A 70,118-nucleotide genomic window follows, 5' to 3' on the forward strand; every position below is an offset into this window, starting at 1 on the left:
ATTGGGAGGCACACATCCAGGCAGAAAGATAGTGAGGAAAAACATGGGCGCTTGAATGCTTTGCTGACATTCCCACTCTCTCTCTCTTAATCTTACTCATTCAGTCCTTTAATGTCTCTCTACCAGGCCTCCCTATTGCTGGAGAGGTGAGTTGAAAGTTATTTCCCTCCCTCCTCCAATAATTACTCCCACTTCAGCACTGATCAATCCTTCCTTTTTATTTGTCTCCTACCTACCTGATTTTATCTATTCCTTTACCTCACCTCACTTCATTTTTTATCCTGAAAATAAAACACAGCATCATCGCTCTGTTTCTTCCTCCTCCCTCATTATGCCCATTCCTCAGATGCGTACAGTAAACACCCTTTGGGTCCTTATCTGTCTGGCAAAGCCCATTCGAGCATCAGGATGAAAGGCATGCAGCACTGACACAAAAATCAGGGGCTATCTGTTATCTGATTGGCTGACGTGCAGAGCTGTCTGTGGATTTTAGTTACCGGGGAGAACGGGAAGATAATAGCCCTTGTCAGCAACTTCTGGCACTGCAGGGCGGAGATGGAAGATAGGATGGCCAGCCAGGTACAGTAGAAGTATGTTGTGTCATAGTTTTCCATATTAGGTGAAGAGAGATTTGAACTTTACCCTGCATTTACAAAAAAAAAAAAACACACACACACACATTATTTCTTTTTCACTGATTTCTTTTAAGTACACAATCCCATGGATTTAAAATCAGCTTAATCATTGGCTTCAGAGGCTGGGCCTTGATTGACGGTTGGTCCATCTGATTGGAGTCCTTCTTGGTGGCGGCGGCAGTTTAAGTGCAGCAATCTAGTCTGATTGCGTCATACACCTGCTCCTCCGACTCTCCTATTAAGAGTCTGCCGTTGAGTCGGAATGTTTGGCGGCCCGGCTCCATAGCTGCCTCGGGGATATCGACGGTTGCACAAGACCACGCTTGTCACGTTTACTCGGAAGGACACGGCCTTGTCGAATTGATCTGCAACACACAGTTGGAGGAAACTGTTCGACTACAAATGATTCCTCTTCCTCTGCCTGCCATCTGTGTGTTCTTCCCACCAGCCCGTCTGTCTTTGCTTGCCTGATCCTATCAAGTCGTTACCAAATTAAAGAGTTGCCCTCCGTAAAGTTCCTTTATTTGGCAAACAGCTGCTATCTGATGCCACCTCGCCTTTATACCTGAAAGTGCAGAAACTTTGTCCACAGAGAGACAAGCTGTATTAAACACACATGTTTTTTCCACTGGTGCACTTGGCCCGTTTTTCCTTGTTAGCATATTTCTGCCGCTGCGTACTACATGTCTGGCAGGCTTGCATTTGTCAGGGCTAATATTGGTTCACAATATTGGTGAACAATATTAAATACAGCTGTGTCAGCAAATAACAATAGAAACTCTGGCAAACGCAGAAGTGTCCGCCCAGTCCCTGTGGGGAACAAGCGGTTTTCAGCGAGGAGAAGCCGAGAAACTGAAGTTCACAAACGGGCTTGCAGCTGGAGGAGCCGACGGGGTTCGGGGGCCCGTTAAATCCCGAGTCGGGCAGCAGCTCCGCCGGGGCCGACCGCCCGGCGAAGTGTGTAACACTGCATATATGATTTCACTGTCTTCCGCCACAGCAGGCGAGTCGTACGCAGCGGTGAGGCGTTCATCTCTCGATCTGCATTCCTGAGCTTCGTGCAACCCAGTAGTGCGCGCTATCTCACCACAGCTAGCTTGAAAGATGGGCAGAACATCAAACAAACTTTGTGCACGCACACACACATGCACACATGAAGTGGAAAACTTCTCTCTCCTTTACTCAGTCATCCTTTTTTTTTTTACCTTCTCATCTTTGTTTCATCTCTGCTTCTCTACTGCAAATGTGCGTGCTTTAACCTCTAGAAAAGCAATAAGTACTTCAGAAACAACAGAGGTGTGTGTGTTTTGTGACGTTTGTAGAGGTGAGCGCGTGCTGTAAATTTTCATTGAGTAAAAAACGAGTGGTCGGACAGAGAGAGTTGAGGATCCACAGGCCAACGCATCAAACGACACCGAAAAGAAACGAAGAAGTGAAAATACAAAGATGGTGAATCATTTTCAGGTTGCAAACTTTAAATACACGCTCCTCGACCGCACCCACACCCACTCGACCCAGCTTTCATAAGACGAACAACAGACTGCATCCCTATTAAATAGTGAAATGCCAACACTTAGTGTTCACATTTACACCCAGAGAGCCAAAAGTTACTTCAGGCTCCAACCGGGGGGGGGGGGGGGGGTTTCAGGGAGTGGTGACTTACAGCAACACGCTTACAGCGAGAAGTTCCTGCCTCTCACTGTCAGCCAATCACAACACAGAAGTCAATGATGAAAGTTCCATTAAGGAAGTCACATGTCACCCGCTAAACTCTCGACTCCTCTTATGACACTCTGTTTTTTCCTGCCTGTCAATGCCAGGAACCCCTTAAGAGGCGGCGTTGGGGATGCAACACGAGGAAACAATGCAAGGATGGACCCGGCCTTTGTTCCTCAGCATTACTCCTTACGAAATGTCCGGTTGTGGTACCGAGATGCAGTCCAGAACTTTGTTGTTTTACCTCAAGATATAGATGTAAATATATGGAATATATATATATATATGGCTCTCATCTCAACTTGGTGGAAACTGCATTCAGACCTTTTTCCTGGAAGGGCCGTGATGTAGTTTGACATCTTGTTTTTTTGTTTATGGAACATCCTGAGCATTGACTTTACTGCCAATCGTGCCACTGTTTTAATCCTTTCATTTCTTGGTCTATTTCTTGAACATAAGGACAATCCCGGTCTCCCAAAGTCAATCGTAAAGACAATGGAATGCCCTATACGTTGCTCCCACTCTGAACTCACCCACTCATTCAACCAGCAAGGAAATTCCACAAAAACACATGCATTCAATAAAGTCGGTGTATAACCCTTTGTTTTTCAAAGCTCCAATGGTTTGCATCTCAAGAACATGCTATCAATCCTTCAATGAATGTCTAACCTGTCTGATTTCTGACTATAGCAGGAAACACTTTCCAAATAGGGCATGTTGCGTCTTTGTAATCCACGATTCAAAGCGCTATGACGATCATTCACAATATCTTTATGCACCGTGTTCCAGCGTAACAAAGCCTGCTCGATGAATGGCATCAAACAGAAAAGGACCTCAAAGATACCGAGAGAGGAAAATGCCCATTGTTAGAAGTCGCCTTTTTGTTCTGCGCTTCAAGACAACTAAATGAAACTGCAGGAATGGACAGCATCTATTGAGAACACCAAGAACATAGTGCCACACATAGTGGCATCTAGAAACTGACAAGGTGCATCCAATACGGTCGGGGGTGTTGCTAAACTTTTATGAGGTCTGGAGTTACGTTCAAGACCATCTGGTGCCAGGTCCCTAATGCGGTCTGCCTTATAATCCTCACCAGAACTCACCATGGGCCTGCATGCAGATCTGTATGATTTATGCTTTACTCTTTCAGACAGGCTGCATAAGGGTGGGTGGGAATTTAATTATTTATATTTTGTGATGATTATTGATTTCTTTTTTTCTTTTCTCGGAAGGATCTGAGGCTCATCAAAAATACAGCGAGGAGGAATGCAGATGATGCCAAAGGCGTCAGTTTGTTATCTGAATTCCAGAACGATCGCTTCACCAACAAAACCAGATGCTTCTCGGGGTGTAGCGACCAGCACGCATCCGAGTCGGCTTCTCCTCACATTTACCGCTAGACAGACGTCCGCCCATCGTGGAAACGACTTCACCTCAGAAAGCCTGGATCAACTTCATCCATTAGAAGTCGTGACATATCGGACGATTAAATGCGGATGTCTCCAAACTCGCCCTTTGATCTCTTGCAAATGCAGCTTTGCATTTCCACTGGATCCATATGTGTCTATTTTAATACTTTACCTCGCAGCTTTTTCCTCATGCCTTCGATTTTTCTCAACAATGTGCATGCGCCAGCGTCGGATAACCCTTTACATGAATTCGAGGAGTTCACTTCTTGCGACGCTCAGCCCTGGGAAACTACCGAGGACTGCAGCGCAGCTTTTTCTGAACTTCTGCAAAGTCCCGCTGGTTTTCCTAAAGTGTGCTCTGTGGGAAGCTGTGGTTCGTAGACCAGATGTGCTAAAGGCACACGCACACACACACACACAATCACACACCCACGTGCACACCTCTAGCCCCATGTGGGCTCACCCTTCCGCTGACACTGATGGAGGGAATACAGTTATAGCTTCGGGATAGTAACATGGTGAGAAAGAGAGAGCTGTGAAAGCATAGCACATCTGAGGAACAGTGTGTCAACAGAGAAAGAGATTAGTAGTGCTATCCTTAGGCATTCGCTCAGCTGCTGATGTGTGTGTGCGTGTGTGTGTGTGCGTGTGCGTGCTGACTCCGGGCTCTCATGTATCCGTGTGTGTTCTCAGCGAGGGGCTTCTTTGACTGACATAAACAGAGTTTAGGGAGTCCCTCTCCCTCCCACGGCACAGTTAAGATGTCTTAAAAGCTCCTTAGTCGGGCTCTGCCACTTGTTCATGAAAGAATATCCATCCGCTGAGATAAAACGGGAGGAGGAATCCAGCCCGTGCGCCTGCATCATCACGACACACAGGTTTTTCACACACACACACACTTTTTTTCAACGCCTTTCTTTTGTCTTTGTGTTTCAATGTTTTGGCTTAAACAACAGAAAAAGTGAACACCTTCATCTCTTCCAGCAAGCAACCCGGCGTAGGCGTGCAACTGTGGGCCGACACAGGATCACGGGATCCTCCTGGGGAGGCCTCAGTGGGAGTGAGTGGACATGAAAGTCTGGAGACATGCGAGCGTCGGGGGGGGGGGGGGGTACCCGGCCAGACGAGTCAGGCCGCAGACTGGCATCGACCGCTCGTGGCCTACGCATGCAAGCGCGCACGCAGACACGCCACAAACCGTGCACATGCTAAGTGAGAACTCACAATCCAACCCAGCGGCAGACACGCATCGCTACGATGTTTCTGCGAGGGGATGGTGGCGTGTGCAGTGCGGGTTTGTGCTGCGTTGTTTCTTAGCTGACGGCCATGTTCAGCATTACAGCAGAGAATAAATGGCATCACGAGCGTGGCGCTAATGAAGGAAGCACGAGCAGCGCGCTCTGTGTTGGTCTGTGGTGATGAGAGGTAGAATAGGGGATGATTAGTCATTCAGGAGGAAGCAGGTGATCTGTGCTCTGCTTTGTTAATGAGCAGCCACCCCGAGAGTCCCTCGCGGGAGCGGCTACAGATTCTGGGAAGGTCCGTGTGTGTGTGTGTGTGTGCGTGTGTGTGTGTGTGTGTGTGCTTCAATACACTTTCCATCAGATTAAGCTAAACCTGTCCAATGCAGTTGTTCCTAAGGCTTGATCGCTAATGGTTTATTTTCCCTTGCTGAACTAAATTGGGTTTCTTATTCTCCATATTTAGCTTTTCCCCAGAACATTTGAAGTTTAAAATCGCACTCTGACGCTCTATCAGGTTCCAAACTCAAGCACGAACTTATTGAAATGAATCAGTACTATGGCAAGTACCCTTAAAACGCTGTTAGATGAAAGGTTAGAAAATGAAAAAGTGAACTCCTCGGCTGAATTTTATGGCGATCCATCCAGCGGTTCGGTTCTTGGCCTCTTTCAGGCGGTGCAATCCCTGGAGCCACTTTTCAATTAAAATTCATCATTTTAATGTTGTCAGTGAAATGCAAACCTTGTAGCTCTTCTCTCGCTTGTTTCAATATTTTAGATGTAATTAATGGTTTATAAGCTTTTGGCTGTGTTGAGCAAATTCCTTGAGATTCGGGAATGCGTCTCAGAGATGTCTCTGGATAGCCTTAAACATTCATAGGCGGCAAGCTACAGCCCTTTTGCTTGTTTTCTTTGCCTGAAAAGTTGACATTTCACAGATACGTCTCTCAGACGGCGTCTATTTTGCAAATCACCCATCGTGGTATCGTTACCGTGAACGCCTCTAAGAGCCGCCAGCAACTGAGCTCCCATGATTCACCTCTCTGCACCTCCACGGAAGTCACATGGGTGCACACACACACACACACACACACATATATATATATAAACACAAGCACAGCGAGGGACTGCTCATTACTGCAGGTCAGTCATGTCTCTGAGGACAGTGCATCTTCAATGTATCTAAATACGAATGTGCCCTTTGACCTGTGCATGGACTAAGAGTTCTAATGTCAGTGAATGCAGCATGGAACACAAACATCACCCACACAACAAGAATACTTTGCCTTATTAATGCAGTGTAGCTGCAGTTAGCCAGCCAACCATGGCCGATGCTATGTGGCAGGGCGGGCAGAGCGGTGATCAAGACTAACTGTGAGACTATAACACAGCAGAAAGAGAAAGGGAGGATTTGCATTGGAGAGGATTCAAGAAAAGGAGGGGCAGCGATCCAAGCCAAGATGCAGGGTGAAACGTTGAAGATTGCCAAGAATAACATGCATGTTCATTCCAAGCCGCCGCCGTTTGCTATCATCCGCTGCACATGCTGTCTGGTTAGCATAGTTTGTGCAGCATGTGTGTACTACAACAAAAAGTTAAACCTGCAGCTGAACCCGGTCCTGCCAATAAACTGCTTCAGCGATGAGATCAACCGGTGTGTGTAGGTAACAGAGAAACCGACAGGCGGCTAGAGAGAGAATAATGAGTGCAGAAATGATTTGTATGGATGCCTCACTGTGGATGTCTGATGCAAAAGATGAAAAACAAAAACAGCAGAAAGCCAGAGAAAAGTGGCAAGAACGGGAGTCGTCACAGGAAATGAAAGAATGAATGTGATCAATCAACCGCTGACAGAACACACTACAAGAAGAAAGGGAAAACAGATGAAGCACACCAGAAATAATCTTAATAAGCAGCTTTGGAAGGAGGGATGAGACGGAGAAAGACCCCCCCCCTGAGCATCTCTTACCTCTGCAGGTGTGTGGAATCCTCTTAGGAGTGAAGCACCTTCCACACAAGTGGCACAAATCCACTCTTTCTGATTTAATGAGCAGAAATAATGAACCGAAAACTCTTCAGTTCGTCAGGACAGGAGTCATGGCGGTGAACGGAGATCCTCTGTCGGAGGCCGGGGCAGACTGACTGAAACAGGAGAGCCGGGAGGGGGGGTAAGCAGACCGAGAGGGATGGAACGGCTTCCTCCCATCGGAGCCGAGCTGGACACACCTACTTCCTCGGCATGCATCGACCGGAGTCGCACAGATGCGTTACGCTACCAGGGAGGATTCCTGTGTCGCCTGAGACGTGTGCTCCTACGCATCCACTCATAAAGGATCTCATTAAGCTCCCTTTACCTTCTCGCAGAGTCAGACAGTCTGCTGATGGGGCAGAGCCGCGTGAGACGTCTCTCTGTCAGTGAACATAAAGTGGATGATGGGCGAGCGAAGCAGCAGCCGCAGGCTTCGAGGCAGGAACAGACCCCGAGCCCCGAGGAGTTCATTTTAGCTGGTTTTCATTAAGGTGTAAAGATGTAAAAAAGAAAAATGTGCTGATTAACCCAGAGGTTCCCAACCTGTGGCTCCTGAACCCCCCCGAGGACGTTCCACGACTGAGGGGAAACCCTCAGCATGGCTCTCTCCAAAGGGATTGAAGTGGACTTAAGACATGCTTCTCATTCTTTAAGTGCAGCATTGCCTGTCACTCAACATGCTCTCATTTCCCCTCCAGCGTTCCCCGTCCCGGGAGCGACGGTGGGTGGGGGGGGGGGTCACCACACCTCCAGCGTCTGCTGCTCAGAGGGCTCTGTTCCTCCAGGGACAAAGCATGCCTTGATGAAGAGCAATGTCATTGCTCAGGGCATGTAGAATGGCCCTCATTACTTCTACAGGTTAGAGGTTAAATTCTTTCCAATGGAGCCCATTACTCCAGCAAAGCTGTTTGCAAATGCAGAAGCATAATGAGATGAATGTACAAAAAAAAATGTTTGGGGGGGGGGGTGTATCGAGATGTTCTAAATGTGTGCAGAGATACTGACTAGGAAGTCAAAGTGTTTTGCTCCAAGAGCTGGACATGCAGAAAGGTATCAACTCGGCCGCTCCTCTCAATTTTGTCTTTTTATGTGAGACTGTTGAGGCAATATTGTTTGTCCACATGAAACCTGGAGGGTGTTTTTCTTCTTGTTTGAACTGTAATAAGCAGCTTAATTCCTTCTGAAAACAGAAGCGCTGTCTGAATATAGCGATGCATTTCCAAGGATCAAAAACATGTTTGTCTTGCGCTGATTTCACCGAGTGGCAGTGTGGAACATGGGTGGTGAGATCTGTCTCCCTTTAAATGAATAAGGGTCGTCGCCCCCCCCCCCCCTTGGGGGAATGATGTTATCAGCAGGTGTTGAAGGAAGTGAAACATGCGAATCCATCTTTAATGCACATTCTATATTGGCTTTACGTTGGATCAAAGAGAAGATAACGCCTCCGCTCCAGCCCTCCTCGTTAAATCCAGATAAATCACCTGCAGTTTATCATCATCTGAAATGAATCTAATTACCTAGTTTTTTTTTATATCACATGTGGCATGTAAGGTATGCATTCATCCCAGTACAAATGGGGCATTTGGGCTCTGGTATAGTAACATAGTGTAGGAATTTACAGATAGAGCCAACCCAGGACCTGAGATGGCAAAGATAACAACATATCTGAGGATGTGTGCATGCTGGAGCTAAATCATCCCCATCACAGCAGGGGGGGCTGCAGCCCGCCAGGAGGTACTGTACCGCCAAACTACTCCCGTCTAGCTCTCTCATTGAAGCGTTATTTCATCAACATAGAAAATAAAGCAGAAATAATAAATCTGAGTAGAAGCTGATGCACAGCTGCTCCATGCCCACCGATACAGCTGTGCTGCTGAGCAAGCAGTTTCCTCCTGCATGCATGCAGTCGATGTTGCTGTTTGCACGGGTTAAATGACACACCTGTCATTTCTGATATTTGTGCTGCATTCGGGGGCTGCGATCATCAACGTGCGGTAAAAAAAAATAAAATAAAATAAAAAAACGCACGCCAGCGACAGCACTCACAGCCCTGTCGAGATCAACACACTACAAGTGACACGCATATAAAACCGGAACAGACATTAAATAGAACCCTCTCGCGAGAATTCTTTGGAGATGTTTTTCGTTTCATCTCCTCAAGTAGAAACGTGACAAATCGCGTCTTACCTTTGAATTGGTGGACGGGTCTGCTGACTGTCAGATGGGGAGACGCTCCACTGGAAGTAACAATGACGCTGGTTCATTTGACCTACATTTCCATGGGCAATGTTTCCCCCTGCTGGTTGCAGGTGGACGATGCATGTAATTACGGGTTTTAACGAACGTTGACGAGCTGTGTTTATTCGAGCTGTTTATTATTATCGAAGAAAAAAAACTTAATAAGTATATCATTTTATAAAATATAAACAAATCTATTTTTAGGCTGAATTTCGCAAAGAAGGACAATTGTCAAGTCAGACCTCATGTAGCTTGACGGTAATTTATAGAAATTATTTATTTATTAAAATATACGCTTGGCATGCATATATTTTTAAATAATATTTAAATAATATTGATTTAAAGACTTCTGGTGTCACGAGAAGCATCATGTAATAGATTACCACATCATGTAATAGATTACAGCGTCATGTAATAGATTACCACATCATGTAATAGATTACCACATCATGTAATAAATGACAGCATCATGTAATAGATTACCACGTCATGTAATAGATTACCACTGTCATGTAATAGATTACAGCATCATGTAATAGATTACCACGTCATGTAATAGATTACAGCATCATGTAATAGATTACCACTGTCATGTAATAGATTACCACATCATGTAATAGATTACAGCATTATGTAATAGATTACCACGTCATGTAATAGATTACCACATCATGTAATAAATGACAGCATCATGTAATAGATTACCACGTCATGTAATAGATTACCACATCATGTAATAGATTACAGCATCATGTAATAGATTACCACGTCATGTAATAGATTACAGCATCATGTAATAGATTACCACTGTCATGTAATAGATTACCACATCATGTAATAGATTACAGCATCATGTAATAGATTACCACATCATGTAATAGATTACAGCATCATGTAATAGATTACCACGTCATGTAATAGATTACCACTGTCATGTAATAGATTACCACATCATGTAATAAATGACAGCATCATGTAATAGATTACCACGTCATGTAATAGATTACAGCATCATGTAATAGATTACCACTGTCATGTAATAGATTACCACATCATGTAATACATTACAGCATCATGTAATAGATTACAGCATTATGTAATAGATTACCACGTCATGTAATAGATTACAGCATCATGTAATAGATTACAGCATCATGTAATCATGTAATAGATTACCACGTCATGTAATAGATTACAGCATCATGTAATAGATTACCACGTCATGTAATCATGTAACATGGCGGTGGTAATCCAGACCACGATGCGTTGGTTCAGGAGTAATGGAGTAGATGTAACTCATTACTCTCAAGCTTCTTGAGACAGACAACAGGATGGACAGTTGGACACTTTTCAGGTTTATTATTCATTCATTCACCCCATCAGTAAAATAAAGATCAATCAGCCTCAGCAAAGATCCAGAGCAGATCCAGGGTCAGGTTTAAAGCAGGAAGCACCCTGCTGACCGTTCTCTAAATATTTAGCTTCTTAATCAATGACTGCAGAGAAAGTTGATTTTCAGTATAAGTGCATTCGTAGGATGGGAGAAATGTAAAAAATAACTAATTACTATCTCTTACTTTGAAGGAAGGATTCTAAAAAGTCAATGTGGACGTAAATCAAGCGAACTAACGCAACTTTAAAAATGGACTACAAAAATGGCGTCTAAAAATCGGCAAAGGTGGCTAACTATTTGCCTGGTGTCTGGAATATGGGATTTTCGAGTCATACAATATTACGAATGTCTCTACACCTTTACGGGTTTTGTGTTTGTACCGGAAAAGCCTTTACCGAAATACACGACTGCTAATCGGATATTTCTGCTGGAAGTATTGATATCTCTAAAGATATTAAACAGGCGATTTAGCAGTCGGCAAGCCTTCAAGCAGGAAAAAGCGCCAACTTCTGCTTCACCGTCCGGGTCGGAAAACGCTCCGCATTTGAGTCAACGAATGAATATTTGGTGAATTATATTCAACCGGAATTCAAGATGACTAATTAAAGTAAGCGCAAAGATTCTTCCGCTTCTTTTTGGATTTGGCGAGGTGTTTTACTTGGGGGGGGTTATCGAACTGTTAGAAACGGCCGTTCTCTCCTCCCACTTTTTTCCCCCGCACGGTTCTGACCTACTTCTGTCGCTGTGTTTTCTGCGAAGTGCACAACAACACCGGCTTATCGTGCGCGGTTCGCAATGCCGCAACCATTTCCCGAAGCGGAACAAGTAAATGGCGGATGTTCGTGACAACAGTTGTTTCTCAAGAGTTCAGGGGGGGGGGGAGATGAGCGATAGTTAGTTAGCGTTAGCCAGCTAACGCGTTACGTAATGCTTCGTTCACTAGGAAACGGGATTGGCTTTAATAAACCGGAGCTCCCTGTGTCCTTTTTAAAGTGGGTGATTAATGTATATAACACGAAATACACAGTATTTATGTAGTGCGTAGTCGCGTCATTCTCGTTGGACTCTGACTGCGCCCTTCCTGATATTGTATTGTGTTTCCATTTCTTTCCAGTGAGGGGCACTGTTGCGCCTCTGTAGGAACCGAACCAAGAAGGAAAAACCTCCGAGCTGAAACGCAAGAAAAGATGCCAGGGCTTCGGGGGGGTCATGTTGGTGCCACCCAGGGGAGCCCCGTCAAGAAGAGCAAGCTGTCTCTGAAGTATCTCCGGAAGAAGGAAGCGAAACGGGCGCTGGATTTCTCGGAACCGCAAGCGGAAGACCTCGAGCCGGCGGATCGGGAGGAGCGAGAGGCGAGGTGGGTCCGTGTTGTCGTTAATCTGGGCCTCATGCAAGGCTAGAACGCCGCTTGTGTTACCTGGTCATGTGACACCGACACGTTGTGCCGTCTTCACGTCCGCTCTGAGGACGCCGTAAAAACCGATCTGTTTTGTGTTTGTACCTCCATTTTAATGGGTTGGTTGTTTCACTGGGAGGAGATCGACTTGTTCCAGGTTGCCGTCGGTGATGTGTGACGACTCCAACGCCGCTGGCCTCTAGGAGGATGAATGTTTCTCACTTTATATTTGAGTTCCTCTTTTGTTTCTAGCGGCTGTGATCAGGTGGTCCCCGGTCCTTCCCGGTGTCCCCCGTCACCGGGCTTTCTCGTGCCGTGCGAGAAGACCGAGAGGGCGGTACCGTTCGTGGGTCTCAACAACTTGGGCAACACCTGCTACTTGAACAGTATCTTACAGGTGGGTCACTATCAGAGGCAGACTGTGGTAATAATATTACCCTTTACTATCCGGATAGTTTAATTTCTGAAGTCATTGGTGACCTCCTGCAGGTGCTGCACTACTGCCCACGGCTGAGAGCCGGCGTGAAAAACCTCTACAGCCTCTCTAGAAGGAAAGAAGCTGGTAAAAGTGAAGAGGTTGGTGCAAAGCAGACGTTTTGTGTCTCTCGTAATGGTTTTGAAAAGTAGATTTTATTGTATTTTAAGTCCCGCCTTCCCGTCTTCAGCTGTCGGAAGTTGCCTCGGAGGCTCCGCCGGTTCAGCTCGAGCTCCTCGGGAGCCTCAACGGTCTGATCGCGTCGATGGAGCAGCTGCAGTCCAGCTTCCTGCTGAACCCCGGCAGCTTCAGCCAAGGCGAGCTCGCCACGCCGCCGCGGAGAATCCTGCACACGCTCCGGTAAAAGCGAGCGTCGTTGTGAAGAATCGCGTCGCCAAATTAGTAAATGACTTAAAAAAACAACAACTTATTTTTCTGTCTCGTTTTGTTGCAGGCAGCTGAACCCCATGTATGACGGCTACCTTCAACATGATGCGCAGGAGGTGCTGCAGTGCATCCTGGGATATATTCAGGAAGCTTGTCACACCATTAGGAAGGAGCAGGAGGACGGTAACAGGACCGAACCTGAAGAGTCCACAGCCCCCACAGATCACGACGGCCAGGTCAGCGGGAAGAGAAAGAGCGACGCGGAAGTGGGCAACGCCAAAAAGAAACCAAAGTCGGGAAAGGCCGACAAATCGGACGCCAGCGGGGACGTGAGAAACGCCCCGCTCACTCGCTCCAAAGGGAGGCCTTCCTGCAGCACGGTCACAGGCGGCGCCGGGGATGTGGAACACGGAGGCACGGGGGAGGAGGGCGGGAGCGACGGCGAGGCGACGGGCGAAGGGGTCGATGGGAAAAGAAAGAGGAAGTCGAAGCTGAGCTGGCTGAGGCCTTCCGGGAAGCAGCCCAGCATTTTCTCCAAGTTCCGGAGCGCCGGGAAGATCAGCTGCTCGACGGCGAGGAAGCACGACGACCCGGAGAAGAAGGCAGGACCGACCGCCGGCCAGAGTCGGGGTGGAGAGACGAGTGATGGGAGAACGGCGGAAGACAAGAAGCCTGCGAATCCTCACGGTGTGTGTGTGTGTGTGTGCGCGTGCGCGTGCGTGTGTGTGTGTGTGTGTGTGTGTGTGTGTGTGTGCGCGTGCGCGTGTGTGTGTGTGCGCGTGCGTGTGTGTGTGTGTGTGTGTCAGACATTTTGGGTTTGATTCAATAAAGTATTTGTGTTCAGGCTTTAGATTAATTATGTGTAACCTGTGTCCTGAGAACACGACGTTAAACGGGTCCGCTCTTCACCCAGAGGACCTGGACCTGGACCTGATGGAGAACCTGTTCCAGGGTCAGCTGGTTCTGAGGACTCGCTGCCTCGAGTGCGAGAACTTCACAGAGAGGAGAGAAGACTTCCAGGACATCAGCATCCCGGTGCTGGACGAGCAGCCCGGCGGCCGGGACGACGCCGCCGAGGGTGAGGAGGAGGAGGAGTCTCCTCTTCCGAGTGTCATCTGATGTAGAAGAAGAAGCTAACCCCCCCCCCCCCCCCCCTTCCCAGTCTCCCCCTACCCCAAACAGAAGTTCAAGACGCTGTCGTGGGCCATCGGCCAGTTCGCTTCGGTGGAGCGCATCGTCGGGGAGGACAAATACTTCTGTGAGACCTGCCACCATTACACGGAGGCCGAGAGGAGCCTGCTGTTTGACAAGACCCCCGAGGTGGTCACCATCCACCTGAAGCGCTTCTCTGCCAACAGTTCCGCGTGAGTTTATGGGCCCGGAAAGGTTTCCTCCTCTGTCCCCCCCGACCCGCCAAAATAAAACGTTCCATTTTTAAGCCCGGTTCCGAGTGCGTCTAGAAACAGGAAGGTCTCTAACGCAGCCTTTAACTCTCCTCCTCCCTCCAGACTGGGCCCGTTCGGAGGTCTGTCCAAAGTGAACACCCCCTTGCAGACGCCTTTGACCTTGTCTCTGGAGGAGTGGTGCACCCGGCCCTCGCCCGCCGAGGCTCGGCGCTACCGGCTGTTCGCCGTGGTCATGCACAGCGGCGTCACGATCAGCAGCGGCCATTACACCGCCTTCGTGCGCATGTCCGGCCTGAGAGACGTGAAGCTCTTCCTGCAGGACGAGAAAGAAGCCGAGGGAGAGGAGGACACGCCGGCGAAGGAGGCGCCGCTGGATTACGACGACGGGGAGGTGTCTTTTAGTCTGAGTGAAAGGAGGAGTTTGGCTAGCGGCAAAAAGAAAGGCAAGAAGCTTTCGGAGGGCGGCGGCGGACTCCTCGGGGGCCAGAGGAGCGCCTCTAGTTATGAACTGGGAGGCAGCAGCTTCACGGAGGGACCCAAACGGAGGAAGACGATAGGCCAAAACGCTGAATGTCTTACAAAGGAGGCCGGAGCAGGAGACGATGCGCCGCCGCCGACCGCAGAACGGCAGGTTCTCAACAACCTCCTGGAGTACGAGGGCAAATGGCTGCTGTTCGATGACTCTGAGGTGCGCTTGTTTGAGGAGGAGGACTTCCTGCGAGCCTGTTCCCCAGAGACAAGCTCCTCCCCCTCCTCCACGCCTTACCTGCTGTTCTACAGACGGATGGCTGAACCCGAGCAGTGACGCAAACAGTGGGGGGGGGTGGGGGGGCGGCTGTTGGTGCCCGAACTTTAAAGCCCAGAAGTGTTTAAAACAAAATCCTTGTCCTGCTGTGGGATGAGCGTCTTTAGGAACTTCTGCTGGGCTCGTTGTGCGACAGACAAAGAGCCATTGGTCCATACGCTCAGTGACGTTAGCCTGTTGGGCCTTCTTTTAAATCACTCTTTCCATTATTGTCACTTGGATCTGTTTTCCTTTGCCGTCTTTAAAATGTTTGCTTACTTTTTAAGTTGGAGGAGCACTTCTGAACCAAAGATGTAGTTGAAAGACCGTTTTCTATCCCCGATGACCTGTCGGTTATTCTCTCATTAGCGTTTCCAGATACTATCAGTGTAATAAAGGCTAAAATAAGAACCGGTTGAGGCACAGACCCACTTCCTTTGATCCGGGATACACTTCACTGCCGGTTGTGATTCCTTGATTAACTGTTTATTTGAAATGTAGTCTATGCAGGATAAAGTGTGTTTAACGTTTACACGGGTTCAAGTACGCGATGTCGTCAGACTGCTGGCTGTTTATTGAAAAATAAAACCATTGCAAAGCGGTCCAGTGTTTTCACTAAGTGCATCAGGCTGGTCGTGCCCCCCCCGAAAAAAAAAAAACACTCTTGTATCCTTAACATACAAAGAAATATGAAAAATAAAGAAATATAGATCAACTTACAACAAAGAATAACTTTATTACCATTTTTTTGTCTGCAACAGAAAATGAGGAAGTCAGGTATTTCTTCTTCTCCCACCGTATATTGTTTACGACCGCTCTTCTGCTAATCCTCCCTGCGCGCACTCTGACAATCAGGGTGCCACTGCCAACTACTGGAGTGGATGTGCAATTACACTTTACTCGTGAGGCAAAAAAACATTTTCTCCGCGGTCACAGGCGCCCCCCCCCCCCGACATCGCACCGCGCCCCCCCAGGGTGGCGCGCCCCACCATTTGAGAACCACTGGTCTAACGTGACGTTTTATCCGGCCTTTGTTCCAACAAGCAATAAAGTTTTTACCTTCAAACTTCCTCACCAAATCATTCTCCAGTTTTCTGCCTCGAACGGGGCATCAATCCTCCGTAAGGACAAAAATAGCACACAAAGTCCACATTAAAATATTTATTTAGTAAAATTTAAACAAAACTACATAAAATTATGTTGCTCAAACTTTAAAACATCTTTTCAACTAAAAGTGCTAAATAATGGTACCTTCATTTTTTTTTTGCATGTTTTTTTTCTTCTAAGTTTAGAATTACATCATCTTTCAAGTTGTAAAACATTGCTAGACATAATAAAAAAAAGTGCACAAATGAAATTGAGTACAGATTTTTGACACATTGTACAAGAATAAAGAGACACCCGGAGCTTTAAAATTTTCTGCAGTGTTCTTTTTTTTTTATGGCACTTGAAAGAACAAATAAAGGAATTTGGGGAGTCAAACGTAAAGATTTAAAAGTTGTTTTAAATGGCTTCGTATGGAGACTCCTCTTGAGTAATAAACGGCCCGAAAGAAAAATTCTAAAAACCAAAGTGTCTCTTTAATCCCTAAGATCCACTTTATTTGTCCCTCCGATTGCGTGACGGTTTGTAAACAACTTAAGACACTGGAATGACGTACCGACCTGCAACGCCTTCGGGCTTTCTTTTAGCGCACTCCGAAACACCGACCAACTTTGAAAATGCTCCTATTTACAATCTAAAATAAATTAATATTGCAATTCTGATTGTGTGTGTGCTGTGTGTGTGTGTGTGTGCCTGTATCCATCTTCAAAAATCAAACTTGCGTAGACTCATTCTGCTGAAGGAATCTCTGGGAATCAGAAGAGGAAGAAAAAACAGATTTGGGTTTAAATATCTACAATTGGCATTGGTTTATCTTCAGCCTTGTGTCTATCTGGTATTTATGTTTATCTAACCGGGACCGGTGGGAACCATGCATAGCAACGCAGACATGATGACAAGAACACGGAACAGACAGCATCACAACGCGTGTTCTCAGATCCCCAAACTACCGGTACCTGTCAAGCTGTCCGTTTGCTGCGTGGATTTTACAGGAGGAGAAAACAAAGAATTTAAAACCCAAAACATTCTTGTTTCTCTCGCCCCCCCCCCCCTCATTCCGGTCAGTCCTACCTGTGTGAGTTGACCTGCAGCAGGGGTTTATAAAGCTGAGGGATCTTCCTGTTGATGAGAGGCTGCAGCGCCTCCTTCAGGCGATGGTAATTCCTCTCCAGCTCTCTCTGGTACTCTTTCTGGTCCGGACCAATCAGGCTCTTATTCTTGCGCAGTGCGTCTTCACACCTACGGCGCGGAGGCTCGGTCACACACACTTCCATGCCCCCCCCCCCCCCCAGACTAAATCTTCGACCTGCTGTACCGCTCGGTTCGTACCTCTTCGTGAAGTCCTTGAAGCAGAGCCGTAGCTTATTGTGGTGTCTGTACAGCTTTGGGTCGCTGGGAATCTCGGAGAGAAACACCTGCGCCACCTCCAGCGGGCCCTGATCAACACAGACGACACAGACAGTAATCCAAAAGCAGCTTCACGTCCGTCACATTACGGTCCCACATGCCAGGACTTCACCTGGTTGACGGTCGTCCCCACGGATCCCTGCAGGACCATCTGCAGCATCTTTGCGTCCGCGGGGTCCTGGCGGGTGGCGAAGGCCAGCTCCTGAGTCTTCTTCTGCATGTCCTCTATCGCCACCTCGATGGGCGTGGATATGATCTGGAAAATGAAGACCAGAGGAAGGTTTCGGAATGTGGGAAGCAGCAGAATTCCATCCGTACAGAGATCCCAGCCCGGTTCTGTGTTGCTAAACTGTTCATCCACCTCCTCTTTGTGGATGATGTTGATGCGTGTCTTGATGTAAGGGAAGGCGTGGGAGGTGGTGAGGATGGTCTTCCGTTTGAACTGTTCGTGCAGGTCCCCGTGGGCCCGCCCATCCAGCGTGAAGGGCGTGCAGTAGACAAAGCGCCGCAAGTTGTAGTTCTTGTCGAAGTAAGTGATCCGATCCTTCATCTCGTACGTGTCGAAATAAGGCTCCACGTACGTGATCTGGACGAAGGCCTGCAGAAACACAGAAGATCAGCCCCCCGATCTTATCCAACAGCGGCGCAGCTCGGCTCAACACGAACCTTAATCGGATCCAACTTGCACTTGTCCACCGGGTTGGAGTCCTTAATGACCTCAACCTGGTCCTCGCCGAATCGCTCGCCGTAGAAACCCTGAGGACGGAGGCAGCAGCGAGACTCAAGGGTTTGTGGCAAACGCGGATCGGGATTTTAAGGAAAGGAAAATTCTCACCTCCAGTCTGTGGGAGATCTCCGCCAGCTTCGTGATGGCGGGCTCTTTGTACACAAACTCCTGCTCGTCCAGGTCGCCAAATTTTGCACCGTAAAATCCAACTCTGAAGTACGTACCAAACATCCTCTTCCCGTCCTGCGGGGAAATAGGAATTAAATTAATATGGTCCGGACAAAGAAGGAAAATGATCAACCTCTATTAGCTACAGAACAGAGACTGTTCACTGAGCATGTGCAACAGCATTAGGGTTAGAATCTGACTCCCGCTGGGCATCGCGCACACTTTGTTTCTGCCTGAGGAAAACAAGTTCAAGTCAGCGCATTAAAGGAAGTTACTAAAAGGCAGCCCGAGATAAAGAACCAGAACCCTGGACAAAGACAGCACTGGTTCCCAGAACCACCTCAAGGCGTTCAGTGACAGGAAAATATCCATCAGCGCTAGAAACCCAGATTTTAGCTCTGCAACCACCGAGCAGGCGACGTTTGATTCTACTGTGATATCTGATTAAAAAGCCAACAACAAAAGAACTTAAAAAAAAGACCCTGAAAACGAAGGAACTTACCACAAGACACAATTAAGTAAAGTGGGAAGGAAGGGTCGGCAACCAGGGAAATCAAAAAGGAGAAAACAGAACACATTTTTAATGAGGATTGGGTCCCCCCCCCCCTCCGAAAAACGACACAAACTAACACACAACAGCAAAAAATGATCTCCAATGGTTTCGAGAGAGAGAGAACACAAGCTCATGGTGGAGTTTTGGAACCATGCAAAAGGCAGACAGTTACACAGTGGAAAGAAAAAAAGAACGACAGAACGGGTTTAATACGATCGGTCGTCCTCGGAAGCACGACATTTCCAGGAGGAACAAAGTGCTGTGTTCGTTTCATGCAACAAACGGTGAGAACTCAAGGGGTTAATAAGGTTATCAAAAGGAACAGAATGGATGGAAAAAATAAAATAAAAAGTCAGGGGTCGATTTAGATTGAACCATTAAAATTAAAAACAAAATGTCTAACTCAAAAGGGAAATAAATCAAGTAATCCTGAGATTATTAAATCAGAATTAACTCCTGCTGCAATGTTATTCCAAATGCAAATCTTTTTTTTCTTTCTCTTTATATATAAAAAGGCTCATTTCATGGTGTTTGTGTGGAAGGAAGGTGGGGGGAGGGGCTAACAGATACCCTTTGTGTAAATCGAACCCTGTGGTTGAAGGTGAGATGAAGTGTGACGGCAGACGGTCGATGCGTGCACGTCAGACGGGCGGGAGCTGAGGACAGGCAGAGTGCACGTTGTGTGGGTGACGAGACGCTTGTGATTAGTGCAACACACTGTGGCGTGCACATGCACAGCCCGCCCGCGCCGTCTCAATACGAAAACAAGCTCCTCTTGCACACCAGGGAGAGGGAGGAAGGAAGAGGAGAAATGGCGACGGTGTCGCCGTAAGTTCCCCCCGGGGGGGGGGGGGGGGGCAGACAGGTTGATATTGTCTGCAGATGTTAATGGACTGGATGCACCGGAGTGCCCACATAGTGAACCAAAAAGATGAGTAAATAAAAACAAGACAAAAAAAGATAAAGGACATGAGCAGGGCCAAGCAGGAAGTGGTTCACCACCTACCTCCCAGCCAGTACTCTGTGTGACAAAGAGAATACAGGACAGGTGAGCCACAACGCACGCCCCGGTTACCACGGTTACCGACTGGAGAACAGACGGGCCTCGTGCATCCCCGTTTACCACTTCAACGATATAATATCCAGAACACATAAAGCATGCAAGAATAAATAAAAGCACAGAATATCATCGGTGCGTCGCTGTTCCGTTTTAATCGCTGTAGAAATCCAGTCGTTCGCGTCTCAAGCTACTGAAGCCTGGAATGAAAGAGATCTGCATCTATGCGTGTGTGTGTGTGTGTGTGCTTACCTGATGTACAATTTTGCCAAATGCTTCCTGTAGTTTACCATGAATAGTGGCTAGCTTCTTTGCATCTCTGTTGGATTCGTGAATGGGGATCAGGACCTTGTACACTTCATTTACCGCCTCATACATTCCTGCCTGTAAGAAAGATCGGGACAAATCGGTCATCCCAAAAGACCTCAATGCCTCCGTTCCAAGTGTTTCTGGTGAAAGTGGTGAAAGTAAGGAAAAATAAAATCACGCTACTATCCGACTTTTACGTTTATTCATGTCTGCTGGAATTAAAAAAACAATTTTTGCCATATATATTTTATTAAAGATTTTCCCAAGTATTACATCTTACAATATTAAATATTCGAATACTCACAGAACAATTCGGTACTACAAGATGTTTGATACAAATGTAAAAAAAAAAGAAAGAAAAAAGGAGAACCAATATGAAAAATAAAATAACATAAAACAGGGCCTTCCAAGAATTCTGCTTCTCTTACGCAATTCGGGCTGGAGAACATTTTGGTGAATATCCTACAAATGAGTAAAAATAGCTTTCAAATGCTTCCTGAGAGAAAGCGGAAGCCTCAGCAGGAGGGAGATCATCATTAATGAGCCGTATATCCGCCCCCCCCCCCCCCCCCCTCACCATGGAGAAGGAGGACGCCGCCTGCTCCAGGAGTCCCACGAGGCCGATCTCAGTGAAGTATTTCCCCGAGCAAATGCCTTCTTCATCCGGTGACACCACATCGTCGGAGACCGCCGATTCCTCGAGCACGTTGGAGGAAATATTCTGTGTGCACGCACACACACACACACACACACACGCACGCACGCACAAATGCAACACAAGCAAACATCACCACGGACACCGGAAGATTTGTTTTAGTGACAACAACAACAAAAAAAGGCCAACGCCGTGCTCACCTGGAAGGTGACGCAGCCGACAGGGAGGTACTTGCGGTCCTCCAGCATGCTCAGGTATTCTGCGACCAGCGCGGCGCTGTGCACCAGACACTGAGCAGCCTCGGCGTGGTTGCTCCTCTCAGAGTGTTTTCCGGCCATGTTCTGGAGCCACGTCAGCCGCAGGTCCGGCGACGTCTGGTAACCCTTTGCGATCCTGGAGACGGGCAGGAAAGCAAATAACAGACGCATCGCGTCAAGGATGACGGCGGCGGAGTGAACATGCAGAGGTGTGTTCGGATGTATTCCCGTACCTGTACATGAGGTCTATCAGCATCTCAGGGTCTTCCTGGTGCTCCTTCATCTTGACGGTGTCAGACAGAATCATGTGCAGGTTAAACACAAGGTCCTGTACCTGGAAAAGAACGAATGGAGGCCTTGAGTCATTGCTTTCCTAATCCTGGTACACAAGAAACAAGAATGAAGCGCGCACCTTTTGTGTGCGTAATTAGGGAGAGGTTGAAAAACATCACCTGGTCGGGGAACGTGGTCTCCCTCAACTCCAGGTCTTCCTCGGCGTAGGTGAGGATGGTCTTCAGAGAGCGACGCAGGAACTCCTCGTTAAAATTCTGAGACGTTCCCACCAACGACGAAAGAGACATGGTCACTTGCATCTTGACTCTGGCAAAGTTCTGAAAGTGAAGCAGCAAAGAGGAGAAACATTTAAATAAATACAACAGAAGAAAGGAAGGAAAGTCATTCAGCTTCATCCGGACGCCCGATCGCAGTAGAAATCACTTTGCATGTAACGAAGCCATTTTGGATCGTGTACACCAATACTACTTACATTTCCGATCTCAAAGTTCTGCCTCATGAGGAGGTAGAGGGAGGCGCTGGCGTGGGCTCGGATGGTGCTGATGCTGCTGCTGCAACTCCTCAACAAGCGCAGACAGAGATCGGCACACTGCTCCGTTTCCTCCTCGAACAGCAGCTCGGGAAACTAATCCGGAGGAGAAAGGAGACACCCACAGTGACAATGTGATGCAAATCAAATGCAAGAATTCACAGTAAAGATTTAACAAGAGTCCGGAAGGCTGACCTTAGACACCAAAGCTCTCTGAGTGGCAAAACAATGCTGGAGGTAAAGGGCGCTCTGGTTGCAGGCCATGCTGTGGAGCAACACCTTCAGCACCCCCCCCAGGATGCTCTCCTTCGATTCCGTCACTGACACAGTCTGGAGAAACACAACAGTCACGATCAGCCTGGCTCGGTCCATTTCTTTGCACGACGGAACTCGACTGAGTTCTTGGTGTTCTCGCATACCTGTACAACAATCTCCAACGTATCCAGAATAATTATGTTGGCCTCGGTCGCAAGGTTACCGTCGATAAGTGCTTCGTGCTCCAGCTCCGCTCTGGTCCTGCAACGAAGAAACCAGCGAAGGCCGTCACCGAATTATCAGCGTTGCTGAAGACGCAGCCTTGAACGAGCTTCCAGTCAACACGTCATGCAAGCAACTGCCCATAACCACAGACGAATGTGGGAAGCATGTCCGGGTCGAGCCCTCGACCAGTCGTCTTAAACTTTGCCCGTTTCCTTTATGACTCCAGATGTTTTAAAACCTGCCGACACACAGGTATCCCCTCAGAGAGTCACGAGGTTTGAAGGTTTGAAGGTGAATAGTCCTTATTATTTATTAAGAAATTAGCTTCACAACCTATTTCTGGTCTACAGAAAGAAAACTAAACATGTGATTCCTACACGGAATGGGTTTTGTGGAGAATTTTTGTATTGCGATGCGTATCTTCGTCCTAGGAATTGCTTTATAATAACGGTTCCAAATCGGTTTACAGGATTAATCAAAGCTTGTTAGCCTGAAAGTGAACAGGAATTATTCCAGCTTGGCCTCACTGGTGCAGCGTATCGATGAGATCCTCCAAAGACCATTAACTACAAACCTCATTCCACTTTAAGTTCTGTCCCCAAATTGAGCTCGATTTGAATTTTCAGCATCCTGTCATCGTAACCACGATGGACTCTGGACTCGTCACTGCGCTTTTCCCTCTCAGGTAATAACCGACAAAGTTATAGAGGAGACGGAGACTGTCGGAACGTCAGCTGGCACATCGGAACTGAACGGCAAAACACAGGCTGAGGTCGAGATTTCTCATTTCTTACAGCTTTAGCAAGCGGTCATGGTTTATCCGACCAAACGGCATGGCGGTATTGTGGAGTCATTTTGACACACAAATGCATGATTTCAATTTGTCTTGCTTTTTTTGCAGCGCAGCAACCAGAAAGACACACAAGTCAAAACCCCAAAAGCAAAAAGCACACGTGTTTAGAAGCGAAACAGACGCACTGAAACCACTAGCAACCCCGAGACAGACACTGTTACCAGGACAGAGGGACTGATGGGACGGGGGGGGGGGTCTCTGTCAGTGCATTCATGTGCATATATGAGCTTAGAAAGTCAAAATGTAGAAGAAATGAATCATAACATTGGTGCATCGGCATCTAGAATAATAAGCACGGGTCACCCAAAAGCAAGAAAACGAGACTTACTCGAAGTTAATTAGAAGATAATCTATTACTAAATCACTTTTTCTCTTATTTTTTTGCACATAGCAACTATCTAACTGCTCAAAAGCAAGTGAATACACTACAGTGAAGAGAAACTAAAGGAGGTGGGGGGGGGGGGGGGATTTTAAAAAGAGCACACAGCAAATAGGGACCATACAATACCTGACTGATCTGTGACTCCTACATAAACAGCAACGTGAGAGAACAAATGGAAATTAAAAGAAAACAAAGGTCGGCGCTGAGTTTTCAAAAGAAGAGGGGGGGGGGGGGGAGCAACATGTCAAACCATAAAAAAGTGTAGCGCCATATCTTTAGTCACCAATCCGACCGGGATAAGATACAAAGCCGAAGCCTTTTTATTTCAAGAGTTCAGGCAACACAGACTTTTGTTACTGCTGGGCAAACACTTTAAGAACTTTAACACCCGACCATCATATTTTAAATGTCCATAGAAAATAAGAGAAAAAATGGAGCCTCAGATCTGAGGTTAAAGTTGACATTTATGGCTCATAAACAAAAACCCAGGGGACACAGATCAATTTTAAATTTTGCGCCTTTTGGATTTGGGTTCTGAATTTGACTTGTAAGGGGGGGGGGGGGGGGGGTAAGTGTTAAAAAGAACGTACTTGTCCATCTTTTCGCTGTTTTGTCTCCAGTGGGTCATGTCCTTCCTCCATCGCAGGTTCTCTTGACTTCCAAAAGCACTTCCAGAAGGACTCCTCTCTAAAAGGAGGACACATGATTTCATGCAGGTTGCCGTGGGACACAGGGAGCGTGTACATTCAAATGGGACTGACTGACTTTGTCTACTTGTACACGCTCCCAGGATATGCAGTTGTTCGATTACATATGAAAGCCTGCGGCAAAAATGCTTGGCCCCCGCCCCACCTAACTGTCCTCGGCTGCGTCGCACCATCTCCTGCCTGGCGCCGATGCTCCCCAGTATGGCCTCCTCCAGCTTGGCTTTCATATCTTTGGACTTCTTAAAGGTCAGGCTGTTCATTCGTTCAAACGCCTTCTTACCCTGCATGGTGAACACAACATGGGCCTTGTATCCATGAGGCGGAGGGCAAAGCAGGGGGGGGGGGGGGGGGGGCAGAGAAGACAGCGAGGAAAGTTATTTGCAGCACAGCGGTCAGCAAGCGGCGCGGGTTAGAGACGCATGCACACAAAAGCAGAGCGCTAGCCGGCAGCAGGCTTTGAAATGCACAGTTAGCGGCGCACTGAGGAGGCGAAGCACGTCGCCGTTACCTTGTACTCAAAGCAGGACACACAGAGGTAGAGGAGATCCAGCAGGCGGTTCAGCTGCAACACCGACAGGTCCGTGAACCACTTCTGTAGCACCAGCTCGTCCGCGTTCTTCAGCACCCACAGCAGGCAGATGAGCAGGCTGCGACTGGACTCCGCCGAGAAGCTGCCGTGTTGTCGACTCGCCTGGAGAGGCGGACCGGGCCCGATCGGCAGAGAGGAGGGAGAGCACGGAGGGACCAACAGAAAGGAGGCATGGACAGAATTAGCGATGTGTCAATTACGCATAACGTCAGGAACAGGGACTGACCTGCGAGTTGAGCAGGAAGCTGCTCGGTCTGGATATCGGAGAGGCGGCGGAGGTGCCCGCTATCGCCATGGCAACAGTCTGGCTGATCAGACTGTTACCTTCTCCTTCCGTTTCTTCTCCAGCGCCGCCCGTCGCTGTCCCCTGGGGACCGCCCGACCGGCCCCACTGGTTATGAGACTCTGGAGACGCAAAGAGACAAAACAGGGATGAACCGTCGAGGAATAAAAGCTCCAACGGTGGTTTTAAGTTAGCACCAAACAAGCAGCAGCCCGACTTAGAGCCAAGATCGGTGCTGCATGTTGGGTAAAAATAAATGTCATAAAAAACAATCACCGGTGAAGTCGTGGAGCTGAGGTAGGGTTTCCATGATGATGCCAATGAGAGGCAGGTAAAGCATGGCCACTCTGGCCTTGACCTCCGGATCAGCGTAGCGCGGGTCGGAGTCGTGGCTGGAGAGGAGGTTATGAACGACGCTGACCACTTTCTTATGCAAGCCAAACATCCTGCAGGAAAACAGCGGTCAGAATGAGACTCAGCAACCCGTTTGCTTTACGGACCGTCCAAAGCGTACTGACCCCTCGTTTTCCGGGTCCAGTATTACAGACAGTTCTGACAGTACAAGCCCGGCCAGGTAGTGCTGCTCTCTGAAGGGGACGGACAGTTCGAACATGTTGGCTATCTTTTGGTCCTGGACATGTGTGGAGAACCCAGAGCTCTGTGAGGGCGGAGGGGGGGGGGCATCCAAACACTGTTAATACCTTTTATGCGATTACTGTTGCTGTAAATGAAGTTTACATTTCTCTCCGCCCCATTTTGTCTGACCTGCGAAGTCGCTGAAGACACAGAGGGCGAGGGTGAGGCGGGCGGAGTGAGGAGACTGCAGGGCAGGTTGAGGGTGACGTAGTGTTCGTGGCTGCAGACGATTCGCAGGAAATCGAGCCTCAGAGACTCCAAGACCGAGTTCTGGAGAGCGTAAAGCTTTGTGGATACCTGGAGCGAAGACAAGACGAACAGTCCTATGAATTAACCTGCTTTGCCTTTTACCCTTAAAAAAAAAATCTGGGATCGAGGCCATATTTCTGTCTGTGAATTCAAAGGAGACATTTACCTGCTTCCAGTAAGCTCTGATTAACGTAAAGACAAATCCTCGGTCCATAACCGACAGCAAATCGTTGAGGAAGAACGCCAGGCTCGTATTCAGTCTCTCCACCAACTCTAGGTCCTGAATGGATGAAATGCACGTTCACGTGGAACATCTTTGTGGCCCCCCCGCAAATATCATGCCAACATTAGGAAAGACAAAAGCATTAATATAAGCTACGTCTCGAACTTAAAGACATGCCACACATCCCCTGGCAACACTTGATTCTGTCACTTGCCTTCTGGAATCGAGAAACGATGTCCCCGGCGATGGTGCTGACCAAGGCTGTGATGTCATCCATGAAGCGCTCTGGGAAGCGGTTCTTCCTGGGCGACTCCAAGCGGTCGGTGAAGTACAGGTGGTGGATGACGCTCTTCACCTGCGGTAAACGAGGGGTGTAGGATGACACGTCGGCACGGCGACACACGCCAAAGCTCATTATCCTACCATCAATTCAAAGAAAAACCAGGCCTGTTGTAGAGCGCCCTCCCTGACGCTCCCACTGCTCACCACCCACTGCAGGGCCAACTCCTCGTGAAAGAGCTGAGAAGAGAAACGTAGACGAAACAGAGGAAGGAGTGGAGAGGGAGGAAACAGAGGGGAGGCGGCAGCACAGCCAGATAAAGACGACGTGAGTTTAACAGAAGAACTTTCTCATCAACAGGTAGAAGAAGAAGAATTTATTACTCCTGATTATTGCTTTAAGCATTATCCATCAATACAATGTTTTAGATATGCAAAGCCAACATCCAACAGTCAAGCTAACATGTTATTCCAGAATCTGACCGGTCTTCCATCATTTTTTCTAAATTGGAAATGCCCGATTGATAACTAAATGTGTACACTGATGAATATGAGCTATATATTATCTTCTCTATACTTTACAGCTGTATTTACAACATAATTAAATCTTTTAAGCAGACAGGTGACAACCCAAAAAACTGAAACTGTCTCTTTCTAAAACAAAAAACTAAATGTACATATTCTCAAAGCATGGGGGAATAAAATACTTCCCAGACTGGTGTGTAAAATACCACCAACATTCATGTCGCATCTAAAACTCCTGAAAAACATTCAGAGCAAGAGTCCAATCACTCGACATTCAGCATTCACCAAGACGCCACGATCACCAAGCACGACATCAACCAAACCAAGAGGCACACATCCACAGACAGGACAGGTGAGGAGGCAAGTAAGGAGGCGGGCAGGATTGGCTCCTCCCCCAGTGCGAGTGGCTCTACCTTTTTTGTGGGCAACCGTCCCGTTAAAGTTTGCAAGAAACTGGCGCTCTCGGTGTGCGACGACATGCGATTGCCACAGCGCTCCATGGCCTATGAATGGAATGAATGGAACGGTGACAACAAGGTTAGTGGAGGAGCAACGGATGCGCGGGGGTCGCACCTTCTTCCTCAGCACACAGGGAAAATGTGTATGCTGGGTAACACACACACACACACACACACACACACACAGATACGCACAAACCTTTATGTGATTTCTTGCACACACTTGTCACACATCTAGACACGAGACAATTAGACACAGGAAATGGGCACAACCCTTAAAAGCGTGGTGCCCATTAGCTTCAACGGTATGACGCACCGGACGCCTCAAAGGGAGGCTCCAACATGGCCACAACATGGATCCTGGTATAGAAATATCTCAGACATTAAATGGAACAACGCCAAAATGAAATAGATAAACGTTAAATGCTCTGTAACTGGCAGAGCAGCCCGTTTAATGGTTCCATCCAGCAGTGGCTTCAAGTTCAAAAGATGCAAAAGGTCTCGACAATGAAAGTTTAAAATCAATAGTGACAAACACAGGCTATGTAAAAGCATTGAGGGTAGGACATCACATGATGCAGACAAAGGCGTTACACACACACACACACAGAGTACGTACGCACCATGCTTTAGTAAACAACACGGATGCTATGCAGGGTTAGTGGAACAAGAGATGCAGGGATTTCAGTGCGAGAGATGACAAAAGGATGAATCAGTCACAAACAGAAAGGAGACATTTTAAAGGAATGGCAGGAATGAAGAGCCAGCACTGAATTATTTGAATTTATTCTGTCTTTACATGCAAGAATTGAGAAAAAGGGAGGTGATAGATGTGATAATTATGGAGGAACGGCACTCGAGCATGAGATAGAGGGTCATGGAGGCGGCCGTGACTCTCATGTGTGAGCTCATGGGAGGGTTGTGGTTTTTACCGAAACACTGAAATATTTGGAAGTTCTGGTCCTTTTTTTTTGTCTTATATGGTTTGCAATTCTCCCAAGGATTGAGAAACAGCGAGTTTAAATCCCTTGAAGAAGCTTCGAGCTGATAAATCATGGATGTGATCCTTGATCCTGATCTTAAACCTCTGGAGGAAACGGATCGTCACTCTCACCGAGTCTTTGAGAATCTGGGCCGAATCACATGAATTAACCAAAAGTCCAAATATCCCAGTGTCCCTTCAAAGTGAATCGGGTGAGGGTTTTTTTTCTCCCTCACGGTGAGGTGAAGTGGAGGACCAGGTATTCAAAAAACCACCTGCATGGTTTCTGGAGCAGACTCGGGGCTGGATCCCCAGGGGGCGCTATTGCAGCCCATGGCGTGCACCCACGAGTTGGAGCGGTCTAAGCCCTGGTCATACCGAGGTCAAAGGACACAAGGCAGGCAGGAAGCGAGGGAGAGAGAGCGAGCAGCACGGGGGGGGGGGGGGGGGGGGGGGATAACGACAGGTCAAAGAGGTCAGGACTGCTGAAAGATGCCCAAAGATTACAAAAAAAAATAAAGGTTAGCTGTCAGTAAATTTAAAAAGCCAAATCATCAACACAGAGGAGCAAAGCACACGTTCTCTCATTGCCAAGGAGTAACACGCCCCCCCCCTGCCCTCCCGCCCCCCAGAGACAACACAGAAAGGTCAAGGATGAGCAGTAAAGGCAGCGTCCATCAGACATGACGACGTGCTGGCGTTAAGACTAACAAATGTTTAATATCTTCAAAATCAAAACACACCATGTTTGTGTTGTTTACAGTCACGTGTTTTCTTTTTGAAAACATCCCACATATCCAAATCTTCTACACGCGACTTAATGACATCACAAATCAAGGCGAATCAGCTCACCTTGCTGCCAATGATGGCGCGGACTTCGTCGTCCGGAGAGGTGGGCGTCCCGGAAATGTCAGGGTTGCTGTTGCTTAGGCTACGGGAGCGGTTGAGGTTAAGGCTGGCCGGTCGAACAGCAGAACGGGCCATAGTGGCGTAGTGGACCGAACCGCCCAACCCTCCTGGGGCTGGGATGGCAAGGAGAGGAAGGAAAATGGGGATACCGAGATGTGATGGGGAGAACTACTCGGAATAACTCACTTTATTGGACAGCTTTGATAGTCTTCGGGATAAATCAGGAGGACAGTTGCATGTCATTTTTATTTTAAGGTGAGAAATCATTGCACAAAGTGCATGCGGGGAGGGGTGGGGGGGGGGGGGTGTACCTGTTAGGGATGAGTCGGGGTCTGTGTTGAGCAGGCAGAAGACAAAATAGATGCAGGGGAAAAAAAAGCAAAAGCAAAAAAAAAAGAAATAGAAGAGGTAAATTCATGGCAGGCAGGCTTAATGATAAAACCCGGTGAAGGGATTGGATGTTAAAGAGCAGAAAACAGGAGAAAACAGAAACGCAGACGTAGGATAAAGAAAACGAGACGCCTTTGACAGTAACATACCTGGGGAGGGCGAGTTGGGGTCGGCGCTGGGCAAGCGGAAGACGTAGTGGATGTAGGACGACAGGAGGCCGTTACGGCCATGCATGTCCTGGCTGGTGTCCAGGTATTTATGGAGCCGGTTCGCAATGGACGCCATGACCTCGAAGGACGCCTGGCCCAGATTCACTGGCCCAAACGGAAACAGAGCGACTTGTGAGCGCGGACGCAGACGTGACATGGGTCTGTGCGAAGCCGCTCAATGCTAAAAGAGAACGTCCAATAATTCAGCGTTGCCACACCTATCTGTCCAGCGATGACCGGCGGCCGTACGACAAGCAGCACCAACTTATCCAGCAGAAGGTGAAGGAAGCGGACGACCGGCTCCAGCTGGGAAGAGTTGAGCGCCACGATGCTGGTCTTGAGCTCAGCCTCGAGGTTGTTCTCCATGATCCGCATGTCTCCGATCCTGACTGGGAACATGTGTTCGTCTAAAGCGTGTACCAGGGCAAAGAACTTATCCAGGTACTGGTCCTGGGGCGGGAAAGAGGTGCGTTGTGGAAGCGCCAAAGATGACGGAGTGAGCTTTAATTAATTTTCCAGCCACATTCACACTCTGCTCACACATGAATGAGGAAGAGGGGAATAGGGGAATAAGGAAAACGACCACCTTCCTCAGAAACATTGTACGATATACAATCCCGTTACCTGAGTGTGGATTGCTGAAAAAGTCGCCACCTCCACATTAAATACCCCTCGATGGTTGTCAACCCACTTCATCCCTGGGAGAGGAACCTAAAACACAGCGACACCTGAGGAAATCTCTGCTGCACGGATTGAATGAGGACGGGCCCTAAAAGATTAACGTTCACGCTACGCACGATGCAGAAATTCATCTCGACTTAAGGATTTAAAAGCTGTTCCAACTAAACAAAGGACAGTTTGCATTGCCCAATTTGAATTTGTTTGTCAAAAAAAAAAGAAATACAAATCTTACATCAGGTGAGAGAACAGAGTAGGATTGTGGGGGTTTTTCCAGAGAAACGGGCAGACAGAAGTGTCCCGTTCGCAGACGCCCGCTCTGCAGCATGGGAATCCACTAGAAAGAGAGCGCAAATAAAAACCGGCTCGTCGCAGAAACCGTTGTGATTAGCGTTTATTGTAGCTGGCCGTGGCGCTGCTTACCGTGTAACCCACGGGGGTCTCCAGGGGCGTGTTCTGTTTCTGCTGGCAGCTGACGTGGTAAAAGGTGAAAAGGATGTGGTGATGGTCCGACAGCGAGGCAGGCAGCTTGATCTTGACCTCGTCGTGAAAGTCCGGCGATCTGTTAACAGCAAGAATGGAACTGTCAAACCCCTTCAGGCTTGAAATAACCGACATCCACTTCAAAGTGCGACAAAAGACATTCCATTCCCATGGGAACCAACATTTCTGTTACAGACCCAAACAGGACAACATTTCCAGGCAGCCCTCAAGACCACCAAACATTTACGATTAGACTCGTTTCTTTTTCTTTCCTTGACATCCAATGTTCTCGGAATGTTCCTTTTACAGGATTTGAAATGATAGAAATTCTACATGAAATGCAGGTGAAATATAGAAAGTAATTGACTATTTCCACTTCTTGGGGGCTGAAAGGCCGTCTTGGATGGATGTGCATTACGCTCCGGTTGATAAATTTTAACCTTCAAAAAGGTATGACCCCAGGGTGGCAAGTGAAAAACTGCTGGAAGTAAAAAACACCTAATAGTGGTGATAAAATATTAGAGACCCCCGAGCCCTAATGTAGAAATATTGGAGCCATAGACACCATCAAGATAAAAAAAAAAAAAAAGGGTAATAGAAGATATGAAGCTTAACCTATTTTTTTCCCCCCACTTATATTTAGTCACCGTTCTACTCACAGGATTAAAGAAAGGCCGAAGGAAGCACTGACCTGTTGTGGTACACCACAGCAGTGTAGGCTTCTTTAAAGAAATCTGCACAGCTTGACTTTCCAAATATCACCTGGGAGGGACACACACACACACACACACACACACATTGAAATGATTTGTCACCTTGTGCAATAAAAGGAAAGAGAAACGCTGCCCGCTGGTCATCGTGTACCGGCATTGCATTGTTCGGGTCCTCTCCATTCATGAACTGCACTTTGACTGTGATGTTGCGGGCGGAGCCTTGCCGGTTGGCAAAGTTGAGACTCTGAGGGTTTACGTAGAGCAGATTCCTAAAAGACAAACACAAAGGACACAAGGCACGCTGTGATTTAACCACCGACCGTTGGGGGTTCCTGGATTCCCTTATTCCTGTGTGGAACATTGAAATAAAAGCAAAGTCGAGCTTTGGAGTGGGAAGCACGCATTTGACAGCGCTAGACGTTGAGCTTTTGTCACGAGAGTAGCCTTTCCAATTAAATGATATAAACTCTCTCCAAATAAAAATTGCATGGCGGATCTTAGTGGATTCTGCTCGACAACAGTCAAAGCAATGCAATACATTTACAATAACGGAAGCGGTTGAGAGGACTGGGGAATTTTTTGGAAGAAATGTCCTCAGAAAAACAAGGGATAATACATTTCTGGAAAAGGGGGAGGGGGAGGCCCCACATTCGAAGCGCAAAGTAACCCGGGATCATCTGACAAACCGCAATGGCGTAGTCCAATCTGAGTGGGTGGCCCCAGAGAGACCATAGCTGGAACCACAACTGACAAGGAAGCGTGGGAATCTGTCTGGGACGATGGTTGGAATTTTACTCTCCCATCTTGTGTTGACCCCCCCCCCCCCCCCAAACAAGAATGTCCAAATAACTAAAATGGAAGCCTTGGAAAAAGGTTGTTTAATTTGAATCTAAACAGAGCTAAATATAGCCTGATGACTTACTAAGTGTGGCAAACATGAAATAGCCATAAGATTCCATCTGCTCAGCTATGCTTGAATACAGTGATAGAGGACGTTGCCGAGACAACGGGTCTCCCAGGATACCGAAATATATTTAGGAGATAGTAACCAACCATTAACCATTTTGAACTCAGAGGTTAGATAAGAGGACAAAGTCATTGTTTGCTTATTCTAAACATATATCGGCGTGTGGTTTTTACGGAAAGGCCAGGTGAACGCAGTTTTCTACCGACTCAGATAATGCCGAAAAGGAGTGAGAAAGCACGGCCAGCATACTGAGGAACCCCTGCGTTGCATTTTTTAATAGTAATGGAGATCAGCTCCAGAAACTAAACCAACTAGAAGGAGCCCAAAGTCCAAGTCGTAACAATGGAAACAGGGACATTTATAATATCCGAGGAATATGTTCTTTTTTTTATTCCATCATTCATTTTCCAAACCGCTTAGTCCGTTACCGGGTCGCGTCCGTTACTGCCCGATTCCAGCAGTCAGCAGGCAAGAAGCGGGGTCCGGTGGCGCCGCGGTAAGCGCTGTTTCCTCACAGCAAGAAGGTTGCAGGTTCTCTTTTTTGATATAAGTCTCCATCATTTTTATAACGGCAGGATTTAATGCAAAGAGAAGAAGTTTAGAGATAATCAGTAAAATCTAACTTCTGGTGGCATTGACAAAACATCCCATCAGGTATGACAAGCTTTGGGGGGGGAATGACACGGCTGAGCAATAAAAACAGAGATGATGAGTACACCCTGTCCAAATTCTCCAACATCATTCATGCCCAGAGGCCCAACCCTGGCCCAGGTGACAGCCCCACTTACCCTCCCCACACAAGACGAGAAGAAGGAGGGGAGCGAGAAAGAGAGCCCGGTGCTCGGCTGAATCAGCAAGATGCTAAATCAAAGCCAAGAGCATTAATTACAAGCAGCATCATCAATCAGAGCAAAGCGTGCGCAGGGCTTTAAGGTTTGAGATTGATCAGGATGACGATCCGTCAAAAACCTATGACGGTCGTTGTTGGCTTTCTGCTGATCAGCTAAAGCTCTGCAGCACAGATGGGGAGCAGAGTGGGATGGAGAGGGGACCGGGGTTAAATAGGCTGTAAAGAAGGGGGGGGTGTATATGCCATTTGCCCACTACAGTGATTTGTTTGTTCAGGAGGGGGAGGGATTTGGGAGGAGGTAGGGTACAGAGCTAAAACATAGTAGGGTTTAATGATCAGTTAATCCCCCCCCCCCCCCCCCCCCACCCTCCTCTGCTGGGAGGGCAGTATATAACAAAGGAGAGTCTGCAGCTCCACATCACTGCAACAGAACAGAAGTCTAGGCTGCAGGCAGGAGGGAGAGGAAAGACTAAGGAACAGGAGCCAGAGTATGAAGTAGACAATATTTCGCAATCCACGTTTGAGCAACAAAGTCAATATGGCACCGTTTTTCCTGCTGGTGCTTCTAGCTAGCTCCGCCGTCGACATCTCTCTGGAATCCTCCGGTAAGGAAAAGCATGCAACTCCTGACTCCCAGGTCCTCGCCACGGCACCGAGCCCAACAGAGGTGAAGTCTCGCTTCGCCATGCTGGATGACGTGCGTCTCCTCGCAAACGGACTCCTTCAGCTCGGCCAGAGTCTACGGGAGTTCGTCCACAAGACCAAAGCCCAAATCAACGACATCTTCCAGAAGCTGAACATTTTTGACCGCTCTTTTTACCAGCTCTCAGTGGTCACGTCAGAGATCAAGGAGGAAGAGGAGGAGCTGAAGAAGACCACCAATTTCTTGAAGGCCAACAACGAGGAGATCAAGAACCTTTCGCTGGAGATCAACTCGAAGATCAACAACATCGTGCAGGAGCGTTCGCAGCTGCAGAGCAAGGTGGGGAGCCTCGAGCACAGGCTGACGGGGCTGTCTCAGAGCATGCTGCCGGTCGATCAACTTGGTGAAATCCAAACGCTCAAGGTAAGCAGCTAATGGGAGCTGTAGGCAATTCCTCAATCCTCAAGACTGCATCGGACAAAGCCTAATGTGTGCACATCAAGCAAGGAATAAGCAAGCAAACAAGAAGTGAAAAAAGTTCAAGGAAGCGCATTTAATTAATTATTCTAAATAGCGCCGCCTCTAAATTATAGCTGGACATCGCTCAGAAGGGCAAAGGTCCCAAGATAAGCGTATGTGGTAATATTTATCCTCAATAGATGCACTACTCCTAAATCAATCTGTTGTGTTTGTTTATGTGGGACAAAGCCGCACGATTTGTGCGATTTCTGTCTTCATAACAGATTACATTTTGTTAATTATAAACCTGCATGTATATATTTTTTCTTTTAAATTAGGTGAGTCATGAAACTGAAATATAATAATTAGGAGAATTAAAAACAAAACTTTTTACTGGCATTATCAGGAGGTGATTGAATCTCAAGAGAAAACAATCTCTGATCTGCTGAAAGCTGTGAGGGAGCAACACGATCAGCTCGACAACCAGAAAACGAAAATTAAGACTCTGGAGGAAAAGGTATGCAACTGTTCAAAGAGGAGGTTTGATTTCATTCATCTCTAAAGGCCAAGCTGCTATCTGTAAGAATAGACATTGGTTTAATGTTTCTGCTCTACTTGTGCATATTCTGATTTTGACTGGAGTGCAATGTGACCATAATTTGGTATTGCAGATTAACTTGTGCTTTCTTTCAGATAAACTATGACGGATTTCAAGATACAGTCGACAAGCCAGTGGACTCAGACCCTTCAGTTCCTGATATGTTTGAATATCTGACAGAAAACTCAACTGGCATGGAGACGAATGGTAGTATTGTGTCAAATCGGGTGTTCAAAATATGTCTGAGGAAATTGGGGCGCATGCTTTATTTCGTTTTCTTCCTTGTCGTTTCAGACTTCCCCACGGACTGCAGTGAGCTGATTAACAAAGGAGAGGCAAACAGTGGCATCTACGTTATTAAGCCAAACCAATCAGAGCCTTTCAATGTTTACTGTGAAATGGGTTCAGGTGGGTGTGATTATAGCAGTCCTATGTGAGACTCTAAAAAAAAATGTTTCAAGAGTAGCATCCAACATGTACTAAAAATTCATCTGCTGCCATTTGTGCAATTTTCTGAGAATGGGTTTGGGAGTAAGGCACTTTTCATGAATTTGTGTCGTATGTACATGCAAAATTAGTAACCAAACAAATTTCCGAGGTAAGATTGACTTGTTTCATGCAAGTCAACATTTGCATCGTTACAGTACTTTGCCTGGCTAGCACAAGAGACACTTGAAATATGTTTCTACTTCTTCAACAGACGGGGTTTCAACGGTCATCCAACGCAGGATCGATGGTTCCGTGGACTTTGACCAGACATGGAACGCCTATGAGAGAGGCTTTGGAGACCTTCAAAGTGAGTTTTACTCCAATTATGCCAAAATAAGATACCACTAAGACTTCTATTTTATTTAGAATAATCCCTGCAGGCATGAATTTTAGTCACCAATTTATTTCAAAACCAACCCCTGAATGATTCTACTTCTCAGTTCCGTGCAGCAAATCCAGTCTCTCATCCTACTGGAGAATAATTAGAATCTGATATCTTGAATGACTGAATTAAAAGATATGTGAGAGATATGATCGACACGGGCGAGGGGGGGGGGGGCTGAAAGATTATAACATTTTATTTTTATTGTTTATGCAAAATATAAAGCAAAAAAGGCACAAACTGGGCTGTGTTTTTTTATTTTTGTTTTTTTCCAGAGAACTTCTGGTTGGGCTTAAAGAAGATCCACAGCTTCACACAGCAGGGAGTTTACGTCCTGCGTATTGATTTGAAGGACTGGAAGGAGGAGAAGCACTGGGTCGAGTACCGCTTCACGCTGGAGGGTCCCTCCAGAGACTACACCCTCCACGTCAGCCATTTCTCTGGTAACCTGCCAGATGCCATGGCCAACAGCACCACCAGGAGATTCTCAACAAAAGACAGAGATAACAACAGCCACGTCAACTGTCCCCACAATCACACCGGTGCAGTAAATGATTTATGAGAAGCATATTACATATTTTGGCACCAACACATGGGTTGTGTTGTCCTTTTGTTAAGACGGACGTCAACATTTTGCTTATAAATCTCGTATTTCCTGTCCTGACTATTTGGCAGGTGGTTGGTGGTTCAATGCCTGTGGAGAGACAACCCTTAATGGACGACATTTGTGGCTGAGGGCAAAAGGACGTTCCGTAAGAAGGAGGGGGATTCTGTGGAAGCCTGGCACAGGGTCCTCATATTACCTTAAGACGACCAAGATCACCGTACGACCGGTCCGTGCAGCCGAGAACCTCAGCTGAGGCCCTCGACGTGTTCACTATGCTCAGTCAAAATGCTCCACAGAAGGGAAAAGCGAGGTAACACGGGCATTGCATATGTCTGAAACACTCAATTCTAACTTCAAAGGCTAATTTTATCTGATTGGTTCATGACAGATTTTTTGTAGACTGACGTTAACAGACAGATAACAGGATAAAGGTCTGCCAAGCAGAGCGTGTTGGCCAGATAGACGCAGTGATGCAACTGTGCCACACGGGTCATTAACCTATTGGGCCTCATCCAGAAGGCATAGTAGAGCTGAAATGTAATGTCCACACTCACATGCAAAATGGACATATTGATCCACATCAGCAATGAATCGATGCAGCCTAGAAAACTGTGTCAGATAGAAAAAGCACATGTGCTTTAAATGTATCTGACAGCTATGCTAACTACTTAAAATGAATTGTCAGCTATGTGATATGAACCTGTTGCATGTTCCCAGGGGCTGCAGGCACCAAATGGTTTCTGCATTTAGCATGCAAATGATGTAAGCTTGAGAGAAACACCGCATCACATCTCCCACATGTCCACATATATATAAATCCATGGCACACTACAAAAAAAAGTGTAGATTTAAAGCTTTGGTAGAACAAAGGCGAGTTTTTTTTTTTCCATTTGTATGTATTACTTGTTTGTTTTTAACTTTGGATTAGTATTTAAAATATGTCTGTGCCATTATATGACTGGCGCTGTTAGAAAAGCACAAGCTTCCTGTATTGCCTGTTGTTGAGTCATATTGACTTATTAGAACTGAACTAGCTTTCATTTAAATGCGCCTCGTACTAACAAGTATCCATGTACTCTAACAAACCGTATTTATGATGACCAAATAAAAATCTACTTTCTGAAAACAAAGTTTCAGCATTTTTCTTTTGTGTGAATTTTCTCTATCGTTTTGAACCAAAGAACACACCTCAACAGGGGATCCCACATAAAATAATTCCCAAATGATAAGATGTGGATGGTGTGGACAGATCCAATAGCCTTAAAAAGACGGCCCAGCTTGTTTTCCCTCTGACCAGCATGGACGCTCAGGAGGGGGTCAAACCAGCAACTGGCTGCTCTTTGTTAAGCTTTATCCTGGTTGGATTTGCGTAGCCACGGGGAGCTTGTTATGGTAAAGTGCTTAAAGTGAGCTTAAGCTATCCTCCACAGCAGAGGAAACGGTCGACCAATGAGGCAGAGCCACCTCAGTTAGAGGGACGTCTGCTTGATGTTAACACGATGAAAAACGCAACGTAGCGCCCCATCAGCTGGTACGTCCCAGTCGCATCATTACCATAACAGGCTGCAAGATAAAACTAAGGCATGTACTAACATGTATCTGCAGCTCAAAATGTACATTTAGCAAAGATTTAGTTCAAGCTCAAGTCCTGCATCCTATTTGTATTTTATAAAAACAGGGTTTCATGATAAACTTTAGGCTCTATGACCTCATGGAGCGTATCTGACGTTTACTTTAGAAAAAGTGCTGACAGATAAAAAAAAAAAAAAGAAAATCAAAGAAGAACTGCAACTGACCTTCACTAAAATGGTACTCGTTCAGACGGAATGGCAGACAGGAAGCAAACATGACCCGGTTTCAAACATCACAGGCTGCCTTCAGGCGCCGACTTGAGGTTGTCATCAACCGCTTATTGCAAGATTATTCAAACTTCGTGTTTGCCTCTGGCCCGTGAAAGCATATGCCACCCAAACTGCTTCCCCCCCCCCCCCCCCCCCCACACGGTCTGTTTTCCTGATGATAAATTCTAAAAGTATCCGTCATAAAAGTCTGGGCGGGACACAACCTCAACCTCAACCATGCAAATACAAAAGAATGAAACAAAAACAAGAGACGCCACTTCATCGTTAGGCCACAAGAAGGGGCCTCTGATACAGGAAGGGCTTGTAGTTTGGCAAACCGACATATGTTCTGTACCTGTATGTGGTGTTTGGCACATAGACGTCCCTGGCGGGGAACTCCAGGATCTCCCTCGTGGGGCGTACCCTGCTGTCTGGGTAAGGCTTGACCTGCAGAAGGTCAGGGGTCAAGCAGTAGTGGGGGTTCTCTGGAGCTGGAGAAATGTCCAACTTCAACTGGGCTGCAGTGTGAAGTGGCAGACGGGATGAGAAGGAGTGAGTGTGAAGGGAGGGCAAGTTGTCACGCAGGTTACAGATGAGCATCACAAGAACATGAAGGGAGGGCCCGTGTTTGTACCTGTGATGGGTCTGAGTCTCCTCAGCACCGAAGAGGGCCTTCTCATGTCGGCTAGGAACTTGTACAAGTCCTCATCGCTGAGTCTGTCCCCCTCCTAAAACACATGCAATGTGTACCACAAGTTCCTTTTGCTCTCGTATAGAAAGATGTGCATAAAAAATATATATATATATATAGATCAGACTAGTGTGTATTTTGTGACCTGTTTGAAGAAATTGGTGATGGTCAGTGTTGCAGGTCTGAAGCCCGTCAGACTGCATGATTCATCTCCGCTGGCGGTCCTCTCCAGGGAACGCCGTCCCATTATGCTTGAGTTTCTGCGTTCTGACCACGAGCCTTTTCTCTCTAAACACAGAAGAAACAAACAAAAGCTTTTTGTTTTTTTCCCTTCTGGGAATATTACAACGATCCCAAATTTCTACTCCGAGCAACAGGGTACGATGGAACGACGTGACCACGAGCCTCATACGTGACCGGAGGCATAGATGCATCACTGGCTGTGATTGGACTGAATCCTAGACCGCCGCCTTCGTTCTCCACCAAGTAACGTATGCCGACAGGTAAATTAAATTAGACGGCGATGTCAGACCTGAGAGACTCATCTCCAGCTCCGTATCCCTCTCAAGGCTGCCGGCGCTGTTCACGATGTTCATCAGGTGGATGGCGGTCCAGGCGAACGGCATGCGGTAGCGACCGAGACGCTGGCAGAACTGCTCCGATTGGCTGCGAAGCTTCTCCAGCTTCTCTTTGTTCTACAGCAAAATAAAACAGCTCATTGATTATAGTAAAGCTTTTTGTTTTGTTTTTATTCACCGACTTATTCATGATTATGCAACGTTTACACGATGATGATGAAACAGGTTTTAAAACTGAACAGAACGGATCAAAAGTGACCTTGGATGCCCAACATGGGATTGAGGATCATACCTTGGCAGCATCGGACTCTTTGAAGACCATGTAGGGCTCGGCACACTCCCCAATATCTCCTTGCTGCAGCACCTTTTCCAGCTAGGGAAGAAGTGGATTCCATCATAATCGATATAAAGCAATACAATTTGATTAAAGTTTGACTGTAAAAATACTACATTTAAATGGCACATCCAGCCCACATATTTATAATGGCTAAAAAAAATAAAAAGAAAGAATTTGGAACTGTCTGACCTTGATGACAAGGAAGACATCCTGGGAAGGATAGGTGATGGAGAAGATGGCCGAGCGCGCCAGCGTGGAGATGGCCGCTGTCTGGATGTGCGGACGCAGCATCGCCTTCGTCTGTTCGGAGTTGAGGTCGAAAAAAAAGTTCTCCGATATCTGAGGGACGCAGGAAAGGAACACAAACATAGCATGGTCACGGCACGGCAACAATTAGCATCTAAGAATTCTCCTCGTTACTGCGACCCGACGTCTTGCTCGTGATGACGAACACGCCAACATGAGGAGATAAATGACTTTTGGCATGATGCAGCTCACGTGTACTTATTCCTACTTAACTTGGCAACTGCTCCCCTCTAGTGTTTGACAATTCAAGGGAAGCTGGATGGTCTACAGATAGATACATGATTTAACTTCCTACAAACAAAACAGGGTCACCACAAAACGTTTTATAGTCCACTCATCAAAACTATTTTGGCCTACCAACAACTTTAATGGTTTGCAGGAGTGACCCAGTAACTCAAGGCTGACGAGGTAAAGCATAACAGCTTACCTTTTTCTTTTCCTTGACATCATATAAGGCCAAACTAGCAAATATGGGTTCGATCTCGATCTCGAACCTTCACGGGGAGAGAAAAGGGAATGGGTCAGCAGAAAGGAGCCGCTAAATAAAAGAGCGAAAAGGCTTTTTTCTGGTGGGGGGGGGGGGGGGGGGAGGACTCGCCACCACTTACTTCAAGGACAAGCACTTTACGAGTAGCCTTTGACCAAAATGTTCTTTAGGTACTTCAGGCACGCAGTGGCGCTCAATGGGCTCCTCCTGCAAATACATGCGTAGGATCACACAGAAATAACGCGTGTGTGTCACGCTGAAAAACATTACATGCAAATGTAGCCGTTAACCTACCTCATCAAGGGCGGGGTGCAGAGCAAAAAGTTCACGGTGGCGGTTGGCCTTGCGTTGGTCTTCATTGTGTCTGTCGATCTCCTCATTCGGGGCGCGGTCCAACAGGTGAGGGAGGAGGGCGTCGGGAAGCGAGTTCTTCAAATCAAAGATGCTGCAGGCCCAGCTGCCGCGTGGGGTGTCGTCTATGGACATCGACCGCCGTTTCAGATCGTCCTACGGGACACGTCCAACGAAATGCGTCTCAGAGGCACAACATGTGTGTCCGAACATCTTTCTTTAACAATAATAACCTACCTGGTCGTCCTGGTAGGCGCTGCTCTCTGGCATCTCGTCGGCCTCGAACACCTGCTTGGGCAGGCCTTTCTGGCGCTCCTTCTGCTTATCCAGAGCGTTGGGGTTGAAGCCTGTTCCGAGTTTGTGGTATCTGACGGATAACAAGTACTCAGTAAAGACTTTTCAAGCCATCTCGTGTATTAAAGGTCAACACGGGCCATCTGGTGCCAAGAGCTGCGCTAGAGGGGGAGCCTCACTTTCTGTTGACGACGGCCCAGTCTTCCGTGTAGGACCTGACGCAGTCTCTGACGTGCGTGTCGGTGTCCCTGCAGAGACGAGGATGTCGTTAACTCTTCATGGTGCATCGCAGAGTGATGCTTGTGCTTCTGCACCGCTTCTGACCAACAACAGTTTTCCCACGAAGGCTCGTAGACTTTCAGGAGTAATTCTGTCTCTAAACACTGGCTGCATTCTCCCTTTGTCGCCGTACGCCGACGTGAGACCGCGCCACAGTATTTAACCACGCGGCAGCCTCACCCTTCCTCCGGGACGGCCTGCGCGACGGTGCGACACTCCCTGGGCGTGTAGACGACCTCGATGTCATCTGGAGGAAACTCGATCAGATCTCTCAGGGGACCCGACTCAACGATGGGGGGGTGAGTGAGGAGGTACTCCTCAAAATCCACCGGCTCCACCGCCTCGGTGAGGGGAACCTGGAGGCAGATGACCAGGAAAGAGAAGGAGAAAAAAATTTGAAATGGGGGGAGGGGGGGGGGCGCTTAACAGAAAACACCAGAAGCACTGGGCTGCATGAATGTCTTCTTGCTCCTTTTGATTTGCAGCAAAACGATGTTTAGATTGTCACTCGTTTCCCAATTCTATCTCTCTCTCTCCTCTAAAGAGACACACACGTCACACAAATCTGTCAGCTGGTGTATGAAATGTGTCTGTGTGTCTGTCCCCCCCCCCTCCTCCCTCTCTCTCTCTCCACAGTTTAAACACAAATACTTTGCACAGTTTAATTAAAGACCAACTGAAGCCTAACTAAGGGGGGGGGAGGGGAAGAGTGTTCTGGCTCAGGGCTGCCGATGGTCAGTCGGCACTCCCTCTATAACGAACACGCCGTCTGGCCTCAGTCATTCGTTACACCGCAGAGCGGCGTAAACAACAGCTATGCCACCATCCAAACGGCCCGAGGTTGCATCCGAACGGATCCAAATGTCCACAACATTCATGGTTTAACGCGTTTTTCAATAACCCCTCACCGTGTTACTCGTTGCAGTACCAATGTTGAGGTTTTTGAAGAGTTGCGGGGAGCCCCCATACTGGCCAGCGATCTGCTTCCTGACTTCTGCCGCCACGGTCCTGCACATGGAGGAGAAACGGGTGGGTTACTAGAAGCCCGAGTGATGATCCACAAAGCCGACTTGTCATCGCAATAAAAGCGTGAAGCTCACAGGGAAGAGGAAATGCTGGAGCAACATTTGGAGACAGCGAGTAATACAACGTTTCTCCTTGCAGACGATCCTGAAGCGGGAGACTGCCCGTCACATTTCCCAGTTTAAGAGAGCAAGATGGAGACGCAGTGGCCTCTGCAGTCAAATGCTGTCACTACTGGAGAATGGCAGAATCGCTGAACTGCTAAATAACTCAAGCCTGAGGGCCGTTTCACTGGCCTGCTGTCTGCCTAAATCATAAAGTGGTTACAAAATCCCTGCGGCTTGCAGAACATTAAGTGATCTGTTGCATCACCAAACAACAAACGCGCCCCACACGAAGACGATGTTTTACGTTCAAACTAGAGCAGAACACGGTTGCCTTGTCTTTATCGGGCATTTTGCAGGTTGTCCTGCACATTCTACGATAAAGCTGGCGTTCAGGTTCATCCGTACGTTTTCTAGATCGTGCATCCTAGAATTAATGGATATAAGAAAAATAAATGGGTCAAGAAAAACATTGATGAACATATGCAAGGGCTTTTTTAATGATTGCTCCTTTTGCAAAAAAATAATAAATAAATGTCAAATTTTATTCAATTCAGTTTAGAAGTCAAACATTATAAAAGAGGGGAATGGAGCAACTAAGAGCCTTTGCTCGGTACCTAAAATAATTACTTGGTTGAGAAATAAAATAGTGATTAAAACATCCATCTATCGATCCATCGCCTGGGATGGTGCCATTTGACAGCTAGCACAAAGCCCTTTGTTAAAGAGATTACTTTGATCTGTCTGAGAGGCGGAGAAACGTCATAATGTCTCTCCGTGACGTCCGCCGGGAGAACTTTTTATTCCCAGTCGCCGTTTTACAATCATCTTCCGCGTCCTGCCAACGGATCGTTAATCAATAAGTTGGGTCACATCTCCAACAACAGCGCCGCTGTATCCTAGCCGCCGCTCGTTAGCTGCTGCGGGGCGAGATGACAAGCTAACCGCTGAAAATAAAAGCCTTTCAAATGAGCAGTAAACTCGTTTCGGTGCAGAATGCAACTTTTGTAATAATGATGTAATAACGCCCTCATTCGTTCAGTATCCGGGTGGGAAGCGACCGCCGCGGCGAGCCGTGGGTCCGTCCGCCCGGGCGGGTCTGAGCATCTCTGCCGATCCGGCTAGCGAGCGGCTAGGTCGGCCGGCTGGGCCTCCTTCAGCAGGGCTCCCCCGGGCAAAGGGACGGGAGCGACGCGTAAAATAAAAAACCATTTCAATCCTCGGCGCTTTCAACGGGGGCGTCTTAGATGTTTACCTGCTGATCTTCTGCGCGAAGGCGCGGCGTTCAGCCATGGCAGCGGCCGCTGATGTGCGTAAAGAGAAATTCCCAGACAGGCAGGCTGGTAGAAAAGACGCCGCTTCCCACTGGCTCACCGCGTCCACGGGGAAAACGGGAAAACGGGAAAACCGGAGAACGGATCTTTACCGTAATGACGGCGGTTCTGTGCAGCAGAACACGCCCCGTTGAAAAACGTCTGCGCGTTGTGATTAAAGATTAACAGAGAGTATATTTAAATGTTTTTAGTGGTTGGATTAATGTCAGTTTTATTACATGTTGTTATTAATTTTTTTTAATTTTTTTTTTTTTTTTTGGGGGGGGGTAGGTAGAATATACAGTATTATACTTTCACGTTTATTTTTATTTAATTCATTGGTGTTCCTCATTTTATGCATCTCCAGGTTTATGACTTTATCATCATTTTAATTTCAACGTCTTTTCCAGAGAAGAAGAAGTAGAAGAAGCAGTTTTTTATTATTATTATTATTATTATTATTATTAGAACTAGTCTAATAATAGATTTCACTGTTCTGAAGACCCTCCTCTTCCTCCGGCGGAAACGCAGCGATCACGTGACTTGGTTCTCCCACTTCCGCCATGCAAGCGCTGGGCTGCCAGAGCTCAGCGTGTCGAAGTTGTTTAGCTACTAATAGCTAGCCCCACGGCCCACCCAGGAGCCTGCGTGGAACGTTTCCTGCGCGGCACGATGTGACGTTTTAACTTCTGTACGGAAGCGTGGAAGGAAAAACGCGCAACGAGGAAGCACAAAAGGTAAAAAAAAAAAAAAAAAAAAAACCTCCCTGGTCTCTGTGGACATGTTCAAGTTCAGCTAGTTGAGCGCTGTGAGGCGTTCACTGCCCGCTGTGAGGCGTTCACTGCCCGCTGTGAGGCGTTCACTGCCCGCTGTGTGGCGTTCACTGCTCACAGGCCGTGTGGGGGGAATGGGTTCCATCTTATTCTGGTCCAAATGGAGAATAAAGGGAGCGACGAGGTGGAAAAATTGAAGACAAAGTTGTCGTCGGTGTGGAACAACGTAAAGTACAGTAAGTAATTGGCTTGAGGCCTGCACGGCCCAGTCGTCCATGCTAATGTCTCCATGTAAATATGCTCTCTGCTTTGCGTGATTTCAATGTTAGCTGCATTGAGTAAATAAAATATAACAGAGATAAGGGACTGCACAATGAGATAACGGCCTGCTGCTGTTGAGTCAGCCCTTAAAATAGTTATGTGTCATAATGTCTGCTGTACAGTGCTTTTAAAATAACGGCCGGCCAATAAAAACTACATCTTGTCGTAGAATATTAGAGTAAATTCCACAACTAATGCGTAACCGTGACTTTTGCATTTTTTTTTGTCTTAGGTTGGGCTCTGAAACCAAAAACCTCATTCAGTAGAAACTCCCCGGTGCTTCTCCTCGGAAAGTGTTACCATTTCAAGGTGAAAGGTACGTTGGGCGTGAATACACACGGTTATCTTCAGCTACGTTTAACTTAACGTGATACAACCCGAGAAACTCGAGAAGTCCTCTACGGACTCGGTTGACTCGACGCGAGACACGAGATTCTCATGAATTAATCGTAATCTTGAGATTAATGATAAATGATTGACTTGAGCCGATGGATTGGTGATCTTTGTCGGATGCATACGATTCCTCGGTGACTCACGGGCCGGTTGTCGTTTTCCAGATGAGGAAAGCCCGGCGGAAGCCAGCTACGAGTCCTCCGAGGAAGACTTCGTCATGGGGAATGTGGAGGCTTTCCGCAAGGATTTCACCTCCCGAGTTTGGCTCACTTACAGGGAGGAGTTCCCCCCCCTTCCCAGCTCCACCCTGACCTCCGACTGCGGGTGGGGCTGCATGCTGAGAGCCGGACAGATGATGCTAGCACAGGGACTCGCGCTTCACTTCTTGGGCAGAGGTGAGGGGAATGGTTTTTGAAATCCCGTCCTTCGTTTTTACAATTTCAGGGTTCAGAGTGATGACACGACCCGAGGCCCTTCTGTTCGGCGTCCAGCGCGAGCCGGTGACCTCTTCAGGGTTCCCGTTGCCTGACTCCTCCTACTATACTTCTAGAATACGCTTCAAACTGCATCTTACATGAACTTTCTTTCCTGCAGTAACTTGAAAGCATTTGAAATGAGCGAGTTTCTCACACATTCGTCTGATCTATCGTCTCCTGAGTGTCCCAGACTTAATGGATCCGCATAATGAGACGGCCTGCAGTCATTTTGAAAACAATATTTAAAACTTGTTCTTCTGTCAAATCTAAAATATGTCACTAATGAAATATTTCTCTATAAAATTACTAATAGCCACTTAAATATATTTATTGATCAATTCCAATTTGATTCACTCTTGAATCGAGGTCATTTTTTTAATGCCTTAGACTCTTCTCTGGCTTATTTTATAGCCTGGGCCACGCCCTTTCTCTCCGCCTTCAGCTCCTACACTATTCCCGCGGCTAAGGCGCTGCTTAAGCGAAATGCTTTAAGTGTTTTCTGTTATTATTTAAACTCGGATGCAGTGACAATAATCATGTTTAATGGCATTTATATTTCTGTATTTTATATTGCTATCATACACGATTTATTCCTCCACAGACTGGACCTGGTCAGGTGCGCTGGCGCTCCAGCCTTTAGACACAGAGACATGGACGACCACCGCGGCCAAGCGCCTGGTGGCGTCTCTGGAGGCTTCTCTGCAAGGTCCCCCCGGACCCCCCGGTGACAGATCGTCACCCGTGCACCAGGTTCGAGCCCAGGGAGCCGCAGAGGAGGCCGATGCACATCTGAAGGAAATCTACCACCGCACTCTGATATCCTGGTTTGGAGACGGCCCCTCGGATCTGCTGGGCCTCCACAGGCTGGTCCGCTTGGGCCTGACGATGGGGAGGCAGGCAGGAGACTGGTATGGGCCTGCTGTGGTGGCACACATTCTCAAGTAGGTCATCAAGTCATTCTGGTAAAGATCTATTCATCTTTAATGCATGAAAGTAATATTCTTCTACGTAGCCCGATGTCTGTTTTTGGATCAACTTTGCGTATAAACACTTTAAAACCCCTCCTCTCTCTTTCGTCTCCCCTCCCCCTCCTGCTTCTCTCTTAGGAAAGCTGTCGAGGAAGCGGTGGACCCTGGCTTGGCGGGTGTAACTGCTTACGTCTCCCAGGACTGCACAGGTATGAAGGATGAGGCGGGATCCCGGGCACCGCGCCTGAACGGACCTTTTCTTCCTCACCAGCTCTCGGCTTGCTGGGAGAATATTGAGCCGCTTGGAAGGGGCGACGGGGTGTTCGTTGTAACTCGGGTTTCCATTTACCTTTGTCTTGTTAATAGCCTGAAGAGGAAATAGCTGGAGGGAGGAGAGGGAGTGTTTTATTCAGAGGTCACGTGACACGAACACAAGCCCCTTGTGTGACAAAAGCAGAATTGGCAGAGACACAGATCCTACATCTGACCTTTGTGTTATTGATCCTCCATAGTGTACAGTGCTGATGTCATCGATAGCCACAGAGCCCCAAGACCTGAGGGGTCAGGTGCCCCTCCCTCCCCACAGAATGACCAGCCAGCATCTGCCTCCACCCCGACAGACGGCCGATCCGTCATCATCCTCGTCCCTGTGAGGCTGGGAGGCGAGAAGACAAACCCAGATTATTTTAACTTTGCAAAGGTGAGCGGTGCATTAAGACCGGTGGGGTCTCAATAGGAACTGATCTTTAGTAGGTGTTGGCTGGAGGGTACAGTAATACTATGTATTCTGTTCATCTCTGCATTCAGAGCATTCTGAGTCTGGAGTACTGCCTCGGCATCATCGGAGGGAAGCCCAAACAGGCCTGCTACTTTGTGGGATTTCAAGGTTAGTGTTAGCATAATGTAAAACAGAAAGACTCACAGAGAGAGATGGGTGTGAATATAAGGTTATTTTGCATAATATACCCTTCTTGTGTGAAGAGACAAAGTGACTTAATGTATTCCTGTTTGCACCGTGGGGGGGGGGGGAGTGAAGCAGGGCTTACTTTATTCTCTCTGACCCATCAAAGCCTCGCCCATTTATCACAAGTAAACCTCCCAAGTTGTGAGCTGTAATTGATTTCCATAGGAGGCATGCATTAAATTTCATGCAGGCTCCAAAGTGAACCGCTCTTCATCACCTTCAGGAGCCGGGAGGAACCTTCAGTTGTACATCTTGCCAGTCAATATTTACGCATTTACATTTTACCAATTTGAAATACAGTGGTGGACGATGTCTAAATGACAAGCAATACATTCTCCCTGCCAAGGCGCCGCTCGCCGCGGCGTTCATCAAATGCAAATGCTCCGACATAATTGCGTGTTTGTAAAAGTAATTCCCCCGCACAAAAATTAAATGACAATCTCCTTTTTTTCTTAGCTTTTTTTTTTTTCCTTGATGGGTGTAAAAAATTGAATCCACCGCGGTGGTTATTAATAAACGGCAACCTTCTGGGAGGCATAGCTTGACGCACACACGCCCAACGGGAGACCGAGCGGATGACTTTGAGCCACTCTGCATAGAAATTGGAGATAAGCACGTTTTTATAATAATCTGATGTTTTTGAATAACTTGTCTTTTGTTTTGTCCTTGCAGATGACAGCTTGATTTACATGGACCCTCATTACTGTCAGTCCTTTGTGGATGTCAGCGCCAGCGATTTCCCTCTCCAGGTAATGTGAAATTACAGACTGGAGCTCCGGTAATGTGAATTTAATAGTTTCTGTTAGTACTTAAGAGTATGAATCTTGAAGCAGCCCCCCAGACCAATTGCTAAAGTCTCCATCTGCTGATTTATTTGCTGCTCAGATGTGTGAAGCTGCCACTTAAGAGAAATACTGCAAATACTGGAATTGGGTATTATGAACCTGAATATTTAGGAGCCATATATAAAAACCGGCACACAGCCGTGTATCGCAACTTTGTTTTATGCTTTTGCATGCAGGGGAACACAATACGACCACGGACAACGGGGTTGTAAATTAATGGCTGCTGTGGCTGCAGATAAATGGGATTTCATTCATCGCGTGATGCAGAATGCGTCTTACTCGCTGTCGGCGCTGCCACGCAGTTTGATGAATATTTTCTGGTACATTTTGTGACTTTTTTTGTCTAGTCATATCACTGTCCCTCGCCAAAGAAGATGCCTTTCAGCAAGATGGACCCGAGCTGCACCATCGGGTTCTACTCTAGAAGTGTTCAAGACTATGAGCGAATCAGACGAGAGGTGTCTAAGGTACCGAGCAGTCCTGCCTTAAAGGTTCTTCACCGCTGCTGATGCTCAACTCTTTGTCTTCTCCTCCGTTGTCATGTTATTATCACTAGTAGTAGTGGTCGTAGTATTCTACATCGGTTTTGAGTCTTGAAAATAAATTTAGCGTAATAAAAGCTGACCACTAGATGGCACCATTTAGCCATGATTCAGCCCGAGTTTGTTCTTTCTCGGGGGCAGATGTTCTGTTGGGTTGATGTGTGAAACCTCTCTCATCCATTCATTCTTTGAATACAGTGTAGAAGCAGTATTAAAATGCAAAATCTCAACCGCTGATCTCTTGGCGTTCCAGTTGCTGCAGCCGTCGGCGAAGGAGAAGTACCCGGCGTTCACTTTCATCCAAGGTCGCGGCAGAGATTACGACCTGTCGACCTTCGTGACCCCCGAGAAGAGAGAGTGGCCTTTCATCCGTGATCCGCGGAAGACGGTTACTACCGCCGGGGACTTTGTGTTGCTCTGACAACGCAGAGCGCCGACGCGGAACGTCCTGTTTCAATGACTCAAACTCTTTGGTTTCCATCGCCTCACGTCTGAATCCGTGTGACACTAAAGGTTAAAGAACTTTTTAAAACTGCAGTCATTCGGTTTGTATGTGCCGGAAGGCTTTGCCAATGTTATTAAGTCGTTAGAGCCGTGTTCCGAAGCCTCGTGATGAGAGCTTTAGGAACATTCACGTTGTTTTTGGTGCTCTGCTTAATTTAATAGCATTTGTATTTTACTTGACCCAGAGAAGAGGAACATATGTGGGAACAGGATTCACGTTGCATCATTATCTGTCGTTTTATGGTCTTGTGTCGTGACTTTATCAAGATCACCAGATTTTGGCAGATTTGTTTTTGGAATTCTCTTGCATGTTGCATCAAGGGGTTTTAGTGATGATTCCGATTTCCCAAATCAGCACTCCGACATCAAACATGCTGCAGAGGTCCACGAATCCGCAGAGCGGTGGTTGCTCTGGATTAAATCACTGTCAGCCCACTTCATAGTAGTGTGGCAGAAGAGGTGCCTTCACCAAAGTAAAGGCATCCATGGCGTTTCATTCTGTGAGCAATAACATCTGAGTAGCAATAATCTCAGCGGAGTTGTGCGTCGCTGTGACCATGTTGACGGGAGAGTCTCCAAAGGGACGGCGGTTTGTCCGACGTTGGTTAGCTCCATCTGTAATAAACGATGCTTCATAACAGAATTGTAAACACGCAGCAGCTGAAGTCAAACACTCCGGTCTGATCCATGGACTTTCAACATGTAGCGCACTTTAATTTATTTGTAGCGTAACCATAAGGATTTCAGAGAGACTAACTAGTAATAGTACAGATCAATATGTTTTGTTATAGTTGATACTTTTAGCGGTTTTCTAACATTTCATGATTCCTACAATATTTCCTCCCCTTTTTTTTTGTCATTCATTTTCATTAAATGACCTGTTGCTGGGTTTTTAATTAACTAAATGTTGTGAAGTGAAGTTCACCACAGGACAGGCTGCAAACTCTGGTCATGCACTTTTGGTGTATCACCTAAGCAGAAGTATTCTGGATCTTCATGTATTGCAATACTTTTTTTGTATGCGTAGATTAACTTATGAAATGTGTCTGTATATTGTAAGGTGCTTTTAACACCGCCACACACCCCACCCTAAAAACAAATATTGAATTAAATGAAAATATTTTCCTTTCATAAATGGTCTGCGCCTTTCTTGAAAAAAATAAGTTGGGTTTGGATTGGATAAGTGTTAGATCGGAACTTCAGCGGTGTGTTGAAATGTATTCAGTGTCTTTCTCACCCAGTCAAATGTAGATTAAAACTAATCGTACGTGCTAACCACCTCTCCAACCCATTAACCAGGGACTGGGGGGGGGGGGGGGGGGCTGTGACCCAGTGACACTGGAGGGGATTGTTCCTCTGGAGGAAAAGGAAATATCCTTGTGTGCAAAGCTCTGTTGCCATGGATAATCTGTGTTTCCCCTTTAGTTTGAGCTATGCCGGACTGTTTTCTCCTACAATGCAAATTCTTGTATTATGATGGGCCTTGCTTTTTAAAGGAGGGAGCTGTCCCTTCAATGATGGACCCGGGGGGCAAGGGTGAGAATGTATGGGCCAAGGGTGGTGGACGAGAAGAGTCCCTCATGTGTTCTCTGGTCCACCATGGAGAACCAAAGGCAAAACACATAAAGGCATCATTTAGAGCCGCTTTCTGATCTGTGTTCATGTCCTTTCTTTTCTTTTTTTTTGTTCACTGCCAACCTGCTGTGTGGACGGAACGCAGACATTCCCCAACTCTGGGAGATGGAATGGGCAGGAAAGGGGGTGTGGAGGGAATTTGACATTTTGGGGGATTGTTGTCCAGAACATGAAAGCGCATTTGTGCTGGGGGGCACACAGCGATCTGAGGGGTTGTCTGTGTTCATGTATTTACAGTGGATTTTTTGAATATTTGATTAATGAGCTCCAGGCATTGGGGGGGGGCATGCAGTAACTGTGTGGTGGCTTCTACAGAGCAAGTGATCACACAAATACGTACGTGGCGTGCCCCCCCCCCCCCCCCCCCAGACGCAGCTGCCTGACGTGTCGTTGCCCTTGCGGATTCCTGAAAATCTAATACGCAGCTGAGCAAATTCCTCACAAAGATGGAGTTCATGAGAGCCATTCCACCGATCCACAGATGGATGGATGGACAGGGAGTGTGTGTGGGAGGGACGCTGCACATAAAGACTCCGAGTAGCCCAATAAATATTTTATTTAGGTGTCATCCACAGGAGGAAATTGCTTGTGGCGTGCAGCCCTGAGAGGGATCAACAGCGGGCCAGATCCAGTCAGGCCTTGTAAGATCTAAAGAGCAGACCTGTGTTTAGAATGACCCCCCCGATGAGGTCAAGTCCTGCACTTATCAAGGGGATGGGGGGCGGTCTTTGCATCTTGATCTAAGATGTTAAAAGCATTTGGGTGGAATTTGCATGTCATGTTCAAAACATGCACAGAAAAAAATGAAAGGGAAATGTTGGATTTGCTTTTTTTTATTGTCTAATTATCTCTGGGAAAGGGATGGGAAGTTTGTGATGCGGAAGCCACACATGTTCTCAAGACTGCATGAGGCCTCTTCAGCTTTCTCATGGTTTATATAGATATATATATATATATACAGTGATTCCTGCATGGTGAAGTGTCCCTTTTCTTCCCCTTTAACCCCGCGGTCCTCAGGATCTCCCCCAGCCAGCATCAGACCATGATGGATGAGACTGAGAACATCCAGAGGAATTAGATTTAACAAAAAGGGGGAAAGGCAGGGGGGGGAGAGTGGACGTAGCAGACGTGTGCGCGTGGGCGTTAAAGAGCCAAAGAGTGAAGTGGGCCTTCTTTTCCATTCACAGGCAGTGTGTAAATTTATATGGAGGAGTGTGTAGTTTACACATGTACAGGTTGTGTGTAATTCATTCTAAATCAAAGGTGTCACACACACCAGGTGCAGGGGGTGCTAGATTTATACCCGGTCGCCCTTGCCCACCCTTGTGGAATGCCATGCATCTTCAAACAGGTACTCCACTTTGAAATCTCATCTCGGCGTGATATCTCCAAGCGGCTAAATATACCCGGCTCCCGGATCCCGCAGCCGTCGGTGCGTAAATACCGACTGCGCCGCATCAAACTGCGATCGGAGTCTCAAGTCTGTCTGTGCAACTGTCCGCTTGTCTCCCCCCCCCCCCCCAGACCCTCCATCCATTCTGTTCACATGAAGCTCCTGGGGAAGTGCTGAGCCACCGCATACCTCACACATGTCTTCTGGGTCAGAGCCAGAGAGATGTCATGATGCCATGATGAATCAGCGCCACACAGGATGGGAGCTGTAGGGAGAACATGACCTACACTGTACATAATATGAGGCCAGAGCTGCTTCAACTTTGACCGTCCGGGAGTCAAAGGGGGGGTAACAGGTAAAAGTGTTCAGGGCCTCTTCCAAATAAAGATGGATGCTCGTTTGATGAACCGCAGATTCACCAAACATAGGACATGTTGGCTTGAGATAATGAGACTCACTGCTACAAATAACGCACGATATATACTTATACTTCAATAAATCAGTTAAAAAAATGCATGGATTAATGGTCAAGTAAATGGGTGAATTATATTATTGTGTTTCATGATTTTGGAAAGAACATTTCTATATTTTCCAGTTTGGATGGATGGAAAGTTTTTCTTTACACACAAGAAATGCCCGACGCAGAAGAGGCGCAAATGTACCTGCCTTTTCAATTATTATTTATTTATTTATCCATCTATCTACCTATCTATCGATAAAAAAAAAATATGTTAACATTAGAAAGGACTTTTGGGAAAATCTAATTATTTAATGGTTGTATTCACGAAAATGCGCCAGGGACCTCGCCTCCTCCACCCGCTGAGGGAGGGGGCCCCTCGTGTAGCGCACACACGCATACGATAGCAGAGCTAGCCACGTTTGAAATGCTGCAGCCTGTAAGTTTATTCTAGTCGGTGTCTGTTTAGTGGCACCACGTGAAGGAGCCCCCCAATTCCGGGACGTCCTCGTCCGTGTCTCATATAAAAGTCCTGCAGGCCCGCCGCCATTATCACACAGTTGCAATAAAAGCCACAGTAATTAAAGGGGATCTGGCTGTAATTGCCTCAGTGAATCAACTTAATCAGCACCTGTGCTCACAGTCAACCTAATGGTGCAATCTAACCTTTTAATGCTCCAGACAGTAAAAGAAAAGAAAAGAAAAATCATCCGCCTGATAATCATTTTGTATTTTGAGAGTCTTGAGTGGACAATGACTGGACGTTCCAAAACCTGGCAGCCATCAATGAATAAAAAAATCAAAAGAAAGCAAGTCACAGGTGGATAATGAGTCCATTCCATCACTTTGTTCCGCACAAATACGATTGGACAACCAATCCGGAGCTGTCGAGTTACGTTACTGCACATGACTGTAATCCACAAACACTTGTGTGTCTGTGATTGAAGCATTTAAGAGTTGCTTGTGTATTATTATACCAAATAATACACAAGCAAATGGGCACAGAGCCCCCCCATGGCGAGGGAGAGTTTGTTTTGTCCATGATTCCCAACCTGGTTGACTTTCTCCCACAGCGTGCACAACAAAACAACTGCTGTAAAAAGCATGAAAAAAACACACACACGGAAACCGGCAGCTGAAAATGATGAATAAATTAACAAGGCCATTACTCCGGCACGGCTGGGCCCAAGGCCTCGTTGAAATATAGGTCTTTTCAACACATATACCTAATATACTAAAAAAGAACATTTAAAATGATTCAGTGGCTTGTGTGAACGCATTAATTTTCAGTACTAAAAATATATTTTTAAGCAGGTCTCGGGCCCTACTTTCTTTTGTGTGGAATGCATAATGGATTCCTGTGTGATCCATTACAGGGGGGGGGGGGGGGGGGGTAAAGAGCATTCAGCGGCAGCCACCCGGGGTTGTTCTTCTTTAAATGAAGTTTTAATAAAGAACGACGAAGAGGCTGCACAAGGTCAATTATCAGACTTGATCCATCCCGGTTCTGTTCTCGACCCCCCCCCACCCCCCCTGCTCGGTTAGGCATAACAGCTGCCAGTCATAGCCTGCTGATCTACATGTAAGAACGTCCGACGCCCAGACGAAGGCTGAAGCCATCCGTCTCGCAGCTTCTTGTCGGTGTACGTTTACTGTTGACTATTTTTCGTCCTGACTGGCACGTAAGGTCGCACGTCGTCACAGACAGGCAAATCAGGAGCGCCGACTGGAGGCGCCGTTCATTTGTCAGTGCCCTTGTTGAGGAGGATATCTCTTTATGCATCACGAATACGCTCAAAATCACTGGGGGGGGGCCAAGGTGGAGATATTAATTTCATCTGTCCGGTTGACCCCCCCCCCCCCATGCAGGGTGCTTATGAATACACTCATGTATTCATTTGAGCAATAAACGCCGGGCTTGGTCCCACGGAAAAACAAACTGCCTAGCTTCCGGCAGCCATTTTAATTAAATGCCATGGATTGTCAAATTTATCGATCCCCCCCCTCCACCTACCCCCCTGGCCCCTCCCCTGACGCGAGCTTGAAGGATGTCCTGTGCCATTTCCATATCTTTAGCGGCTTGTCCTGCTAATGCGAGGTGAGGGATGGAAGGTGATGGAGGTCTGTTTGGCTAAATTGGGCTTGGCTCTCACAGTTGAGCAGAGGGAGTGGGGGGGGGGGGGGCTTGTCCTGAGGCGATAGCCGAGGTGCTGCGGCAAGGCCTCGCTCTCTCCCTCTCTGTGTACAGATGGGCGTCTGACAGGCCTACAGCTGTTCCCCTAATTGTTCATTAAGTGTTCTATTGATTCCCTTATCTCGAGTACATGTGTCTTTCAGACACGCATGCCTCACACACACACCCACATACAATCACACCTACACACATCCCGGCTCGTCCGAGATGACAAGGCCGCCCCCCCCAATCCTGAAAATGCGAGCTGCCACTTCTAATCCAGGCCTCCTCTTTCCTGCCGTTGGCTGGACAGCATCACCGAAAACCGCAGGTCGACGCACTACGCTTTTATTTTACAGACTTTTGGCATCAATCAATTAAAGTGTGTGTTGGCAGCCGCATTTAAAAATGTTTAATTCCGGGTTAAGCGGCGGCAGCCTCAGATTGCACCTGGCTGATAAGGGAGCTTGTTCGGCGAGTCTATTAGATCCTGATAGTCTTGCCAGATTACGAGGGGATTTGTATTTAGGTGGGAAATGATAGAGAAAGGAGAGGAGAGGAGATGGAAAACGGGTTCGGGACTCCGAGGCGCCTTCACCTCATAGCAGATTTTGATCAGTCGCAGTCATTTTCCATTCTGCATTAAACCCTGATCCACATTTAATCTGCAAGTAGAGCTGATATAAACCACGCCAGGCACGTTCGCCGGCACGAATCCCCTTGGAATAAACTAGGCTAAGATAAGAAGTTATTTACATTTCCACAAGGAATAATGCATTGCTCTCTGCAGCCCACGTTATTGAGGGCTATCCTATTATCCACACAAAAAAACAAAATATGAGGTGGAGAAATGAGATGAAATCCCAAAGAAGCGGCGGCGTTCCTCACCGCCTCGGCTCGCGAGGGCATGCAAAGCACGTACGGCCGCACAGAAGGAGGCGATTTGTTTCAGCGCTTTTATGAATGTATAGAAAATGCAGCAAACAGAAAGGGTGCTGGTATATGGACTGGTCAGCACTAAAGGGAGAAAAATCACCACGCAAACTGTAACTATTCCTCTTTTCTCCTCCTTTCTTCTAAGCCTCACAATTTGGCTTTCAAATTGGACTTAGCGCTTCAGTGAGTCAAGTCATATACTCCCAGCCCGGGTGGTCGTCTCCATTTCTTGGGCGAGGAAATTCTGTCGGCCCTCCTGCATTGAGTGGAGTGATAATGTTCTCTGTAAAACACAATCATTCACCTCCCTCCTCGCCTTCGCATAAGCCTCGAGGACCACCAATCAATACCGGCTGACTGGGTGACTTATCACCGCGGGACGGCCGCAGAGCCGAACTGGCAGCAGACAGCGGGCTGAATCCTGATGCAGGCGGGGGGTGAGGCCCGTTGGTGACCCGGCCGGCACTGACCAATTTGTTACGAGTCAACATGCAGGAGGGGGCATGAACACGGGATCTTAATGCTCTTTCTGCCCAGAATCCTAAGGAAATATATGTACCTAATATCGGTGCATAATATGTGATTTTTCTGCACGTGTCAGGAAACTAAAGCATATCCTTGAGAAGGTCGTACAAAAGGAAGTTTAAGCGACGTACAGTTCATGTTGGTATGCGGCCGTCTGATATACCTGCTTATTCCGTTGACATGAGCTTTTCCTAAGCAGGAGAACTTCACTCCGGCCAGTGAACAGCTAACTGTTCCTGAAGGCCACATCACATGAACAGTTGACATCCTGGCCTTGCCTGCCTCTGCAGTTTTGTGACAACACTCTCAAGGCCTTTACTTAACACAAGCGCCATTGTCTTTCACTTTATTATATTGCAGCCAACGGGTAAAATGCTCAAAATGCAGCTAAAGCACAAACGCGCAGCTAAAATATGTGTGTGCAAACGTCTGTTGTGTGTTACGCTGCCGTAAAATACAGTTTATCACACTCAGAGCCTCGATCAAAGTCCTCCTGTTTGTCAAATGACTGCACTTGGATGCATTTTTGTCACGTAATATAATAACTCTGTGGTGTGTTCATTGCTAATTCCCCAGAATATCCAAGGTGACCAGCTGCGGGTGAACCAGTCGAACGAGTTAATTGAAAAGAAAGTTAATAGGCCAACTCTAAATGTGCCTTTATCCATTCCATTTGGCCGAGCACGCGCTGGAGTCAGCGTTCTGCAAGCGCGGGCCGACCTGCTTGTCTTTACCGCGCTGCCCGTGAAAATATTATTTTATCTGCCATCGCCGACGTGACGTTTCACCATCATACGTGCAAACTAATCCCATGATGCCGTTCCCTCAGCACGAGCATTGCGACGCTTTGCATGGCTTTGTATTGGCCGACTGTAAGATCCGTCCGGGTAGCGTTAATGCAGCCGCAGCAATGGATGAACCGGCAGAAGCTGGACGACTGTGTACTAACATTTCAGTTGCTGTGGCCCCTCCGTTAGAGAGGTGAACGGGGAGGGGGGGGGCTTTAACTTGCATGATGTTTGCAGCCATGCAAGCCCGTTAATGGCCTCCGATTGTCTTAGTGAAGAGAACATGTTGACGTGTTCACAGTCCAGGGCCTCACTCGAACCATTATGCTAATTCAAGCGTTATATATCTGGGAGCGATAATGGGACTGACACAAGTGATGTTACAGGTAAAGGGCTGTGAAATGGTCTGTAAACAGAAGGAATTGATTCCAAGGCTGAAGCGATTGTCACCAGCCGGCACTGGGATGAACAGCTACCATCCTCCTCCTCCTCCTCCTCCATCTTTTGCCTCCCTCTATTCGCTCCCCCCCACCCCTTGTCCAGCCTGTCAAATAGTCTCTGACAGCGTTCAGGAGAGGCTGTCAGAGACCATCAAAAGTTACCCAAACACAGAGAGAAATGTTGTCTGCTTACAAAAATGAGGCTGGATCAGGATCAATACGGTTTACCCCACTCGCCCAACCCCAGAGCACGTCCATCCAACGATCCGCAGACAGGTCTCAGATCAGAACCAGCTCCGGCTAGTCGTCTCCCTCTCATACCCAGACAAAGAAATTCAGCCTTCAACTGAATCAATTTCAGACAGTCTTCAGTCAAAGAAAAAAAAACAAATCATATACCTATAGCTATATACTTGTATACACAGTAGTATGGCTATACTATATGCTTGAGTTTTTATGTTGGGGGGATAAAAATGCAAATCTGATCCAAGCCCTAAAAATTCTCTTAATATATTGGCTGAAGATACGTGCTGACGTTTCAACTTTTATGCGTGTACGTATAAAAAAACTCACATCAACCACACAATGAAATGCATTTGAACTGGTCAGCTTAGCGCTTGAATAAGAATGAAGTGATAATTAAACAAAAGGCAGAACTGCTATATATTCTAACTGATTTATTACGCGAAACTGAAATCCTCTGAGCGAATTAAAATATAGTAATATGCCTTGTAAATAGTCTGGGAACCCAAGTTCGGGTTCATATCATCACCGAGGCAGCCTAACAGCTAACTTGTAACAACAGGGCGATATGACCATTGCCTATCATGTTCATTTAATTGTGGATGTGTTCACAGAGCAGAGAGCAGGCTATAAAACCGGGCCTGCACTGCCACTCAGTAATTGGATTACTCTACCGTCGAGTCCATTTACTGTTCTGGAATCTGTGCATAAGGATGAAAGGAGATGTTTGTGGTTTTTATCTTATATAAATTCACAGGACACTAAAAAAAGGGTTGTAGTGAAGTATATTTATTTTAAAGTCACGGTTTGCAGAGCTGGACGGCTGTGTGTGCTTACATCTGTCAATCTGTGTGTGTGTGCGCGGCTCGGTTAACACGGATGTCAAATAACAGTCTGCTAACCAGATCTGTCAAAAACACGAAGCTAATAATTACACGCCTCTATATGAAGGTCGAGGAGGAGGCGCCGCATAATAAATCTGCTGTATTCATCCAGAGAAAATTCAGCTTCTTCACTTTTTTTTTCTCTCGATAGGTTTTGAATACGAAGCCCAGGCTAATAAAAGATTGGCCTGTCATAATGAATCAAGAGGGCCAGTGTCAGCTAGGTAGTGTGAGTCTATCCTCTCACATATCCATCTCTGGAACAAGCCCCCGTGTGTCTACAAGGCTGCAGAAGAGAGACCAGCCGACACCCTATTTGGCCCTCTCCGCTGAAATTAACTTCAGGCCCAGGAGAGACAGTGTTTGGAGCAGCATGGCTTCATTTTCTCCTGCAGTGAGCACCGGGGCCCCCAGAGGGACACCAAGACGGATTTGCATGCCACTCGCTATTCTCCGCTACCTGCTGCAAATTTATTATTGTGGCAAGTCAGCCCCCCCCCCCCCCCCCCCGCCCAACAGCAACTTGGAGGACTTTTCAAACCTAAATGGTATCTGCGGGCGGTCAGGAGACACATAGAAATCACACACACACACACACACAAACGCACACACGCGGGCGCACAAAGAGGATGGAGGAAAAAACTGCATCAAAAAGTAATCATGTAGATCAGAATACGGCTGTCAGCAGTGCCAAACATAAAGTGATGCCTCTGATGAAGAGCCAGCCTGTTTTGAGAAACAAAGAAATAGGTAGCAACTTTTCTCCTGAAGTTCGTCGGCTCTAATAAAGTCACACACACACCGTGGGGGTCGTCGGGCTAAGATGTGTGACGTCCATCCATCCACCCACTTTCCGCAACTGCTTATCCTCTGAGGGAGCTGCAGAGGAGCCGGGGACTCTCTATGTACACCTTAGAAGGGCCGCCGGTTCATCACAGGGTTGGTGCACGGACACACAAACGATCATTCGCACTCACGTTCACACTGGCGGGTAATCCAGGGTAGTATTTTAAGCCGGGGGGGCAGCCAGAGGAAACAGATGGAGAGAGCATACAACATATTTACTAAAAATATTTATCTATCTAAATGACTGGAACCGAAGCGACTCACAAATTCATTCGTATCCGGTGTCTTTGCGCATCTACAATTTTGACATGGAAGAGACTGATGTAAAGGAAACTTTCAGGATGAGGAAAAGTTTTACAGTTTAACTTTTTTTTTTCTTCTGCAAATCTAGTCTAAACGGTATAAGCTACATCCTAAAACTAAATTCCCTGGCTGGACATAATATCTGACATATAGCTGCCAATGACTGTCGCCTCGCACCGAGATGTGCTCAAGGTCAAATACCTGTCAGAAGGTCATGGAAGAGTGGGATAGCGAGATACGACGGAGCCATCGCCTTTCCTTTGTCCCCTACAGATGAATATCATCCTCCTGATTATCTATTATCATGTTATTGGAGGTAAATTTAACAAGCTGTCGAGAGCTCTGGAGAATCAATACCTTTTAAATGCTGTTTATGTGTGATTAACGGTTAATATCCTCACAAATTATTTAATATAATAAGGTCATTTGTCTTTCACATGAGCTCGGTACCCTGCAAAGAATAATAGAATAATAAATGAGGACACTAGTGAAGAGGAGATTTCTGATGCTTTCCCCGGCTCCATTTTATTACCCATATCCTCTTTACAGCTACAAAGCTGCACTATGGTTATTTTATGCAAGTCATAAAATTAGGCTGAGATGGAATTAGCAGACTCGGGGCTCTTTATAGGTCAAGCCGGTAGTTTATGAGCCCACGACTCCCTGGCACTATTGTCAGGAGGCTAGTTAGAGGGGTCTTTAACCATGATTTAATATGTCCATGCCTTGGAAAATAGTTAAATAGCTAATTAAATGGAGGAGTTAATTTACATATTAATTGACCTTCCAGTAATATTTATATTGATACCTACACGAGGAGCCCTTGTCTTCATTGCCTTTCATCATAGTTAGTCTGAGCAAATATGGTGTAACTTTTTTGTTTAAACTCAAGTTTCTTTTTATTGTCGCTGGAGAGGCGCTGTGTGCCCCCCCCCACCCCCCCACCCCATCATGTCAGGCACACAGCTGGCTGTGTTTTTATGTGTTGAGGACTCCTTTTGTTGTCAGATAATGGAGGAAGCACCATAAACAGCGATGGTAAGTGGCCTGGGGGGGCTTTTTGGTTTGGGTGGCTGGGGCATTCGGCATGTGTGTATGTGCAGACGTGGAGGGGGGGTGGGGGGGGAGGTTGACTAAAGAGCTCGAGGAGGTGGAGGACAGTGTCTGTGTCAAAGCTGCTCTTAATTATATCTCTAATCACCGCTCAGCTTGGCAACAGAACGGGACCCGGGGGCTTGACATTAGCCCAACCTGTGCAGAATTAGCACAACATTTCACCTGCAAAGCCGTCCGACTGACACGCTCGTGCAAACACGTGCACGCGTGCGGCACAGACTCCAGATGACCCCCTCAGAGAGAGAGGATGACATAAATCTGTTTGTTTGCTACTCTCCACCCCGACTGTGATGCTGCACGAGAGATTTGTGCCGCGTTCTCTACGATAATAATCTGCCGCACTAATGCGGCCGCGCCATGTTGCATTGTGATGCTGATGACCGCGTGGCCGCGGAGGGGCGATGATGACACGGATCAACGGTGATGGATAGGAGGCAAACTGTTTGTTTTCAACGGGGGGCGTGTACGTTCTGCTCGCCGTGTTGTCGGCGTGCTAAGTGTGTCTCACAGCCCATTATCGGGTTGATCATTTGTCACTAGCCTGTCTTCACTTTGTCTCCCCACGTTCTTTTAGGATAATGGCCCTTCGAACGGAATCTGCATACGAGGCCTAGCGTGCAACAATAGCCGCCCTGAATGGGGCTTTTCAGGCCGTGTAAGCTGGAAACGTGGCAACAAATAACCAACAGGAGGGCTCGGACAGTCGTCTGAGATCCGAGGGCGATTCTCTGCAAACCTTTTCCATCATAACATTTATTCAAACCAAATAGATTAAACACATCACCAGGCGTTTAATGCGACCCATCATTTTAGGCGGCTGAAGCCGATCCCATGTATCTGTCTCCCATTATCCAGTTCCCCACGGTCTCCTCTCCGGCTGGCTTTTACAATATGGCCGCCAGCCTGAATGCCCTGATCCAGCAACAGACCAGCAGCTGCCCAGCAGACCCATCAGCAACACCTCAGGGCCATCAGCACTCGTTACTCACCGGGGCTAAATAGCCTGTCAGAGGCTACTGTGGCTGCAAATTGAATATTGTTATGATCCGTAGATTTTTCTCATCAATGCGCCGAGCATGTTTAAAGTATGCGGTTTAAAAAAAATACATAATCTAAGCATCTACAAAGATAACTTCATACCATCCTATCTTTCTTCACGCAGACACCGCATGCAACAGCCTTCAAATGAATCAGAAATTATATTGATTGTCAGGTGATAGCTTTTGCAAGGAAGCACTTGTTGAGATTTGAAGATTTCCAGCATAAAACGGAATATTTTGTGGTTCTGGACTGTTTGCAGAAACAAGCCAATGCATTTGAAGCCACAACTGTGGACATCGGGGAGTTTTAACACGTGTTCTGACCACAAAATGTATTAGATAATTGAAAACATAATAAGGAAGTTTTAATTGAAGCCCTAATTAGGTAATAACATTTAAATTCTGTTCTTTATTTTAAAAGGTGGTAGAAGGAGTAAACTGGCCAACAGCTGGTTACCCATGATCCTCTTCTGCTCCGTTCCACCTGTGTGATGCGAGCAAGTTAAGCGGCTACATCCTTTAGGACTGAAGCTCTGCAGATGCTAGCTTTTATTGTGGGACAGAGAGCGACCTGGGAGAAGTCAGCTGTAATCCAGCCAGGTCTCTCCAGCCCATCGTGACCCTCAGCCAGCGCCGAACATTTTGAACTGAACAAGTCTATAAAACGCACACCTGCCGCGAAACCTCACATGCGTCACTAGTGCCAGAGTGGCGAGCACAATCGCCCCGGCAGTCATGGGCAGTTGCCCGCTGATATATCAGGTGCCATCCCCGGGAAGGGGTTCAGTAAGCCCAGCCAAATGTTCAAGTTATTTGTTCCTGTCATTAAACTAAACTTTATTGTGACCTTCTCCAGCAGTTATTGCAGCGGTGGCGCTTCTCCTGGACCGGACTTTATCTTTGAGGATATCTATGAATCTCTAGCCTCCGCACATCGCTGAGCTATAATTCCTTGTTGCCCTCACGGTCCAAAGGGCTAGAGAGAGAGAGAGGGGGGGGGGGGTGTATGTCTGGATACCCAGACCTATATATTTATTATACTTTTTTAGTTAAGAAATAGTTGAAAATTTAAATAGTGGGATTTAGATGGATGGAATCCTAGACATGGACTAAATCTTAAAATCTTAATCCTAAAAGTAGAAAGCACACATATATATGTATGACTTTAACTCATTACTGAATTCAATGACAGCATCTTACTCAACACAGTAAAGCATGTACAGCATGAAGCCGCTGTCTCTTAATGAAAAATAAAAGTTAAACGGCATGACCTTACATTAGAAATTGCCAATCAGATTAATTTATTTACTTGGAAGGTGGTGGGATGGATCTGTCAGAGGTCAGGCGTCATATTTTCCAGATAGGAAAGAACACATTCTGCTCGCCGTCTGCACGCAGCGAGGATCCATCCCATTAATCAGTAAGCACACAGAGGGCTATTATTATTCTTGATATTATGGAACTTTACATTCAAGTTTTTGTTTGACCATTTTAGCTGATGGCGACAAATGGAAAGTGTGACTCCTCCCGCTGTTGTAATGAAAAGGGTTGTGATCCATGCGTGTTTGCTTTGCCTCAGCGTGCTTTATCGCTAGCAATGAGGCCATCCCTCACTAGCTTTACGCCGCTTTCAGGATGTTTCATTACTCTCCACCTTCCACCTTCACTGACCCCACATCTGCTGCTTAGGCAAGACATTTAAAAGCAATATTAAAAAGTCATATCTTTGAAAAAGTGTTTGTGGATCATTAAGAGGCTGAAACTGTTACAAAAACATTAGCATTTGTCGGGCGCGCCGCAGACAAAAAGGTGGCTGTTTTTACAACCTGTGTGTTTTCCGGCGGTTCTTCGAAGAGACAATGCGGTCATAGAAAATATAAACTGCAGAATAAACGACGTGGCATAAAACTGCAGCCCATGTCCCGTCGCGCTCGAGTGGCTTCCCGGCTCAAAGTGCCTTAATTTTGCACCTCCTGTGAATTTCGCTACCATCCTCTTTCTCCTCTGGCATGAAAAAGGGACGTTTTGCTGCGCTTTAATGAGATGGTGTTATGCCTGGATTATGCGAACGTAAATGTGTTGAGCATGCGACGCCATTCCTGCTGATTCGGGTCTTACATTGTCTTTTTTTCTTTTTTTTTTTACTTGTTAAAAATTATCTGACGTGGCTTGATGGCACACAACATTTACATTTTTAGGGGTTTCAGTCCGGCGCCTCGTGGGTCATATCTGGCCCGGTAACCTTGAACACCATCAACTTGTCTCTGAAATTCCCAATGAGGTGAAAAAAAAGGGCAAGTTTTTGCTCTTTAAGATGGCGGTACATAACCCATCCATGGAACATAAACGTGTCGGCCAGTTGGGGAAGATGAATGGAGGCCCACGCGCGCGCCTTCATAAAAAGGTCTTTAAACCCCCATCCAGATCTTCTTTCCTGAGGAAGCACGATATTAAAGACGGTCAGGGAACCGGGCTCGGTAAACGTAATGGATCGGCAGGAAAGTTTAAAAGCACCAAGGGGGTAGGCCATTATGCAAAACAGGACTCACACTAGTAATCTGCGCCCTGTCTCTCAGCTGCCAAAGACAAAGAACACATGCAGAGGTCCTGATTGCTTCTTGAGAGGCTCCTCCGCGCCGCCATGATGGATTCCAGTATTTTGACTGTTAATATGTTTGAATAAAAATTATTTATACATTTTGGTGAGGTTGAACGACTCTCTCTGTGATTACTACCTCCGAAAATGAGAGCGGAGGAGCAGGAAATCTCCATGTCACAGCGGCCTGATGTATACTCAGATTACGGGCTGATTGCGGCTCAGATGAGCACAGCGTAGGATCGTTTGCCCCTGCCTGGGACAACTCCCTGCCTGACAAGGCCTCTTAGTTTTTCTGGTTATTGATGCATTCAGCATAAATCCAATCCAGTGATGGCATCTTCTGCCTGTGTATAGGTGTGTGTGTGTGCGTGTGTTTGTGCATGTGGAATGGAAGCAGGGCATTTAATACACTCAGAGGCACAGAGGCGATCAGCTCGGAGAGGCTGCCGAATGTCTTTCAGCGACAGCGAATCCTGTTCGACCGGCATCTGCATGTGTGATGATGATACCCGGGTCGGCATTCATCACAACCGCTGTGCTAGAAATGAGGAGGGGCTGAGAGGAGGACATAGAGGGGGGGGGGGGGCGTGGATTACACACATGAACAGATGTAAAGTTGGGCTGTTCTGCTAACTGACATAAAGGCAGGATGAGAAGCTGTAATGTAAAGAACTGCTCGTCCAAGTTTTATGATGCTTAAACACCACTATAATTCAAAGGAAAATGTTTTACAATATACTTATCTCATCTATCTTATTTAGGTTACCCCTACAAAATAAAAGCATGCAGTATATGCAGAGTATAAAATGAGCTAATGAATCAGTTTACTCCTATTGGATCAAATAATTTTTGTTGCCTTTAGGTGCAAGGACATTATGGGAAAACTGAGCTGCCTTGATGGACATATAGTGTTGGCGTATTACCTGGCTTTTACATTGCCTTATTGATAGTTTTGTTTGGCTGAAGGATTTATTTTGCCGCTTCTTTCTGTGTTGTTAACAAATCACAATTCTGGATTTAATCCTAAAAACATTTTTAAGACAAAATTTAAAAATCATGTCATAATCGACGACATAAATTGGTTTAATTAATAGGACATGGAATTGTATTTATGGAATATTTATGGAATTTCCCTCTGGGATTTATAACGTATTCTGATTCTGATTCTAAAATAAATATAAATACACACATCTTCTATACAATCACGTATTAAAACTGACTTAATAAAAGACGCAGACACAATAAATTCAAATAACGTCAACGGGCAAATCCAGCATATTTCCCACCAATTTTTACTTTTCATTAATTTCTTGAATATTAAACAGTTGAGGGTGAGATATAATCCTCCAACAGCAACACCGATTTAAACAGGGGCCTCAACATCCGCCTCCAAGCTCCAATACCAAAAAATTATTGATCGATCCACCTACAACACAACAACCCCTCGAAAACAATTACCACCGCTTCATAATTTCTGCATTTGATCATGACTTTCATCCTCTCCTGGACAATATTCACTTTTGACTTTTGAGTTCAAGAAAGATAAAAAAAAATCCTTTGACGTAAAGGAAAACCCAGCTGGCGTGGCGACGCTGTAGTAGGGATCGGGAAGTCTTTCCGCTTTGCAGTGAAATGGAATCAGCATTATATGTTGAAACACATTTTACCTCCCCTACACACACACACACGCACGCACGCAGACACACACACACACACACCCCAGGCGTGAATTAGTTGTCCCAGCGCTGTCTCTTTCTTTTGGGGCCTGATTTGAATACAAGTCTTGTTTTATGGAGGGCGGTAATTGGATGCTGGTGATTTACTGCAGTGTATACAGGGGCTGCATCCAACAAAATTTCTGGAAGCAGGGAATAATGGCTTTGTAGCCTGCTGCTGCATTTATCTGGACACAGGTATATTTTAACCACCAGGTGTTGACAGTGTTGACTATTAGCCAGCAAATAAATTATTCAGCACTTACAAGAAGGGGGGGGGGGGGGAATCTCCTCTCCACGGCAACAACAGGACAAAGCAGCGCGCGGTGGAAGCAGTCATTTTTTCCCTTCAATTACAAAAGGCAAATATTTATTATTTATAAGTACTTGCCTTGGATGGGCTTAAATGTTATTTATGAACCTGTTGCACAGTGATTTCCAATGTAACTCATTATTTTTAGCTGGAGGGTGTTGTAAAGGAGCAAGGATATATTTAATGACACTCTGCTAGTCGGTGCAATTACACTGTAATCATTATGTAAAATGTCCTATTAATTAAACCAATTTCTGCTCAGGGAACATTCTCTTTTGCAAGGTCTGCGCCTCATCCTTCAGCCGCCTTGCTGCCTCCTGTTTTCCACCGGGCCCCTATTATGTTGTGACTTCAGTGCATACATATTTATAAAATAAACTTTCATTATCCCCCAAGATTTGGAACCACTTTCACTTGGAAAAAAAATAGAACTTTCCACGGCGGTCTGACGGGCGATTACGTTTCTTCCTAATCACATGATGTTTAGACCTTTGGATCCTCGCTCGTTGTACATTTGGAAGCTGAAAATGTGTCTTTTCACAAATAGTCGGGCCGCCGAGTTAAATATCCGCTCCTATTTCAATATTATCTAATGGTTATAGAATGGGACGCTCAGTAACAGCATCAGTCAATGAGATACGACTTAATAGAATACCCGGTGATGTATTTGTACTTTAAAAAGGAGGGCATTCATGGGAGTGTGAAAGGACAAATGTGATGACAGTGATGGATGCTGTCAAAATGATTTTAAGTCCAGCAGGAGGTGGACTTTATGACCTAAAGACTGAGTGATTTGTACAAGTTCCTGTCCATAAAGATGCAAAAGTCTACGCAGAATTACAAATTCATGCCTCTTTAGGAAAATGTTGGTGCTAGAAATCCCGGCAGGACGGAGTACCCGACCCAAGCGGTGGTGGTGTGTGTGTGTGTGTGTGTGTGCGTGGGGGGTGGGGGTCATTGGCACTTCCAATGCTCTTAAGATACAATCTGTTTTCTTTACTTCTTGGCACAAAGGAAACGATTAGGAAAACAATTCAATAGAGAGCGAGAACACGTTTGCACATCTACATTGCAAATGGAGGCACTGGGATGTTTGCTATTCAGACAGCATCGGTTGGGATGAGGTCCTCCTCTGTGAGGGCGCTCGTCCCAAGGCGCCGCCTCTGAAAGGGGAAAAAAAGCCAACGAGGCCGTTGAGGAGCTGAAGCCATTCGGTGGCTCGAGTGTGTCAAATGAGAAAATAATTCAAATGAAATACATTTAATGAAGGAGCAAATTCAACAAGTTGTATGAAAGGGATTCAATTCTGCGAGTGTGCAGAAATATTTGCTGTTAAGAGACCGGAGTCTAAATCTCGCAGGGTCTTCTCCACTCATAAACTACCTTACTGATCTTTTCCCATGCAGCTCGCCACGTGTCACACATCCATTCATAAAGTTGTTACAGATGGCGATCTCAGCATGTCGGCCATGTTTGGCGGCGGACAAAGCCTGGCGCACAATGCCCCCCCCCGGCTCTCACCAGGAGCAAGGACGGAAGCCCCTTGTGAGAGCGTGACTAAAGTGATGACGGTCTTAGCGGCTTGCAAAGGAGAGCTGTTAAAGTCAGGACACCTGCTGCTAAAGAGGAAGGCTTGACGTGATGGCGAAGAACATGATGATGAGCAAAATAAAAGGGAGGGGGGAGAAAAGAATCACCAGGCGCTTTCTATTCCCTGTTCTAGCTGTAGAGATGGAAAAAGGTAAAAATCTAAAATTTAGGGAGATTCCACATTTTTATGTATAAAATAGGAATAAAGGATGTAATATTAGAATAGAAGAAAAACATTTGTTTTGTTCAATAAAAAAAAAAAATATTTTAAATAAGCCATATTCGTATTAATTAGAATTTAAATCCATCTCCAGGTTAAAAGGATTGTTTTTGGGTTTGAGCTCTCAACCGATGACGAAAAATGACTTCTCGGGGGAAAATATTCAAATAGGAGTGTTACATCTTTGTTTCGTCGTTTATAGAAAGTCTCTCATTGTGAAAATCAAGTCATGCATATATCAAAATAAGAGCACATGTGCAAGTGTTCATTAAAAGTCCCGTGGCCTAGTGGAGGAGAAATAAAGGAAATGTGCACAG

At 46.7% G+C, this 70,118-nt stretch overlaps 4 protein-coding genes across 4 annotated transcripts; 3 read left to right on the forward strand and 1 right to left on the reverse strand.

Annotated features, from left to right (window-relative positions):
- The first annotated feature begins 11,158 nt into the window (after positions 1 to 11,158).
- Positions 11,159 to 15,713, forward strand: usp1 (ubiquitin specific peptidase 1). The gene is made up of 9 exons (XM_068743324.1): positions 11,159 to 11,271; positions 11,779 to 12,021; positions 12,313 to 12,457; positions 12,550 to 12,636; positions 12,726 to 12,895; positions 12,990 to 13,609; positions 13,836 to 14,000; positions 14,085 to 14,286; positions 14,431 to 15,713. Exons 2-9 carry the CDS (start codon positions 11,852 to 11,854, stop codon positions 15,131 to 15,133), a joined length of 2,262 nt encoding a protein of 753 aa, XP_068599425.1. The 5' UTR covers positions 11,159 to 11,271; positions 11,779 to 11,851; the 3' UTR covers positions 15,134 to 15,713.
- Positions 15,714 to 16,352: 639 nt separating this feature from the next.
- Positions 16,353 to 44,779, reverse strand: dock7 (dedicator of cytokinesis 7). Its single transcript, XM_068743323.1, has 51 exons — positions 44,742 to 44,779; positions 43,268 to 43,367; positions 42,540 to 42,715; positions 42,260 to 42,328; positions 42,024 to 42,153; positions 41,730 to 41,942; positions 41,557 to 41,642; positions 41,376 to 41,442; positions 40,832 to 40,981; positions 40,598 to 40,678; positions 40,260 to 40,422; positions 39,873 to 40,015; positions 39,671 to 39,764; positions 39,392 to 39,554; positions 32,352 to 32,469; positions 32,179 to 32,249; positions 31,428 to 31,566; positions 31,240 to 31,341; positions 30,951 to 31,037; positions 30,545 to 30,776; positions 30,267 to 30,431; positions 30,039 to 30,059; positions 29,671 to 29,840; positions 29,094 to 29,186; positions 27,792 to 27,881; positions 26,998 to 27,093; positions 26,789 to 26,929; positions 26,518 to 26,631; positions 26,232 to 26,399; positions 25,985 to 26,124; positions 25,743 to 25,912; positions 25,410 to 25,588; positions 25,103 to 25,285; positions 24,740 to 24,899; positions 24,478 to 24,574; positions 22,592 to 22,688; positions 22,368 to 22,502; positions 22,116 to 22,268; positions 21,802 to 21,960; positions 21,583 to 21,683; positions 21,293 to 21,485; positions 21,015 to 21,158; positions 20,381 to 20,512; positions 20,078 to 20,092; positions 18,459 to 18,593; positions 18,290 to 18,379; positions 17,985 to 18,221; positions 17,736 to 17,879; positions 17,546 to 17,652; positions 17,288 to 17,455; positions 16,353 to 16,964 (listed from the first exon to the last, which is right to left on the reverse strand). The coding sequence occupies exons 1-51, from the start codon at positions 44,777 to 44,779 to the stop codon at positions 16,922 to 16,924; spliced, it is 6,462 nt and encodes a 2,153-aa protein (XP_068599424.1). The 3' UTR covers positions 16,353 to 16,921.
- angptl3 (angiopoietin-like 3) lies at positions 34,556 to 37,448 on the forward strand. Its single transcript, XM_068743736.1, has 7 exons — positions 34,556 to 35,083; positions 35,526 to 35,636; positions 35,813 to 35,924; positions 36,012 to 36,125; positions 36,418 to 36,513; positions 36,864 to 37,130; positions 37,264 to 37,448. The coding sequence occupies exons 1-7, from the start codon at positions 34,556 to 34,558 to the stop codon at positions 37,446 to 37,448; spliced, it is 1,413 nt and encodes a 470-aa protein (XP_068599837.1).
- Positions 44,780 to 45,732: 953 nt separating the features above from the next.
- atg4c (autophagy related 4C, cysteine peptidase) lies at positions 45,733 to 51,694 on the forward strand. The gene is made up of 10 exons (XM_068743352.1): positions 45,733 to 45,808; positions 46,126 to 46,209; positions 46,451 to 46,681; positions 47,364 to 47,703; positions 47,869 to 47,939; positions 48,243 to 48,430; positions 48,538 to 48,616; positions 49,367 to 49,443; positions 49,887 to 50,006; positions 50,335 to 51,694. Exons 1-10 carry the CDS (start codon positions 45,733 to 45,735, stop codon positions 50,500 to 50,502), a joined length of 1,434 nt encoding a protein of 477 aa, XP_068599453.1. The 3' UTR covers positions 50,503 to 51,694.
- The last annotated feature ends 18,424 nt before the right edge of the window (positions 51,695 to 70,118 follow it).

The sequence above is a fragment of the Brachionichthys hirsutus genome, chromosome 9 (genome assembly GCF_040956055.1).
Source record: "Brachionichthys hirsutus isolate HB-005 chromosome 9, CSIRO-AGI_Bhir_v1, whole genome shotgun sequence".
Lineage (NCBI taxonomy): Eukaryota > Metazoa > Chordata > Actinopteri > Lophiiformes > Brachionichthyidae > Brachionichthys > Brachionichthys hirsutus.

Bases quoted from the DNA above. Each gene is read 5' to 3' on its own strand.
- angptl3 (XM_068743736.1), top strand. From the start codon at position 34,556: ATGGCACCGTTTTTCCTGCTGGTGCTTCTAGCTAGCTCCGCCGTCGAC. The intron at 35,637-35,812 runs GTATGCAACTGT...GCTTTCTTTCAG, and splicing joins TTAAGACTCTGGAGGAAAAG to ATAAACTATGACGGATTTCA. The intron at 36,126-36,417 runs GTGGGTGTGATT...CTTCTTCAACAG, and splicing joins TTACTGTGAAATGGGTTCAG to ACGGGGTTTCAACGGTCATC.
- dock7 (XM_068743323.1), bottom strand. From the start codon at position 44,779: ATGGCTGAACGCCGCGCCTTCGCGCAGAAGATCAGCAG. The intron at 39,765-39,872 runs GTCACAAAATAC...CATGTGTTTTAG, and splicing joins TCACCAATTTCTTCAAACAG to GAGGGGGACAGACTCAGCGA. The intron at 25,286-25,409 runs GTCAGTCCCTGT...CCGCCTCTCCAG, and splicing joins GCTTCCTGCTCAACTCGCAG to GCGAGTCGACAACACGGCAG.
- atg4c (XM_068743352.1), top strand. From the start codon at position 45,733: ATGGAGAATAAAGGGAGCGACGAGGTGGAAAAATTGAAGACAAAGTTG. The intron at 48,431-48,537 runs GTGAGCGGTGCA...CTCTGCATTCAG, and splicing joins ATTATTTTAACTTTGCAAAG to AGCATTCTGAGTCTGGAGTA. The intron at 49,444-49,886 runs GTAATGTGAAAT...TTTTTTGTCTAG, and splicing joins CCAGCGATTTCCCTCTCCAG to TCATATCACTGTCCCTCGCC.
- usp1 (XM_068743324.1), top strand. From the start codon at position 11,852: ATGCCAGGGCTTCGGGGGGGTCATGTTGGTGCCACCCAGGGGAGCCCC. The intron at 12,022-12,312 runs GTGGGTCCGTGT...TTTTGTTTCTAG, and splicing joins CGGGAGGAGCGAGAGGCGAG to CGGCTGTGATCAGGTGGTCC. The intron at 14,287-14,430 runs GTGAGTTTATGG...TCCTCCCTCCAG, and splicing joins TTCTCTGCCAACAGTTCCGC to ACTGGGCCCGTTCGGAGGTC.